At 39.0% G+C, this 57,915-nt stretch overlaps 1 protein-coding gene across 2 annotated transcripts; it reads left to right on the top strand.

The window, feature by feature from the left end:
• Window positions 1–502: 502 nt before the first annotated feature.
• Window positions 503–57,711, top strand: LOC134819502 (arrestin domain-containing protein 2-like). 2 transcript variants are annotated; one of them, XR_010160779.1, is made up of 11 exons: window positions 528–700; window positions 866–955; window positions 1,086–1,182; window positions 3,513–3,618; window positions 5,602–5,733; window positions 11,606–11,709; window positions 11,940–12,067; window positions 12,378–12,544; window positions 35,823–35,907; window positions 56,396–56,906; window positions 56,977–57,711. XR_010160779.1 is itself a non-coding variant. In XM_063829462.1 (10 exons), the coding sequence occupies exons 1-10, from the start codon at window positions 562–564 to the stop codon at window positions 56,554–56,556; spliced, it is 1,209 nt and encodes a 402-aa protein (XP_063685532.1). In that variant the 5' UTR covers window positions 503–561; the 3' UTR covers window positions 56,557–57,711. The 2 variants fall into 2 exon arrangements, 1 of the variants encoding a protein (XP_063685532.1); XM_063829462.1 differs by having other exon boundaries at window positions 503–700; window positions 56,396–57,711.
• Window positions 57,712–57,915: the final 204 nt, after the last annotated feature.

Genomic DNA, 57,915 nt, shown 5'->3' with positions numbered 1-57,915 from the left:
CTCATATTTGCTGTCAATTTTTTCCCTCTGTACCCTCGTAGAGCAATGAGTGTGGTTCTTAACATTGCAAATCGTATTCTTGTCCTCACATGTCTTACCACATCGCAATACCTCTCTTTCCTTTTCCTGGCAATGAGGTCTGCTAATCTATTTACAAATCGTTTACATTCTTTGGACAAGCCTCCAGTTGTGTCATTGATTTGTTAAAAACCTCGATTATGGAGCTTCAGAAGCTCCATAATCGAGGTTACAAACAATTGCAGGGTTTAACAAAACTTCATTTCTGCTGCTCTCTCGTATGTTATGAAACACATGGTTTAGACGATTTTTATATAAATAAATAGTTGAATAAGTTTTGGTTGAAACAGTAATTATTTGCATCACCTTCGGCACTGGTCTGAATAATAAAAATACATATCTGCATTTGCTGCATCTTATATGCTATTGCTATTGTTTGACTGTGCGGTCAACATTATTTGTTTTCTTATTTGTTGACTGTTTTATTAAAAATATTAATCTGCAGATAAATAACTGTAGGTAAGTTATTAATGGGCCCAGTTTATGGGTAAAGTTAAAGCTTTCAACTTTGAATTGACGGGCAACAAAGCAGTATTCTATCCTGGACAATGGGTCAGCGGTGACTGTAAACTCGTCGTCAATGAGGCCCTCAAGATCAAATCGTTCAACATCCGATTAATTGGTATGTGAAAACATCATGTGTGCCTTAAATCTTCTTTGAATTGCTTACTCTGTTCTTTGTTTTTATCATTAATTAAAGCAGTAACAATGTTATCATGTTTCTATAAGCATGTGTTTCTATAGTTTTATGTTGTAAATTTTTGTAATAATACAAATGTTTGCTCAGGAGAGGCTGGATACTGTTTAAAGAAAGGTGGACAAGTAAAAAAGCGAGAGTTTGTATTGCCAGTCCAGACCCAAGTCATCTATGGGCCAGGTAGACATCAGAGTTCTTATTTTACTAGGAGGAAAACGAAACAACGGGCGCAATTCTTGTATATACCTAAAACACAATCTTGAATATGTCAAGTAAACTTGTTGTGACTTATAGTTCTTCAATGTTTCAGCTACCATCAGTATGGGAGAGCATGTCCATCAGTTTAGATTTCAAATCCCACCAGAAAACCTGCCCACTTCTTTTGAAGGAGAATACGGTTTTATTAGGTCAGTGTTTAAGAGTACAGTGTACCTGGGTACATGTGATGGTACAATTTATCAGTTGTTGTTTGTTGAACCATTCATCTTATTAGTCTGATAGAAAAATGTGTTTTTATTATAATTCTAATGTATTATTATGTCTAATGTGATAATCCCACTACAGGTACTCTCTGGTCGGGTCTATAGTGTATTTTATTATGTCTAATGTGATAATCCCACTACAGGTACTCCCTGGTCGGGGCTATTGACCGACCCTGGAAAGTGTATTTTATTATGTCTAATGTTATAATCCCACTACAGGTACTCCCTGGTCGGGTCTATAGACCGACCCTGGAAAGTGTATTTTATTATGTGTAATGTGATAATCCCACTACAGGTACTCCCTGGTCGGGTCTATAGACCGACCCTGGAAAGTGTATTTTATTATGTCTAATGTGATAATCCCACTACAGGTACTCTCTGGTCGGGTCTATAGACCGACCCTGGAAAGTGTATATTATTATGTCTAATGTGATAATCCCACTACAGGTACTCCCTGGTCGGGTCTATAGACCGACCCTGGAAAGTGTATATTATTATGTCTAATGTGATAATCCCACTACAGGTACTCTCTGGTCGGGGCTATTGACCGACCCTGGAAAGTGTATATTATTATGTCTAATGTGATAATCCCACTACAGGTACTCCCTGGTCGGGTCTATAGACCGACCCTGGAAAGTGTATATTATTATGTCTAATGTGATAATCCCACTACAGGTACTCCCTGGTCGGGTCTATAGACCGACCCTGGAAAGTGTATTTTATTATGTCTAATATGATAATCCCACTACAGGTACTCCCTGGTCGGGGCTATAGACCGACCCTGGAAAGTGTATTTTATTATGTCTAATATGATAATCCCACTACAGGTACTCCCTGGTCGGGGCTATAGACCGACCCTGGAAAGTGTATTTTATTATGTCTAATGTGATAATCCCACTACAGGTACTCCCTGGTCGGGTCTATACTAATGTGATAATCCCACTACAGGTACTCCCTGGTCTGGTCTATACTAATATGATAATCCCACTACAGGTACTCCCTGGTCGGGGCTATAGACCGACCCTGGAAAGTGTATTTTATTATGTCTAATGTGATACTCCCACTACAGGTACTCCCTGGTCGGGTCTATAGACCGACCCTGGAAAGTGTATTTTATTATGTGTAATGTGATAATCCCACTACAGGTACTCCCTGGTCGGGGCTATAGTGTATTTTATTATGTCTAATGTGATAATCCCACTACAGGTACTCCCTGGTCGGGTCTATAGTGTATATTATTATGTCTAATATGATAATCCCACTACAGGTACTCCCTGGTCGGGGCTATAGACCGACCCTGGAAAGTGTATTTTATTATGTCTAATGTGATAATCCCACTACAGGTACTCCCTGGTCGGGTCTATACTAATGTGATAATCCCACTACAGGTACTCCCTGGTCTGGTCTATACTAATATGATAATCCCACTACAGGTACTCCCTGGTCGGGGCTATAGACCGACCCTGGAAAGTGTATTTTATTATGTCTAATGTGATACTCCCACTACAGGTACTCCCTGGTCGGGTCTATAGACCGACCCTGGAAAGTGTATTTTATTATGTCTAATGTGATAATCCCACTACAGGTACTCCCTGGTCGGGGCTATAGTGTATTTTATTATGTCTAATGTGATAATCCCACTACAGGTACTCCCTGGTCGGGTCTATAGTGTATTTTATTATGTCTAATATGATAATCCCACTACAGGTACTCCCTGGTCGGGTCTATAGTGTATATTATTATGTCTAATATGATAATGCCACTACAGGTACTCCCTGGTCGGGTCTATAGTGTATATTATTATGTCTAATATGATAATCCCACTACAGGTACTCCCTGGTCGGGGCTATTGTGTATATTATTATGTCTAATGTGATAATCCCACTACAGGTACTCCCTGGTCGGGGCTATTGACCGACCCTGGAAAGTGTATATTATTATGTCTAATGTGATAATCCCACTACAGGTACTCCCTGGTCGGGTCTATAGACCGACCCTGGAAAGTGTATATTATTATGTCTAATGTGATAATCCCACTACAGGTACTCCCTGGTCGGGGCTATAGACCGACCCTGGAAAGTGTATATTATTATGTCTAATGTGATACTCCCACTACAGGTACTCCCTGGTCGGGTCTATAGTGTATATTATTATGTCTAATATGATAATCCCACTACAGGTACTCTCTGGTCGGGGCTATAGACCGACCCTGGAAAGTGTATTTTATTATGTCTAATATGATAATCCCACTACAGGTACTCTCTGGTCGGGGCTATTGACCGACCCTGGAAAGACCAGATCACAACCAGGAAGATGTTCTCGGTGTGGGAGTATGTTGACTGCAACAATCCACTCCTTAGTGTAAGTAACCAGTGTGTTACCAGTAACCAGTATGTTGACTGCAACAATCCACTCCTTAGTGTACGTTACTATCTTATATACTATACTTACTATCTTACAGTACTCAGTAACCAGTGTGTTACCAGTAACCAGTATGTTGACTGCAACAATCCACTCCTTAGTGTACGTTACTATCTTATATAATACTATACAGTACTATCTTACAGTACTCAGTGTACGTTACTATCTTATATACTATACTTACTATCTTACAGTATTCAGTAACCAGTGTGTTACCAGTAACCAGTATGTTGACTGCAACAATCCACTCCTTAGTGTACGTTACTATCTTATATAATACTATACAGTACTATCTTACAGTACTCAGTGTACGTTACTATCTTATATACTATACTTACTATCTTACAGTATTCAGTAACCAGTGTGTTACCAGTAACCAGTATGTTGACTGCAACAATCCACTCCTTAGTGTACGTTACTATCTTATATAATACTATACAGTACTATCTTACAGTACTCAGTGTACGTTACTATCTTATATACTATACTTACTATCTTACAGTATTCAGTAACCAGTGTGTTACCAGTAACCAGTATGTTGACTGCAACAATCCACTCCTTAGTGTACGTTACTATCTTATATACTATACAGTACTATCTTACAGTACTCAGTAGCCAGTGGGTTACTAGTAACCAGTATGTTGACTGCAACAATCCACTCCTTAGTGTACGTTACTATCTTATATAATACTATACAGTACTCAGTAACCAGTATGTTGACTGCAACAATCCACTCCTTAGTGTACGTTACTATCTTATATAATACTATACAGTACTATCTTATAGTACTCAGTAACCAGTGTGTTACCAGTAACCAGTATGTTGACTGCAACAATCCACTCCTTAGTGTACGTTACTATCTTATATACTATACAGTACTATCTTACAGTACTCAGTGTACGTTACTATCTTATATACTATACTTACTATCTTACAGTATTCAGTAACCAGTGTGTTACCAGTAACCAGTATGTTGACTGCAACAATCCACTCCTTAGTGTACGTTACTATCTTATATACTATACAGTACTATCTTACAGTACTCAGTAGCCAGTGGGTTACTAGTAACCAGTATGTTGACTGCAACAATCCACTCCTTAGTGTACGTTACTATCTTATATAATACTATACAGTACTCAGTAACCAGTATGTTGACTGCAACAATCCACTCCTTAGTGTACGTTACTATCTTATATAATACTATACAGTACTATCTTATAGTACTCAGTAACCAGTGTGTTACCAGTAACCAGTATGTTGACTGCAACAATCCACTCCTTAGTGTACGTTACTATCTTATATACTATACAGTACTATCTTACAGTACTCAGTGTACGTTACTATCTTATATACTATACTTACTATCTTACAGTATTCAGTAACCAGTGTGTTACCAGTAACCAGTATGTTGACTGCAACAATCCACTCCTTAGTGTACGTTACTATCTTATATACTATACAGTACTATCTTACAGTACTCAGTAGCCAGTGGGTTACTAGTAACCAGTATGTTGACTGCAACAATCCACTCCTTAGTGTACGTTACTATCTTATATAATACTATACAGTACTCAGTAACCAGTATGTTGACTGCAACAATCCACTCCTTAGTGTACGTTACTATCTTATATAATACTATACAGTACTATCTTATAGTACTCAGTAACCAGTGTGTTACCAGTAACCAGTGTGTTGACTGCAACAATCCACTCCTTAGTGTACGTTACTATCTTATATACTATACAGTACTCAGTGTATGGTTTGAGGGATTGTTGCAACAATCTGCATCTAATATTGCTTATATAATATGTACTATGTATTCAGAGCTGTTATCTAAATGCAATTTGCTGCCCACCAAGGTTACTGACTTCAATTGTTTGTTTGAGTTGAGAGAAGTGCTCATTAACTATATAAACATTGCAGGCACCCCAAGTTGGACAGAGTGAGAAGTTACAGAAAGGGGGCTGCTGTTCCCCAGCTAAAAGGAGTTACATTACTCTTCAGCTGGATAGGAGGGGGTACTGTCCTGGGGAGAACGTTATCGTCAGCCTCAAGGTTACTAAACTTACACAGCACTTACACAGCACTTACACATCACTTACACAGCACTTACACAGCACTTACACTTACACAGCACTTACACAGCACTTACACAGCACTTACACTTACACCACTTACACAGCATGAGCACTTACACAGCACTTACACAGCACTTACACAGCACTTACACAGCACTTACACAGCACTTACACAGCATGAGCACTTACACAGCACTTACACAATGTACTTACACAGCACTTACACAGCACTTACACAGCACTTACACAGCACTTACACAACACTTACACAGCATGAGCACTTACACAGCACTTACACAATGTACTTACACAGCACTTACACAGCACTTACACAGCACTTACACAACACTTACACAGCACTTACACAGCACTTACACAACACTTACACAGCACTTACACCTTTACACAGCACTTACACAACACTTACACAGCACTTACACAGCACTTACACAGCACTTACACAGCACTTACACAGCGCTTACACAGCACTTACACAGCACTTACACAGCACTTACACAGCACTTACACAGCACTTACACAACACTTACACAGCACTTACACAGCACTTACACAGCACTTACACAACACTTACACAACACTTACACAGCATGAGCACTTACACAGCACTTACACAATGTACTTACACAGCACTTACACAACACTTACACAGCACTTACACAGCACTTACACAACACTTACACAGCACTTACACAGCACTTACACCTTTACACAGCACTTACACAACACTTACACAGCACTTACACAGCACTTACACGGCACTTACACAGCACTTACACAGCACTTACACAGCACTTACACAGCACTTACACAGCACTTACACAGCACTTACACAGCACTTACACAGCACTTACACAGCACTTACACAGCACTTACACAGCACTTACACAGCACTTACACAGCACTTACACAGCACTTACACAGCACTTACACAGCACTTACAGAACACTTACACAACACTTACACAGCACTTACACAGCACTTACACAGCACTTACACAGCACTTACACAACACTTACACAGCACTTACACAGCACTTACACAGCACTTACATGCAGCACTTACACAGCACTTACACAGCACTTACACGGCACTTACACGGCACTTACATACAGCACTTACACAACACTTACACAACACTTACACAGCATTCGTATAAATTACTACATATTATTATGTGTATAGATAATTAGCTACACGGTGTATATTTTATAACGAATTACCACATGCAAATAATATCGACTAATGTCTTGTGTTAAATGCTGTACAGTAAACATTACCCCCTTACCCTCCCCCGACCCCCCGTAGTGTACAGTAAACTGCGGACGTTACCCCCTTCCCCCGACCCCACAAGAGGTAGAGATTCTATATTACCCTCCCCCGACCCCACAAGAGGTAGAGATTCTATATTACCCTCCCCCGACCCCACAAGAGGTAGAGATTCTATATTACCCCCCCCCCCCCCACAAGAGGTAGAGATTCTATATTACCCTCCCCCCCCCCACAAGAGGTAGAGATTCTATATTACCCTCCCCCGACCCCACAAGAGGTAGAGATTCTATATTACCCTCCCCCGACCCCACAAGAGGTAGAGATTCTATATTACCCCCCCCCCGACCCCACAAGAGGTAGAGATTCTATATTACCCTCCCCCGACCCCACAAGAGGTAGAGATTCTATATTACCCTCCCCCGACCCCACAAGAGGTAGAGATTCTATATTACCCTCCCCCGACCCCACAAGAGGTAGAGATTCTATATTACCCTCCCCCGACCCCACAAGAGGTAGAGATTCTATATTACCCTCCCCCGACCCCACAAGAGGTAGAGATTCTATATTACCTTCCCCCGACCCCACAAGAGGTAGAGATTCTATATTACCCTCCCCCGACCCCACAAGAGGTAGAGATTCTATATTACCCTCCCCCGACCCCACAAGAGGTAGAGATTCTATATTACCTTCCCCCGACCCCACAAGAGGTAGAGATTCTATATTACCCTCCCCCGACCCCACAAGAGTTAGAGATTCTATATTACCCTCCCCCGACCCCACAAGAGGTAGAGATTCTATATTACCCTCCCCCGACCCCACAAGAGGTAGAGATTCTATATTACCCTCCCCCCCCCACAAGAGGTAGAGATTCTATATTACCCTCCCCCGACCCCACAAGAGGTAGAGATTCTATATTACCCTCCCCCGACCCCACAAGAGGTAGAGATTCTATATTACCCTCCCCCGACCCCACAAGAGGTAGAGATTCTATATTACCCTCCCCCCCCACAAGAGGTAGAGATTCTATATTACCCTCCCCCGACCCCACAAGAGGTAGAGATTCTATATTACCCTCCCCCCCCCACAAGAGGTAGAGATTCTATATTACCTTCCCCCGACCCCACAAGAGGTAGAGATTCTATATTACCTTCCCCCGACCCCACAAGAGGTAGAGATTCTATATTACCCTCCCCCGACCCCACAAAAGGTAGAGATTCTATATTACCCTCCCCCGACCCCACAAGAGGTAGAGATTCTATATTACCCTCCCCCGACCCCACAAGAGGTAGAGATTCTATATTACCCTCCCCCGACCCCACAAGAGGTAGAGATTCTATATTACCCTCCCCCCCCACAAGAGGTAGAGATTCTATATTACCCTCCCCCGACCCCACAAGAGGTAGAGATTCTATATTACCCTCCCCCGACCCCACAAGAGGTAGAGATTCTATATTACCCCCCCCCCCCACAAGAGGTAGAGATTCTATATTACCCTCCCCCCCCCACAAGAGGTAGAGATTCTATATTACCCTCCCCCGACCCCACAAGAGGTAGAGATTCTATATTACCCTCCCCCGACCCCACAAGAGGTAGAGATTCTATATTACCCCCCCCGACCCCACAAGAGGTAGAGATTCTATATTACCCTCCCCCGACCCCACAAGAGGTAGAGATTCTATATTACCCTCCCCCGACCCCACAAGAGGTAGAGATTCTATATTACCCTCCCCCGACCCCACAAGAGGTAGAGATTCTATATTACCCTCCCCCGACCCCACAAGAGGTAGAGATTCTATATTACCCTCCCCCGACCCCACAAGAGGTAGAGATTCTATATTACCTTCCCCCGACCCCACAAGAGGTAGAGATTCTATATTACCCTCCCCCGACCCCACAAGAGGTAGAGATTCTATATTACCCTCCCCCGACCCCACAAGAGGTAGAGATTCTATATTACCCTTCCCCCGACCCCACAAGAGGTAGAGATTCTATATTACCCTCCCCCGACCCCACAAGAGTTAGAGATTCTATATTACCCTCCCCCGACCCCACAAGAGGTAGAGATTCTATATTACCCTCCCCCGACCCCACAAGAGGTAGAGATTCTATATTACCCTCCCCCCCCCACAAGAGGTAGAGATTCTATATTACCCTCCCCCGACCCCACAAGAGGTAGAGATTCTATATTACCCTCCCCCGACCCCACAAGAGGTAGAGATTCTATATTACCCTCCCCCGACCCCACAAGAGGTAGAGATTCTATATTACCCTCCCCCCCCACAAGAGGTAGAGATTCTATATTACCCTCCCCCGACCCCACAAGAGGTAGAGATTCTATATTACCCTCCCCCCCCACAAGAGGTAGAGATTCTATATTACCTTCCCCCGACCCCACAAGAGGTAGAGATTCTATATTACCTTCCCCCGACCCCACAAGAGGTAGAGATTCTATATTACCCTCCCCCGACCCCACAAAAGGTAGAGATTCTATATTACCCTCCCCCGACCCCACAAGAGGTAGAGATTCTATATTACCCTCCCCCGACCCCACAAGAGGTAGAGATTCTATATTACCCTCCCCCGACCCCACAAGAGGTAGAGATTCTATATTACCCTCCCCCCCCACAAGAGGTAGAGATTCTATATTACCCTCCCCCGACCCCACAAGAGGTAGAGATTCTATATTACCCTCCCCCGACCCCACAAGAGGTAGAGATTCTATATTACCCTCCCCCGACCCCACAAGAGGTAGAGATTCTATATTACCCTCCCCCGACCCCACAAGAGGTAGAGATTCTATATTACCCTCCCCCGACCCCACAAGAGGTAGAGATTCTATATTACCCTCCCCCGACCCCACAAGAGGTAGAGATTCTATATTACCCTCCCCCGACCTCACAAGAGGTAGAGATTCTATATTACCCTCCCCCGACCCCACAAGAGGTAGAGATTCTATATTACCCTCCCCCGACCCCACAAGAGGTAGAGATTCTATATTACCCTCCCCCGACCCCACAAGAGGTAGAGATTCTATATTACCCTCCCCCGACCCCACAAGAGGTAGAGATTCTATATTACCCTCCCCCGACCCCACAAGAGGTAGAGATTCTATATTACCCTCCCCCGACCCCACAAGAGGTAGAGATTCTATATTACCCTCCCCCGACCCCACAAGAGGTAGAGATTCTATATTACCCTCCCCCGACCCCACAAGAGGTAGAGATTCTATATTACCTTCCCCCGACCCCACAAGAGGTAGAGATTCTATATTACCCTCCCCCGACCCTACAAGAGGTAGAGATTCTATATTACCCTCCCCCGACCCCACAAGAGGTAGAGATTCTATATTACCTTCCCCCGACCCCACAAGAGGTAGAGATTCTATATTACCCTCCCCCCCCACAAGAGGTAGAGATTCTATATTACCCTCCCCCGACCTCACAAGAGGTAGAGATTCTATATTACCCTCCCCCCCCCCACAAGAGGTAGAGATTCTATATTACCCTCCCCCGACCCCACAAGAGGTAGAGATTCTATATTACCCTCCCCCGACCCCACAAGAGGTAGAGATTCTATATTACCTTCCCCCGACCCCACAAGAGGTAGAGATTCTATATTACCCTCCCCCGACCCTACAAGAGGTAGAGATTCTATATTACCCTCCCCCGACCCCACAAGAGGTAGAGATTCTATATTACCCTCCCCCGACCTCACAAGAGGTAGAGATTCTATATTACCCTCCCCCGACCCCACAAGAGGTAGAGATTCTATATTAACCTCCCCCGACCCCACAAGAGGTAGAGATTCTATATTACCTTCCCCCGACCCCACAAGAGGTAGAGATTCTATATTACCCTCCCCCGACCCTACAAGAGGTAGAGATTCTATATTACCCTCCCCCGACCCCACAAGAGGTAGAGATTCTATATTACCCTCCCCCGACCCCACAAGAGGTAGAGATTCTATATTACCCTCCCCCGACCCCACAAGAGGTAGAGATTCTATATTACCCTCCCCCGACCCCACAAGAGGTAGAGATTCTATATTACCCTCCCCCGACCCCACAAGAGGTAGAGATTCTATATTACCTTCCCCCGACCCCACAAGAGGTAGAGATTCTATATTACCCTCCCCCGACCCTACAAGAGGTAGAGATTCTATATTACCCTCCCCCGACCCCACAAGAGGTAGAGATTCTATATTACCCTCCCCCGACCCTACAAGAGGTAGAGATTCTATATTACCCTCCCCCCCCACAAGAGGTAGAGATTCTATATTACCCTCCCCCGACCCCACAAGAGGTAGAGATTCTATATTACCCTCCCCCCCCCCACAAGAGGTAGAGATTCTATATTACCCTCCCCCCCCACAAGAGGTAGAGATTCTATATTACCCTCCCCCCCCCACAAGAGGTAGAGATTCTATATTACCCTCCCCCCCCCCACAAGAGGTAGAGATTCTATATTACCCTCCCCCCCCCCACAAGAGGTAGAGATTCTATATTACCCTCCCCCGACCCCACAAGAGGTAGAGATTCTATATTTTCAACTATTTCTCAGGTTGAAGATTTCCCCCCTGGTATCATTGTTAAGATGATGTTGACTATGGTGTCCATGTTTAAAATGAACGATACTCCACAAAACAAAAGTGGTCAGACTAAACGGTAAGACTCAAATAAATCTATGTAAAATAATAATATTAACAAAACTTTAGTGCAGCGTTGTCAGCCTGGTATTTGATAATATTCTCTTGGGAATTTACAGTTAATTAATTAATTTAGATTGTTATAATTGTTTTATAGAATAGCAGGCCATAATTCGTCCTGCAATTAAGTGTACAAGTAAAACCATCTCTCTATGGTAACTACCTCTCTCTTTACACTGACTCCCTCAGTGATGTTCTACAGACCTGTACTATTGGCACGGTGCCAACTGGTGCTAAGTCTCATCGCTTCCCCAACGCTAGTCTTCAGATTCCTTCAGTTCCACCCACTATTAGGTGGAAGGGTAAATCAGGACTAGGTTAGTTAAACACTACACCACTAGTTACCATGGTAACTAGTGGTAAATCAGGACTAGGTTAGTTAAACACTACACCACTAGTTACCATGGTAACTAGTGGTAAATCAGGACTAGGTTAGTTAAACACTACACCACTAGTTACCATGGTAACTAGTTACCATGGTAACTAGTGGTAAATCAGGACTAGGTTAGTCACATTTCTAAACCACCACCAACTTTCACTAAGCTAACTGTCTTTCAATGTTTAAAGTGAAATTGTATTTAAATGTGCGGAATAATGTTTGAAATACTGATTTTCTAACCTCACCAGGTATTCAAGTGTTTTACCTCGCCGAGGTTAAGATGTTCAAGAAGAAAGGGAAGAAAGCGAAGCAGTTCTGGCACGTCAACGTCCCCGTTACCATGGGAACTATTCCCTTGAACCCCGCTAACGCACAGCTGACCCACGCTCCACTCAGAGCTACACTTTCTAATAATGTTAGTTACTTTATTACAGTACAGTAATGTTATCTTAATTTAGGTAGATTAGCTTTATAATTAGCATTATTTAACTTTGGAAATGGAATGACGTACCATTACCTTTCCTCCACCTATAATAATGTTACACTTTCTAATAATGTTAGTCTTATCTTAATTTAGGTAGATTAGCTTTATAACTAGCATTATTTAACTTATCTTAATTTAGGTAGATTAGCTTTATAATTAGCATTATTTAACTTATCTTAATTTAGGTAGATTAGCTTTATAACTAGCATTATTTAACTTATCTTAATTTAGGTAGATTAGCTTTATAACTAGCATTATTTAACTTATCTTAATTTAGGTAGATTAGCTTTATAACTAGCATTATTTAACTTATCTTAATTTAGGTAGATTAGCTTTATAACTAGCATTATTTAACTTATCTTAATTTAGGTAGATTAGCTTTATAACTAGCATTATTTAACTTATCTTAATTTAGGTAGATTAGCTTTATAACTAGCATTATTTAACTTATCTTAATTTAGGTAGATTAGCTTTATAACTAGCATTATTTAACTTATCTTAATTTAGGTAGATTAGCTTTATAACTAGCATTATTTAACTTATCTTAATTTAGGTAGATTAGCTTTATAACTAGCATTATTTAACTTATCTTAATTTAGGTAGATTAGCTTTATAACTAGCATTATTTAACTTATCTTAATTTAGGTAGATTAGCTTTATAACTAGCATTATTTAACTTATCTTAATTTAGGTAGATTAGCTTTATAACTAGCATTATTTAACTTATCTTAATTTAGGTAGATTAGCTTTATAACTAGCATTATTTAACTTATCTTAATTTAGGTAGATTAGCTTTATAACTAGCATTATTTAACTTATCTTAATTTAGGTAGATTAGCTTTATAACTAGCATTATTTAACTTATCTTAATTTAGGTAGATTAGCTTTATAACTAGCATTATTTAACTTATCTTAATTTAGGTAGATTAGCTTTATAACTAGCATTATTTAACTTATCTTAATTTAGGTAGATTAGCTTTATAACTAGCATTATTTAACTTATCTTAATTTAGGTAGATTAGCTTTATAACTAGCATTATTTAACTTATCTTAATTTAGGTAGATTAGCTTTATAACTAGCATTATTTAACTTATCTTAATTTAGGTAGATTAGCTTTATAATTAGCATTATTTAACTTATCTTAATTTAGGTAGATTAGCTTTATAACTAGCATTATTTAACTTATCTTAATTTAGGTAGATTAGCTTTATAATTAGCATTATTTAACTTATCTTAATTTAGGTAGATTAGCTTTATAATTAGCATTATTTAACTTATCTTAATTTAGGTAGATTAGCTTTATAACTAGCATTATTTAACTTATCTTAATTTAGGTAGATTAGCTTTATAACTAGCATTATTTAACTTATCTTAATTTAGGTAGATTAGCTTTATAATTAGCATTATTTAACTTATCTTAATTTAGGTAGATTAGCTTTATAACTAGCATTATTTAACTTATCTTAATTTAGGTAGATTAGCTTTATAACTAGCATTATTTAACTTATCTTAATTTAGGTAGATTAGCTTTATAACTAGCATTATTTAACTTATCTTAATTTAGGTAGATTAGCTTTATAATTAGCATTATTTAACTTATCTTAATTTAGGTAGATTAGCTTTATAACTAGCATTATTTAACTTATCTTAATTTAGGTAGATTAGCTTTATAACTAGCATTATTTAACTTATCTTAATTTAGGTAGATTAGCTTTATAACTAGCATTATTTAACTTATCTTAATTTAGGTAGATTAGCTTTATAACTAGCATTATTTAACTTATCTTAATTTAGGTAGATTAGCTTTATAATTAGCATTATTTAACTTATCTTAATTTAGGTAGATTAGCTTTATAACTAGCATTATTTAACTTATCTTAATTTAGGTAGATTAGCTTTATAATTAGCATTATTTAACTTATCTTAATTTAGGTAGATTAGCTTTATAATTAGCATTATTTAACTTATCTTAATTTAGGTAGATTAGCTTTATAACTAGCATTATTTAACTTATCTTAATTTAGGTAGATTAGCTTTATAACTAGCATTATTTAACTTATCTTAATTTAGGTAGATTAGCTTTATAATTAGCATTATTTAACTTATCTTAATTTAGGTAGATTAGCTTTATAACTAGCATTATTTAACTTATCTTAATTTAGGTAGATTAGCTTTATAACTAGCATTATTTAACTTATCTTAATTTAGGTAGATTAGCTTTATAACTAGCATTATTTAACTTATCTTAATTTAGGTAGATTAGCTTTATAACTAGCATTATTTAACTTATCTTAATTTAGGTAGATTAGCTTTATAATTAGCATTATTTAACTTATCTTAATTTAGGTAGATTAGCTTTATAACTAGCATTATTTAACTTATCTTAATTTAGGTAGATTAGCTTTATAATTAGCATTATTTAACTTATCTTAATTTAGGTAGATTAGCTTTATAATTAGCATTATTTAACTTTGTAATAATGTTAGTCTTATCTTAAAGGACCAGTTAACTGAAAAATTTGTAGTCTCCAATTTGGCTAAGATTTAAATTAGCTGTGACAAACTGGTAAAGAATCGTATCGCCGAAAGAACCAACTCTCTAGCGTACGTGTAACGCGTGTTATTGCAATAATAAGCTGTGGCCTCGTGACGTCATAAAGTCCCTCAGTGCGCGCTTGCATAGCGTAATTTACATTACAAATGTTTATCATCGTCAATAAAACACGTGTAACTCACTCAAATTTTAGAATTATGACTATTACCCTAGTTCTCCAAAATCCTTATAGTTTTGGCTATCATCCTAACTAAAGGAATAGCTGATTGGATGTACATGAGTGCTCACGTCATGATTTTAAACAGTGATATAGGTTCTTGAACAGTGGCGGGTGAATGTACGGTTAGAAAGTTTCTGCTACTACAAATTATGTCATATGTGATAATTTTGGATTGTTTTCATTGCTTAATTACACAAGCAGGGAGACTGTACCGATTATTTTTCCCCAGTCCATGAAACTCTAACGAATTTAGAAAGGATACAGATAAGTAGGAGTTTGTTCAATTCCGAGAGCAATTATATTTATAGCATAGCGAAATTTCTAACTTTAATCTGCAAGTGTCTGCCAGTACAGGAGACAAGAAGTCTGGCTACTTTACGGCCGTTCCTCTGGGACCATTAGTAGAAGTATCTTCTATCAGAACAGTGCCGTGGGAACAGAATTCCCGCCAAAATACCCGGTCTACCAAATATTAAAATTACTGATTGGAGGTGTGTACGGTGTGAGGTGTGTTTTGAATTAGACTTCCGGCTTACCTAGTTGTTATCCTAATTGCATTATCATCGGTGCATAACATAAATAAACTACTGGTAAGTTTAAATACCAAGTGCAAACGTGTTCAGTCGATCGACCCACTGAACAACTATAGAATTTCCAAGACCCTATTATTCTCTGGCCATATATTACGGCACGATCGATTGTTTATAGATGGCTAAATGACCAACGTTAATCTATACAGGGGGGGGGGGGGGGGGGTGTCACGTCCGTCTATGTCCGCTTGTCTCATAGAATCCAAAAAGGACAGGACATAGGCGGACATAGGCGGACATAGGCGGAAATAGACGGACATAGGCGGACATAGGCGGACATAGACGGACATAGGCAGACATAGGCGCACATAGGCGGACATTAATGGACACCTAAATTGCTAAATAAAATGTTCAATTTTTGCTGTTATAGGGGGGATCATGTTTTTTGTCCGTTCGGTACCCTATATTTTCAAAACGGACAAAAAATAGAGCGGACAAAAACGGACAAAAATGGACAAAAACGGACAAAAATGGAAATAACATTTAGATGCTTCCTCCTCCTACTCTTCCTCCTCCTCCCCCTGGGTCTTCCTGATCTTCCTCAGTCCTCTTCCTCCTCCCCTCCTCAGTCCTCCTCCTACTCCTCCTCCTCGTCCTCAGTCCTCCTCATCAGTCCTCCTCCTCCCCAGTCCTCCTCCTCCTCCTGAGTCCTCCTCCTGGGTCCTCCTCCTGGGTCCTCCACCTCCTCTTCATCCTCCTCCTCTTCCTCCTCAGTCCTCAGTCCTCCTTAGTCCTCCTCCTCATCCTTCTCCTCAGTCCTCCATCCTCCTCCTCAGTCCTCCCCCAGTCCCCCTCCTCCTCCTATTCAGTCCTCCTCCTTCTCAGTCCTCCTCAGTCCTCCTCCTCCTCCTCCTCCTCTTCCCTCTCAGTCATCCTCCTCAGCCATCCTCCTCAGTCCTCCTCAGTCCTCTTCCTCAGTCCTCCTCCTCCTGGGTCCTCCTCCTCCTCTTCATCCTCCTCCTCTTCCTCCTCGGTCCTCAGTCCTCCTCCTCCTGGGTCCTCCTCCTCATCCTTCTCATCAGTCCTCCTCCTCCCCAGTTCTCTCCCAAACCCCCTCCTTCTCCTCCTCCTATTCAGTCCTCCTCCTCCTCCTCCTCCTCAGTTCTCCTCAGTCCTCCTTCTCATTTCTCCTAAGTCCTCCTCCTGAGTCCTCCTCCTCTTCCTTCTGAGTCCTCCTCCTGAGTCCTCCTCCCTCTCAGTCATCCTCCTCAGTCATCCTCCTCAGCCATCCTCCCCAGCCATCCTCCTCAGCCATCCTCCTCAGTACTCCTCAGTCCTCCTCCTTCTCAGTCATCGTCAGTCCTCCTACTCAGTCCTCCTCAGTCCTCCTCCTCCTCCTGGTTCCTCCTCCTCCTCCTCCTCCTGGGTCCTCCTGGGTCTTCCTGATCCTCCCCAGTCCTCTTCCTCCTCCCCTCCTCAGTCCTCCTCCTACTCTTCCTCCTCGTCCTCAGCTCAGTCCTCCTCATCAGTCCTCAACAGTTCTCCTCCTCCCCGGTCCTCCTCCTCCTCCTGGGGCCTTTTCCTGGGTCCTCCTCCTGGGTCCTCCTCCTCCTGGGTCCTCCTCCTCCTGGGTCCTCCTCCTCCTGGGTCCTCCTCCTCCTGGGTCCTCCTTCTCCTCCTCAGTCCTTCTCCTCCTCCTCCTCAGTCCTCTTCCTCCTCTTCCTCCTCTTCCTCCTCCTCCTCCCTCTCAGTCATCCTCCTCAGCCATCCTCCTCAGCCATCCTCATCAGTCCTCCTCCTTCTCAGTCCTCCTCAGTCCTCCTCCTGAGTCCTCCTCCTCCTGAGTCATCCTCCTCAGTTCTCCTCCTCCTCCTCCTAGGTCCTCCTTCTGGGTCCTCCTCCTCCTACTCCTCCTGGGTCTTCCTGATCCTTCTCCTCCCTCTCAGTCATCCTCCTCAGTCATCCTCCTCAGTCATCCTCCTCAGCCATCCTCCTCAGCCATCCTTCTCAGCCATCCTCCTCAGTCCTCCTCCTCCTGGGTCCTCCTCCTCCTCTTCATCCTCCTCCTCTTCCTCCTCGGTCCTCAGTCCTCCTCCTCCTGGGTCCTCCTCCTCATCCTTCTCATCAGTCCTCCTCCTCCCCAGTTCTCTCCCAAACCCCCTCCTTCTCCTCCTCCTATTCAGTCGTCCTCCTCCTCTTCCTCCTCAGTTCTCCTCAGTCCTCCTTCTCATTTCTCCTAAGTCCTCCTCCTGAGTCCTCCTCCTCTTCCTTCTGAGTCCTCCTCCTGAGTCCTCCTCCCTCTCAGTCATCCTCCTCAGTCATCCTCCTCAGCCATCCTCCCCAGCCATCCTCCTCAGCCATCCTCCTCAGTACTCCTCAGTCCTCCTCCTTCTCAGTCATCGTCAGTCCTCCTACTCAGTCCTCCTCAGTCCTCCTCCTCCTCCTGGTTCCTCCTCCTCCTCCTCCTCCTGGGTCCTCCTGGGTCTTCCTGATCCTCCCCAGTCCTCTTCCTCCTCCCCTCCTCAGTCCTCCTCCTACTCTTCCTCCTCGTCCTCAGCTCAGTCCTCCTCATCAGTCCTCAACAGTTCTCCTCCTCCCCGGTCCTCCTCCTCCTCCTGGGGCCTTTTCCTGGGTCCTCCTCCTGGGTCCTCCTCCTCCTGGGTCCTCCTCCTCCTGGGTCCTCCTCCTCCTGGGTCCTCCTCCTCCTGGGTCCTCCTTCTCCTCCTCAGTCCTTCTCCTCCTCCTCCTCAGTCCTCTTCCTCCTCTTCCTCCTCTTCCTCCTCCTCCTCCCTCTCAGTCATCCTCCTCAGCCATCCTCCTCAGCCATCCTCATCAGTCCTCCTCCTTCTCAGTCCTCCTCAGTCCTCCTCCTGAGTCCTCCTCCTCCTGAGTCATCCTCCTCAGTTCTCCTCCTCCTCCTCCTAGGTCCTCCTTCTGGGTCCTCCTCCTCCTACTCCTCCTGGGTCTTCCTGATCCTTCTCCTCCCTCTCAGTCATCCTCCTCAGTCATCCTCCTCAGTCATCCTCCTCAGCCATCCTCCTCAGCCATCCTTCTCAGCCATCCTCCTCAGTACTCTTCAGTACTCTTCATTCCTCAAAATGTTTGTCCGCTAATGTCCACCAATGTCCACCAATGTCCATCCATGTCCGTCCGGGTCCGCCAATGTCCGTCCGAGTCCGCCAATGTCCTTCCGAGTCCGCCAATGTCCGTCCGAGTCCGCCAATGTCCGTCCGTGTCCGCCAATGTCCCAAAAAACACGTCCGTTGTCTAATAGAATCCAAAAAGGACAGGACATAGGCGGACATAGACGGACATGACACCCCCCCCTATACAATTCTAAAACTATGAGCTAGCACTTTAATCTAAAAATACCTTTTTTATATTACTCCTGATTTTTACATTTCACGTAAAACATTGTCGCCAGAGGTTGATCATGGACACTAACAGCTTAATTTGAGATAAATGACTTATGAGTTTCTCTAAAGTTAACTCTAAAGTTGTGTAGTCCAGTCATTTATGGACATTTATGGAAATGAACCTGCAAATGTTCTAATACTCACGAAACTTTGCACAGACCTTCCCGAAGTTATGATTAAACGATTTTCGTTTGGAGACATTTTTTTGACCGTGGAGAAAACCCAGGAGGGCCACGCCCATATTGACCCAATAACGTAACCGACCCCTTGCTTCTGAAGGTCGTAGAGACTTCAAAATAGGCTTGAACGAAGCCGCATATAATGCATGTTTATATAGGAGTTATTGAGCAACACATGGCCTAAAATCCTTACTTTTCGATAAATTCGCCAAAAACCATTTTGGGCGTGGTGCTAAGCCCATTTTCGATATGATCGTGATGGAGTCTTCAGACAGGATGCAAAAGAACTGCAATTAGCATATTAATATATGACTTACGAACAAACATATGCCTTAAAGTGCTTACTTTTTCAGTTATTGGCGAAAAACTGATTTTCGGTTCCAGAAATCATGCAAAACTATGGGTATCTGGTTAATTGGGCTATGAAGGCCCTAAAGGTTTTTGAATGTGTGCAAATTGTGCAGAATGGCCATGTTTATATACAACTTATGAAGCAACATGTACCCTAAATTACTTACTTTTCGAGTTATTCGGGGGAAAAGATTGTATTATGTCCATTTTTTACCTGTAAAATACAGTCTCACGAGCTACTCTGCGCGCAAGAGGGACTTTATGACGTCATCGCCAAAATAATACAAACGCTATTTACACGCGTTAGAGAGCAGTTAGAGATTTAGGAATTTCGACTCGTTGCTTAGTTTGCTATTTGTCACAATCTGTCAAAATATGAGGATAACTTTTTTTTCAGTTAACTGGTCCTTTAATTTAGGTAGATTAGCTTTATAACTAGCATTATTTAACTTTGGAAATGAAATGACGTAACTTTCCTCTACCTATAATTTATTCTGATGTAATGTTACGTGATAAGTAATACGTAATGTAACACTGTATCCCTAGTGTTATGTGATAAGTAATACGTAATGTAACACTGTATCCCTAGTGTTACGTGATAAGTAATACGTAATGTAACACCTGTATCCCTAGTGTTTACGTGATAAGTAATACGAATGTAACACTGTATCCTAGTGTGAGATAAGTAATACGTAATTGTAACACTGTATCCCAGTGTTACGTGATAAGTAATAGATACGTAGTAACACTGTATCCCTAATGTTATGTGATAAGTAATACGTAATGTAACACTGTATCCCTAGTGTTCGAGTAAGTAATACGTAATGTAACACTGTATCCCTAATGTTATGTGATAAGTAATACGTAATGTAACACTGTATCCCTAATGTTTGTGATAAGTAATACGTAATGTAAACACTGTATCCCTAGTGTTGAGATAAGTAATACGTAATGTAACACTGTATCCCTGATGTTATATGTGATAAGTAATACGTAATGTAACACTGTATCCCTAGTGTTGAGATAAGTAATACGTAATGTAACACTGTATCCCTAGTGTTACGTGATAAGTAATACGTAATGTAACACTGTATCCCTGATGTTACGTGATAAGTAATACGTAATGTAACACTGTATCCCTAGTGTTACGTGATAAGTAATACGTAATGTAACACTGTATCCCTGATGTTATGTGATAAGTAATACGTAATGTAACACTGTATCCCTAGTGTTCGAGATAAGTAATACGTAATGTAACACTGTATCCCTAGTGTTATGTGATAAGTAATACGTAATGTAACACTGTATCCCTGATGTTACGTGATAAGTAATACGTAATGTAACACTGTATCCCTAGTGTTGTGATAAGTAATACGTAATGTAACACTGTATCCCTAGTGTTACGTGATAAGTAATACGTAATGTAACACTGTATCCCTAGTGTTACGAGATAAGTAATACGTAATGTAACACTGTATCCCTAATGTTACGTGATAAGTAATACGTAATGTAACACTGTATCCCTATGTTACGAGATAAGTAATACGTAATGTAACACTGTATCCCTAGTGTTAGTGATAAGTAATACGTAATGTAACACTGTATCCCTAATGATACGTGATAAGTAATACGTAATGTAACACTGTATCCCTAGTGTTACGTGATAAGTAATACGTAATGTAACACTGTATCCCTAGTGTTATGTGATAAGTAATACGTAATGTAACACTGTATCCCTATGTTACGTGATAAGTAATACGTAATGTAACACTGTATCCCTAGTGTTAGTGATAAGTAATACGTAATGTAACACTGATCCCTAGTGTTACGTGATAAGTAATACGTAATGTAACACTGTATCCCTAGTGTTACGTGATAAGTAATACGTAATGTAACACTGTATCCCTAGTGTTATGTGATAAGTAATACGTAATGTAACACTGTATCCCTAGTGTTACGTGATAAGTAATACGTAATGTAACACTGTATCCCTGATGTTATGTGATAAGTAATACGTAATGTAACACTGTATCCCTAGTGTTACGTGATAAGTAATACGTAATGTAACACTGTATCCCTAGTGTTATGTGATAAGTAATACGTAATGTAACACTGTATCCCTAGTGTTATGTGATAAGTAATACGTAATGTAACACTGTATCCCTAGTGTTACGTGATAAGTAATACGTAATGTAACACTGTATCCCTAATGTTATGTGATAAGTAATACGTAATGTAACACTGTATCCCTAGTGTTGAGATAAGTAATACGTAATGTAACACTGTATCCCTAATGTTATGTGATAAGTAATACGTAATGTAACACTGTATCCCTAATGTTATGTGATAAGTAATACGTAATGTAACACTGTATCCCTAGTGTTGAGATAAGTAATACGTAATGTAACACTGTATCCCTAGTGTTGAGATAAGTAATACGTAATGTAACACTGTATCCCTGATGTTACGTGATAAGTAATACGTAATGTAACACTGTATCCCTAGTGTTATGTGATAAGTAATACGTAATGTAACACTGTATCCCTAATGTTATGTGATAAGTAATACGTAATGTAACACTGTATCCCTAGTGTTGAGATAAGTAATACGTAATGTAACACTGTATCCCTAGTGTTGAGATAAGTAATACGTAATGTAACACTGTATCCCTAGTGTTACGTGATAAGTAATACGTAATGTAACACTGTATCCCTGATGTTATGTGATAAGTAATACGTAATGTAACACTGTATCCCTAGTGTTACGTGATAAGTAATACGTAATGTAACACTGTATCCCTAGTGTTATGTGATAAGTAATACGTAATGTAACACTGTATCCCTAGTGTTACGTGATAAGTAATACGTAATGTAACACTGTATCCCTAGTGTTGAGATAAGTAATACGTAATGTAACACTGTATCCCTAGTGTTATGTGATAAGTAATACGTAATGTAACACTGTATCCCTGATGTTATGTGATAAGTAATACGTAATGTAACACTGTATCCCTGATGTTATGTGATAAGTAATACGTAATGTAACCCTGTATCCCTAGTGTTATGTGATAAGTAATACGTAATGTAACACTGTATCCCTGATGTTACGTGATAAGTAATACGTAATGTAACACTGTATCCCTAGTGTTATGTGATAAGTAATACGTAATGTAACACTGTATCCCTGATGTTATGTGATAAGTAATACGTAATGTAACACTGTATCCCTAGTGTTATGTGATAAGTAATACGTAATGTAACACTGTATCCCTAGTGTTATGTGATAAGTAATACGTAATGTAACACTGTATCCCTGATGTTATGTGATAAGTAATACGTAATGTAACACTGTATCCCTAGTGTTACGTGATAAGTAATACGTAATGTAACCCTGTATCCCTAGTGTTACGTGATAAGTAATACGTAATGTAACACTGTATCCCTAGTGTTATGTGATAAGTAATACGTAATGTAACACTGTATCCCTGATGTTACGTGATAAGTAATACGTAATGTAACACTGTATCCCTAATGTTATGTGATAAGTAATACGTAATGTAACACTGTATCCCTAGTGTTACGTGATAAGTAATACGTAATGTAACACTGTATCCCTAGTGTTACGTGATAAGTAATACGTAATGTAACACTGTATCCCTAGTGTTACGTGATAAGTAATACGTAATGTAACACTGTATCCCTAGTGTTACGTGATAAGTAATACGTAATGTAACACTGTATCCCTAGTGTTACGTGATAAGTAATACGTAATGTAACACTGTATCCCTAGTGTTACGTGATAAGTAATACGTAATGTAACACTGTATCCCTAGTGTTACGTGATAAGTAATACGTAATGTAACACTGTATCCCTAGTGTTACGTGATAAGTAATACGTAATGTAACACTGTATCCCTAGTGTTATGTGATAAGTAATACGTAATGTAACACTGTATCCCTAGTGTTATGTGATAAGTAATACGTAATGTAACACTGTATCCCTAATGTTACGTGATAAGTAATACGTAATGTAACACTGTATCCCTAGTGTTACGTGATAAGTAATACGTAATGTAACACTGTATCCCTAGTGTTACGTGATAAGTAATACGTAATGTAACACTGTATCCCTGATGTTATGTGATAAGTAATACGTAATGTAACACTGTATCCCTAGTGTTACGTGATAAGTAATACGTAATGTAACACTGTATCCCTAGTGTTACGTGATAAGTAATACGTAATGTAACACTGTATCCCTAGTGTTATGTGATAAGTAATACGTAATGTAACACTGTATCCCTAGTGTTACGTGATAAGTAATACGTAATGTAACACTGTATCCCTGATGTTATGTGATAAGTAATACGTAATGTAACACTGTATCCCTGATGTTATGTGATAAGTAATACGTAATGTAACACTGTATCCCTAGTGTTATGTGATAAGTAATACGTAATGTAACACTGTATCCCTAGTGTTATGTGATAAGTAATACGTAATGTAACACTGTATCCCTAGTGTTATGTGATAAGTAATACGTAATGTAACACTGTATCCCTGATGTTACGTGATAAGTAATACGTAATGTAACACTGTATCCCTGATGTTATGTGATAAGTAATACGTAATGTAACACTGTATCCCTGATGTTATGTGATAAGTAATACGTAATGTAACACTGTATCCCTAGTGTTATGTGATAAGTAATACGTAATGTAACACTGTATCCCTAGTGTTATGTGATAAGTAATACGTAATGTAACACTGTATCCCTAGTGTTATGTGATAAGTAATACGTAATGTAACACTGTATCCCTGATGTTATGTGATAAGTAATACGTAATGTAACACTGTATCCCTAGTGTTATGTGATAAGTAATACGTAATGTAACACTGTATCCCTAATGTTACGTGATAAGTAATACGTAATGTAACACTGTATCCCTAGTGTTACGTGATAAGTAATACGTAATGTAACACTGTATCCCTAGTGTTACGTGATAAGTAATACGTAATGTAACACTGTATCCCTAATGTTACGTGATAAGTAATACGTAATGTAACACTGTATCCCTGATGTTATGTGATAAGTAATACGTAATGTAACACTGTATCCCTAATGTTACGTGATAAGTAATACGTAATGTAACACTGTATCCCTAGTGTTACGTGATAAGTAATACGTAATGTAACACTGTATCCCTAGTGTTATGTGATAAGTAATACGTAATGTAACACTGTATCCCTGATGTTACGTGATAAGTAATACGTAATGTAACACTGTATCCCTGATGTTATGTGATAAGTAATACGTAATGTAACACTGTATCCCTAGTGTTACGTGATAAGTAATACGTAATGTAACACTGTATCCCTAGTGTTATGTGATAAGTAATACGTAATGTAACACTGTATCCCTAGTGTTATGTGATAAGTAATACGTAATGTAACACTGTATCCCTAGTGTTATGTGATAAGTAATACGTAATGTAACACTGTATCCCTAATGTTATGTGATAAGTAATACGTAATGTAACACTGTATCCCTAGTGTTACGTGATAAGTAATACGTAATGTAACACTGTATCCCTAGTGTTACGTGATAAGTAATACGTAATGTAACACTGTATCCCTGATGTTACGTGATAAGTAATACGTAATGTAACACTGTATCCCTAGTGTTGTGATAAGTAATACGTAATGTAACACTGTATCCCTAGTGTTACGTGATAAGTAATACGTAATGTAACACTGTATCCCTAGTGTTACGTGATAAGTAATACGTAATGTAACACTGTATCCCTAGTGTTATGTGATAAGTAATACGTAATGTAACACTGTATCCCTAATGTTATGTGATAAGTAATACGTAATGTAACACTGTATCCCTAGTGTTACGTGATAAGTAATACGTAATGTAACACTGTATCCCTGATGTTATGTGATAAGTAATACGTAATGTAACACTGTATCCCTAGTGTTATGTGATAAGTAATACGTAATGTAACACTGTATCCCTAGTGTTACGTGATAAGTAATACGTAATGTAACACTGTATCCCTAGTGTTACGTGATAAGTAATACGTAATGTAACACTGTATCCCTAGTGTTACGTGATAAGTAATACGTAATGTAACACTGTATCCCTAGTGTTACGTGATAAGTAATACGTAATGTAACACTGTATCCCTAGTGTTATGTGATAAGTAATACGTAATGTAACACTGTATCCCTGATGTTATGTGATAAGTAATACGTAATGTAACACTGTATCCCTGATGTTACGTGATAAGTAATACGTAATGTAACACTGTATCCCTAGTGTTATGTGATAAGTAATACGTAATGTAACACTTTATCCCTGATGTTATGTGATAAGTAATACGTAATGTAACCCTGTATCCCTAGTGTTATGTGATAAGTAATACGTAATGTAACACTGTATCCCTGATGTTACGTGATAAGTAATACGTAATGTAACACTGTATCCCTAGTGTTATGTGATAAGTAATACGTAATGTAACACTGTATCCCTAATGTTATGTGATAAGTAATACGTAATGTAACACTGTATCCCTGATGTTATGTGATAAGTAATACGTAATGTAACACTGTATCCCTAGTGTTATGTGATAAGTAATACGTAATGTAACACTGTATCCCTAGTGTTATGTGATAAGTAATACGTAATGTAACACTGTATCCCTGATGTTATGTGATAAGTAATACGTAATGTAACACTGTATCCCTAGTGTTACGTGATAAGTAATACGTAATGTAACCCTGTATCCCTAGTGTTACGTGATAAGTAATACGTAATGTAACACTGTATCCCTAGTGTTATGTGATAAGTAATACGTAATGTAACACTGTATCCCTGATGTTACGTGATAAGTAATACGTAATGTAACACTGTATCCCTAATGTTATGTGATAAGTAATACGTAATGTAACACTGTATCCCTAGTGTTACGTGATAAGTAATACGTAATGTAACACTGTATCCCTAGTGTTACGTGATAAGTAATACGTAATGTAACACTGTATCCCTAGTGTTACGTGATAAGTAATACGTAATGTAACACTGTATCCCTAGTGTTACGTGATAAGTAATACGTAATGTAACACTGTATCCCTAGTGTTATGTGATAAGTAATACGTAATGTAACACTGTATCCCTAGTGTTACGTGATAAGTAATACGTAATGTAACACTGTATCCCTAGTGTTACGTGATAAGTAATACGTAATGTAACACTGTATCCCTAGTGTTACGTGATAAGTAATACGTAATGTAACACTGTATCCCTAGTGTTACGTGATAAGTAATACGTAATGTAACACTGTATCCCTGATGTTACGTGATAAGTAATACGTAATGTAACACTGTATCCCTGATGTTATGTGATAAGTAATACGTAATGTAACACTGTATCCCTAGTGTTACGTGATAAGTAATACGTAATGTAACACTGTATCCCTAGTGTTACGTGATAAGTAATACGTAATGTAACACTGTATCCCTAGTGTTATGTGATAAGTAATACGTAATGTAACACTGTATCCCTAGTGTTATGTGATAAGTAATACGTAATGTAACACTGTATCCCTAATGTTACGTGATAAGTAATACGTAATGTAACACTGTATCCCTAGTGTTACGTGATAAGTAATACGTAATGTAACACTGTATCCCTAGTGTTACGTGATAAGTAATACGTAATGTAACACTGTATCCCTGATGTTATGTGATAAGTAATACGTAATGTAACACTGTATCCCTAGTGTTACGTGATAAGTAATACGTAATGTAACACTGTATCCCTAGTGTTACGTGATAAGTAATACGTAATGTAACACTGTATCCCTAGTGTTATGTGATAAGTAATACGTAATGTAACACTGTATCCCTAGTGTTACGTGATAAGTAATACGTAATGTAACACTGTATCCCTAGTGTTACGTGATAAGTTATACGTAATGTAACACTGTATCCCTAGTGTTACGTGATAAGTAATACGTAATGTAACACTGTATCCCTAGTGTTATGTGATAAGTAATACGTAATGTAACACTGTATCCCTGATGTTACGTGATAAGTAATACGTAATGTAACACTGTATCCCTAGTGTTACGTGATAAGTAATACGTAATGTAACACTGTATCCCTAATGTTACGTGATAAGTAATACGTAATGTAACACTGTATCCCTAGTGTTACGTGATAAGTAATACGTAATGTAACACTGTATCCCTGATGTTACGTGATAAGTAATACGTAATGTAACACTGTATCCCTAGTGTTACATGATAAGTAATACGTAATGTAACACTGTATCCCTGATGTTACGTGATAAGTAATACGTAATGTAACACTGTATCCCTGATGTTACGTGATAAGTAATACGTAATGTAATACTGTATCCCTGATGTTATGTGATAAGTAATACGTAATGTAACACTGTATCCCTAGTGTTACGTGATAAGTAATACGTAATGTAACACTGTATCCCTAGTGTTACGTGATAAGTAATACGTAATGTAACACTGTATCCCTAGTGTTATGTGATAAGTAATACGTAATGTAACACTGTATCCCTAGTGTTACGTGATAAGTAATACGTAATGTAACACTGTATCCCTAGTGTTATGTGATAAGTAATACGTAATGTAACACTGTATCCCTAGTGTTATGTGATAAGTAATACGTAATGTAACACTGTATCCCTGATGTTATGTGATAAGTAATACGTAATGTAACACTGTATCCCTAGTGTTACGTGATAAGTAATACGTAATGTAACCCTGTATCCCTAGTGTTATGTGATAAGTAATACGTAATGTAACACTGTATCCCTAGTGTTATGTGATAAGTAATACGTAATGTAACACTGTATCCCTAGTGTTATGTGATAAGTAATACGTAATGTAACACTGTATCCCTAGTGTTACGTGATAAGTAATACGTAATGTAACACTGTATCCCTAGTGTTACGTGATAAGTAATACGTAATGTAACACTGTATCCCTAGTGTTATGTGATAAGTAATACGTAATGTAACACTGTATCCCTGATGTTACGTGATAAGTAATACGTAATGTAACACTGTATCCCTGATGTTACGTGATAAGTAATACGTAATGTAACACTGTATCCCTAGTGTTATGTGATAAGTAATACGTAATGTAACACTGTATCCCTAGTGTTATGTGATAAGTAATACGTAATGTAACACTGTATCCCTAATGTTACGTGATAAGTAATACGTAATGTAACACTGTATCCCTAGTGTTACGTGATAAGTAATACGTAATGTAACACTGTATCCCTGATGTTACGTGATAAGTAATACGTAATGTAACACTGTATCCCTAGTGTTATGTGATAAGTAATACGTAATGTAACACTGTATCCCTAATGTTACGTGATAAGTAATACGTAATGTAACACTGTATCCCTAGTGTTATGTGATAAGTAATACGTAATGTAACACTGTATCCCTAGTGTTACGTGATAAGTAATACGTAATGTAACACTGTATCCCTAATGTTATGTGATAAGTAATACGTAATGTAACACTGTATCCCTGATGTTATGTGATAAGTAATACGTAATGTAACACTGTATCCCTAGTGTTACGTGATAAGTAATACGTAATGTAACACTGTATCCCTGATGTTACGTGATAAGTAATACGTAATGTAACACTGTATCCCTGATGTTATGTGATAAGTAATACGTAATGTAACACTGTATCCCTAGTGTTATGTGATAAGTAATACGTAATGTAACACTGTATCCCTAGTGTTACGTGATAAGTAATACGTAATGTAACACTGTATCCCTAGTGTTACGTGATAAGTAATACGTAATGTAACACTGTATCCCTGATGTTACGTGATAAGTAATACGTAATGTAACACTGTATCCCTAGTGTTGAGATAAGTAATACGTAATGTAACACTGTATCCCTAGTGTTATGTGATAAGTAATACGTAATGTAACACTGTATCCCTGATGTTATATGTGATAAGTAATACGTAATGTAACACTGTATCCCTAGTGTTACGTGATAAGTAATATGTAATGTAACACTGTATCCCTGATGTTACGTGATAAGTAATACGTAATGTAACACTGTATCCCTAATGTTACGTGATAAGTAATACGTAATGTAACACTGTATCCCTAGTGTTATGTGATAAGTAATACGTAATGTAACACTGTATCCCTAGTGTTATGTGATAAGTAATACGTAATGTAACACTGTATCCCTGATGTTACGTGATAAGTAATACGTAATGTAACACTGTATCCCTGATGTTATATGTGATAAGTAATACGTAATGTAACACTGTATCCCTAGTGTTATGTGATAAGTAATACGTAATGTAACACTGTATCCCTGATGTTACGTGATAAGTAATACGTAATGTAACACTGTATCCCTAGTGTTATGTGATAAGTAATACGTAATGTAACACTGTATCCCTAGTGTTATGTGATAAGTAATACGTAATGTAACACTGTATCCCTAGTGTTATGTGATAAGTAATACGTAATGTAACACTGTATCCCTGATGTTACGTGATAAGTAATACGTAATGTAACACTGTATCCCTAGTGTTACGTGATAAGTAATACGTAATGTAACACTGTATCCCTAGTGTTACGTGATAAGTAATACGTAATGTAACACTGTATCCCTAATGTTACGTGATAAGTAATACGTAATGTAACCCTGTATCCCTAGTGTTATGTGATAAGTAATACGTAATGTAACACTGTATCCCTAGTGTTATGTGATAAGTAATACGTAATGTAACACTGTATCCCTAGTGTTACGTGATAAGTAATACGTAATGTAACACTGTATCCCTAGTGTTATGTGATAAGTAATACGTAATGTAACACTGTATCCCTGATGTTACGTGATAAGTAATACGTAATGTAACACTGTATCCCTGATGTTATGTGATAAGTAATACGTAATGTAACACTGTATCCCTAGTGTTACGTGATAAGTAATACGTAATGTAACACTGTATCCCTGATGTTACGTGATAAGTAATACGTAATGTAACACTGTATCCCTAGTGTTACGTGATAAGTAATACGTAATGTAACACTGTATCCCTGATGTTACGTGATAAGTAATACGTAATGTAACACTGTATCCCTAGTGTTATGTGATAAGTAATACGTAATGTAACACTGTATCCCTAGTGTTACGTGATAAGTAATACGTAATGTAACACTGTATCCCTGATGTTACGTGATAAGTAATACGTAATGTAACACTGTATCCCTGATGTTATGTGATAAGTAATACGTAATGTAACACTGTATCCCTAATGTTATGTGATAAGTAATACGTAATGTAACACTGTATCCCTAGTGTTATGTGATAAGTAATACGTAATGTAACACTGTATCCCTAGTGTTACGTGATAAGTAATACGTAATGTAACACTGTATCCCTAGTGTTATGTGATAAGTAATACGTAATGTAACACTGTATCCCTAGTGTTATGTGATAAGTAATACGTAATGTAACACTGTATCCCTGATGTTATATGTGATAAGTAATACGTAATGTAACACTGTATCCCTGATGTTATGTGATAAGTAATACGTAATGTAACACTGTATCCCTAGTGTTATGTGATAAGTAATACGTAATGTAACACTGTATCCCTGATGTTATATGTGATAAGTAATACGTAATGTAACACTGTATCCCTAGTGTTATGTGATAAGTAATACGTAATGTAACACTGTATCCCTGATGTTATGTGATAAGTAATACGTAATGTAACACTGTATCCCTAGTGTTATGTGATAAGTAATACGTAATGTAACACTGTATCCCTAGTGTTATGTGATAAGTAATACGTAATGTAACACTGTATCCCTAGTGTTATGTGATAAGTAATACGTAATGTAACACTGTATCCCTAGTGTTATGTGATAAGTAATACGTAATGTAACACTGTATCCCTAGTGTTATGTGATAAGTAATACGTAATGTAACACTGTATCCCTGATGTTATGTGATAAGTAATACGTAATGTAACACTGTATCCCTAGTGTTATGTGATAAGTAATACGTAATGTAACACTGTATCCCTAGTGTTATGTGATAAGTAATACGTAATGTAACACTGTATCCCTAGTGTTATGTGATAAGTAATACGTAATGTAACACTGTATCCCTGATGTTACGTGATAAGTAATACGTAATGTAACACTGTATCCCTAGTGTTATGTGATAAGTAATACGTAATGTAACACTGTATCCCTGATGTTACGTGATAAGTAATACGTAATGTAACACTGTATCCCTAATGTTACGTGATAAGTAATACGTAATGTAACACTGTATCCCTAGTGTTATGTGATAAGTAATACGTAATGTAACACTGTATCCCTGATGTTACGTGATAAGTAATACGTAATGTAACACTGTATCCCTAGTGTTACGTGATAAGTAATACGTAATGTAACACTGTATCCCTAGTGTTACGTGATAAGTAATACGTAATGTAACACTGTATCCCTAATGTTACGTGATAAGTAATACGTAATGTAACACTGTATCCCTAGTGTTATGTGATAAGTAATACGTAATGTAACACTGTATCCCTGATGTTACGTGATAAGTAATACGTAATGTAACACTGTATCCCTAGTGTTACGTGATAAGTAATACGTAATGTAACACTGTATCCCTAGTGTTACGTGATAAGTAATACGTAATGTAACACTGTATCCCTAGTGTTACGTGATAAGTAATACGTAATGTAACCCTGTATCCCTAGTGTTACGTGATAAGTAATACGTAATATAACACTGTATCCCTAATGTTATGTGATAAGTAATACGTAATGTAACACTGTATCCCTGATGTTACGTGATAAGTAATACGTAATGTAACACTGTATCCCTAGTGTTACGTGATAAGTAATACGTAATGTAACACTGTATCCCTAGTGTTACGTGATAAGTAATACGTAATGTAACACTGTATCCCTGATGTTATGTGATAAGTAATACGTAATGTAACACTGTATCCCTAGTGTTACGTGATAAGTAATACGTAATGTAACACTGTATCCCTAGTGTTATGTGATAAGTAATACGTAATGTAACACTGTATCCCTAGTGTTACGTGATAAGTAATACGTAATGTAACACTGTATCCCTAGTGTTACGTGATAAGTAATACGTAATGTAACACTGTATCCCTGATGTTATGTGATAAGTAATACGTAATGTAACACTGTATCCCTAGTGTTACGTGATAAGTAATACGTAATGTAACACTGTATCCCTGATGTTATGTGATAAGTAATACGTAATGTAACACTGTATCCCTAGTGTTACGTGATAAGTAATACGTAATGTAACACTGTATCCCTAGTGTTACGTGATAAGTAATACGTAATGTAACACTGTATCCCTGATGTTACGTGATAAGTAATACGTAATGTAACACTGTATCCCTAGTGTTACGTGATAAGTAATACGTAATGTAACACTGTATCCCTAGTGTTATGTGATAAGTAATACGTAATGTAACACTGTATCCCTAGTGTTACGTGATAAGTAATACGTAATGTAACACTGTATCCCTAGTGTTACGTGATAAGTAATACGTAATGTAACACTGTATCCCTAGTGTTACGTGATAAGTAATACGTAATGTAACACTGTATCCCTAGTGTTACGTGATAAGTAATACGTAATGTAACACTGTATCCCTAGTGTTATGTGATAAGTAATACGTAATGTAACACTGTATCCCTGATGTTATGTGATAAGTAATACGTAATGTAACACTGTATCCCTGATGTTACGTGATAAGTAATACGTAATGTAACACTGTATCCCTAGTGTTACGTGATAAGTAATACGTAATGTAACACTGTATCCCTAGTGTTACGTGATAAGTAATACGTAATGTAACACTGTATCCCTAGTGTTATGTGATAAGTAATACGTAATGTAACACTGTATCCCTAGTGTTATGTGATAAGTAATACGTAATGTAACACTGTATCCCTGATGTTATGTGATAAGTAATACGTAATGTAACACTGTATCCCTAGTGTTACGTGATAAGTAATACGTAATGTAACACTGTATCCCTAGTGTTATGTGATAAGTAATACGTAATGTAACACTGTATCCCTGATGTTACGTGATAAGTAATACGTAATGTAACACTGTATCCCTGATGTTACGTGATAAGTAATATGTAATGTAACACTGTATCCCTAGTGTTACGTGATAAGTAATACGTAATGTAACACTGTATCCCTGATGTTATGTGATAAGTAATACGTAATGTAACACTGTATCCCTAGTGTTATGTGATAAGTAATACGTAATGTAACACTGTATCCCTGATGTTACGTGATAAGTAATACGTAATGTAACACTGTATCCCTAGTGTTACGTGATAAGTAATACGTAATGTAACACTGTATCCCTAGTGTTACGTGATAAGTAATACGTAATGTAACACTGTATCCCTAGTGTTATGTGATAAGTAATACGTAATGTAACACTGTATCCCTGATGTTACGTGATAAGTAATACGTAATGTAACACTGTATCCCTAGTGTTACGTGATAAGTAATACGTAATGTAACACTGTATCCCTAGTGTTACGTGATAAGTAATACGTAATGTAACACTGTATCCCTAGTGTTATGTGATAAGTAATACGTAATGTAACACTGTATCCCTGATGTTATGTGATAAGTAATACGTAATGTAACACTGTATCCCTAGTGTTACGTGATAAGTAATACGTAATGTAACACTGTATCCCTAGTGTTACGTGATAAGTAATACGTAATGTAACACTGTATCCCTAGTGTTACGTGATAAGTAATACGTAATGTAACACTGTATCCCTAGTGTTACGTGATAAGTAATACGTAATGTAACACTGTATCCCTAGTGTTATGTGATAAGTAATACGTAATGTAACACTGTATCCCTAGTGTTACGTGATAAGTTATACGTAATGTAACACTGTATCCCTAGTGTTACGTGATAAGTAATACGTAATGTAACACTGTATCCCTAGTGTTACGTGATAAGTAATACGTAATGTAACACTGTATCCCTAGTGTTACGTGATAAGTAATACGTAATGTAACACTGTATCCCTAATGTTACGTGATAAGTAATACGTAATGTAACACTGTATCCCTAGTGTTACGTGATAAGTAATACGTAATGTAACACTGTATCCCTAGTGTTACGTGATAAGTAATACGTAATGTAACACTGTATCCCTAGTGTTATGTGATAAGTAATACGTAATGTAACACTGTATCCCTAGTGTTACGTGATAAGTAATACGTAATGTAACACTGTATCCCTAGTGTTACGTGATAAGTAATACGTAATGTAACACTGTATCCCTAGTGTTACGTGATAAGTAATACGTAATGTAACACTGTATCCCTAGTGTTACGTGATAAGTAATACGTAATGTAACACTGTATCCCTAGTGTTACGTGATAAGTAATACGTAATGTAACACTGTATCCCTAGTGTTACGTGATAAGTAATACGTAATGTAACACTGTATCCCTAGTGTTGAGATAAGTAATACGTAATGTAACACTGTATCCCTAGTGTTATGTGATAAGTAATACGTAATGTAACACTGTATCCCTAGTGTTAGTGATAAGTAATACGTAATGTAACACTGTATCCCTAGTGTTAGTGATAAGTAATACGTAATGTAACACTGTATCCCTAATGTTACGTGATAAGTAATACGTAATGTAACACTGTATCCCTAGTGTTACGTGATAAGTAATACGTAATGTAACACTGTATCCCTAGTGTTACGTGATAAGTAATACGTAATGTAACACTGTATCCCTAGTGTTACGTGATAAGTAATACGTAATGTAACACTGTATCCCTCAGAGAGCTAGCCAGATGATGGAGCCGCCTCCCTACGACCAGTTCGATGTCAGCCCCTCAGCGCCCCCAATGCTTGCTAACTTCTCTGGTTAGAGCCCCTTTATTTCAATAGCAGCATTTTAGTTTCCTATTTAACGAGCATGTGTATTGTGTTGTCTTGTTGCTTACTAGAAACCACATTTGTAATGTAACTTGGTTCGGGGAGGAATCTGTCGGTATAATTATAGAGCTGTAACACTACAGTAGTAGTTAGCCGTGTCATGTTTCCGTGTGTTTTGAGTAGCATCACGTCACCACTTGTTGCTCAATCAGTTACCATGGTCACGTGTTACCATGGTCACGTGTTACCATGGTCACGTGTTAGATCATACCTATTCCTCCTCTAAAATGTGATGATATAATAATCTGACTGAGTTACACTTAACCTGTTATAGGTATAGCACCTGTTAAGTTAACAACACTCCACTTTTATAATAACAATTGTTAGAGACGGGCGGCTTTTATTTAATAGCCTCTACTTTAGTAACAGGGTGTCAGATAGATAGCACCTTCACTACACCCTTACTTAACCTACTCAGTTAGTTTAACTACAATATAATACAAATTGTTTTGAAATATTATTTTCAACTATATGTGTGCTGCAACCTAAGATAATGTAAGCCCTTTATTTGGAGATACTGTATGGGTTACTATGGATACTGTATAGGTTACTATGGATACTTTATGGGTTACCGCGGATATTGGACAATAGTGCACTGCAGGCTACCTATCTGCGCTTAATGAAAGTATTGTCTATATAATTTAGTAATTAGTGTAGACAATATGTGTAAGATAAGGGCTGTATTGTGTCACTTTGTTACTTTGTAAGTAGTTATGTTGTATTACTCATACTGTACAGGAAGTACGTGTTATTCGTACTGCACAGGAAGATAGGGAGTACGTAGTAATACTAACACGTGTTACTTGCAGCACTCTGCACATATATATAATATAACTAGCCTAAGAAGGCCAGAAGGGGGAGCTTGTAAAACAGATCCCCCTTAGTAAAGACGGGGGTACAGTGGGCTGCCAGACTTTGGGGCCGGAGTGATATGATCCACTGCACCATATACGTCATCAAGTAATTAACATGCAAGCTTGAAGCTTGTGGCGCATAATTAGTGATGTGATCCATGGATTGAATATAATTGACCTAGAAATGGGCTAGATCTGGGGTAGAGTTCATATGACAACTCTGTACATAGAAGCTACAAATTAAGAAATGAACATATTGTTTTAAATTGAGACAATGTATTGGCTGGCTATAAAATGTTAAATCGATTAATAATATAATACTTCAGAATACAACAAATTACTCAATATTATTACCAAAGTATTTCGCAACAGCGAACAAGTACTCAATATTTGTTGGGTATGTCGTGTAGAAGGAACAAAGGTCGTACAGAATACTGCTGGAAATCCTCTTCTTTTTGGAAGGAGTCTTTCCAACAGCAAGCCGATCCAGATGATAATCTGTAACAACCTGTTGCTCCTTGATAGCACGAAAATATTCTTGAACAGAGGGCTTTGGGCGATTCACTCGGGTTTTGAAACCTCTGTGAAACCCCTCGACCATGTTAGAGGTCCGAGGGAACTCCGGATCCTGAAGAATACTGGCGAAATGATTCCAGAACTCTAAAGGATATGTGGGAGGAACCCTCACCTCACTGTCTACAATGGCTGACCCTAAGTAGGTTTTCTCGAAATAATTCACTACAACCATCAACTCAGGATAGTTAGATTGGATGTAGAAAGTTATTTCAAAGAAAGCCTCCTCAACATCAGCTACTGGGACAAAAGCTAAAAAAGCAACCAGCCTTGCGGCTCTCTCAGCTGGGAGGACGAACGAATTCAAGAGAAGTCTTCGACTCGGTATGTTGGGCAGATCCGGAGGCAGAAGGGATTCCATATTAGGTAGCCTGGTAGCGTCTGGTTTACTTGGAGAAGGTAGGCATAACTGTTGATAGAATGCGATACTACTACCTTCTATCGCCCAATATTTATACCTAGAACACTAGATCGGCTCACTCCCCTTGCATGCCTTTGACACGTACGTCTCACATCCTTGATACGAGAACCCCCCCCCCCTTTAGCAAGAGCTCCCGTCCCTTATGTGATCTACGACTCGAGCAGTCAGATCATGTTTACTTCTTAATGTACAGCTATGATTTACAGAATTGACATGTGAACTCTACCCCAGATCTAGCCCATTTCTATGTCAATTAAATTCAATCCATGGATCACATCACTAATTATACGTCACTAATTGGTGACGTGATCTGACCCCTCTTTGGGGGCCGGATCAGTTTCCGGTCCCAAAGTCTCCCAGTGGTACAGTGTACACCCCCCACCCCGGCCTCCCCCCTCCCCCCCCCTCCCCCGTAAAGACACAGTCACATTGGAACCAGCCATTGACGAGACAATGGGTTGACTGTTGAAACACTTAATTCTCTAGAGGGATTGTAAGGACGTGAACAAAAGGGGAAGTAAGGTTTCCCCTGATTTAGTCTGAGAGAAACACTATAAAGTAGAGTATAGAGTATAAACACCCCCTAACCCTAGCGCGGGGTACAGTATTAAGTATATTAGGTATAGAGCTGCTCTATACCTAATATATAACCCTAGCGCGGGGTATTGGTTCAGTATTAAGGTATATAGTCTGCTCTATCAGGGCTATATTAAGCAGGGTGGTTTACAGGGAAGAGGTTCTTGTTCACTTCCAGTGTGCACTAATTATACTGAATATTATGTAAAACCCACTCTCTTGTTGTAATAAACATGAAGAGGACGGCAGGTCTGGTAGTTACATACTGCATACTAACTCTGTAATAGTAACTGAGGTAGAGAACATGTGCTTACTAACTCTGTAATAGTAACTGAGGCTGAGAACATGTGCTTACTAACTCTGTAATAGTAACTGAGGCTGAGAACATGTGCTTACTAACTCTGTAATAGTAACTGAGGTTGATAACATGTGCTTACTAACTCTGTAATAGTAACTGAGGCTGAGAACATGTGCTTACTAACTCTGTAATAGTAACTGAGGCTGAGAACATGTGCTTACTAACTCTGTAATAGTAACTGAGGTTGATAACATGTGCTTACTAACTCTGTAATAGTAACTGAGGTTGGGAACATGTGCTTACTAACTCTGTAATAGTAACTGAGGTTGATAACATGTGCTTACTAACTCTGTAATAGTAACTGAGGTTGGTAACATGTGCTTACTAACTCTGTAATAGTAACTGAGGTTGATAACATGTGCTTACTAACTCTGTAATAGTAACTGAGGTTGGTAACATGTGCTTACTAACTCTGTAATAGTAACTGAGGTTGATAACATGTGCTTACTAACTCTGTAATAGTAACTGAGGTAGAGAACATGTGCTTACTAACTCTGTAATAGTAACTGAGGTAGAGAACATGTGCATACTAACTCTGTAATAGTAACTGAGGTAGAGAACATGTGCATACTAACTCTGTAATAGTAACTGAGGTAGAGAACATGTGCTTACTAACTCTGTAATAGTAACAGAGGTTGATAACATGTGTCACGTGTGTTAGTTGCAGTACCGCTGTCACGTAACTGGGGGGGGGGGGGGGAGGAGGTAGGTTAAGGGGGGGGGGGGGGGGGGGTTAGGTTAGAGATGTATTGAAGTGAGTTGAACCCTTTAAGGGTAGCCTGTTTGTTGCACACTGCACTGGAGATCTCAACACTCAACAGATAATAATAATATTCAAAGTTATAAATCGAGCATAATATTTAACTTCATTTTGTCGGAATATCTAAGTTTCAAGATTTTCAAACCTTCCAATGTTTGAGGATCAACTCTGAGCGGGCCAGGTGTGTCCCTCTCTTCAACTTCCAGCGGGCCAGGTGACCCGTGTCCCTCCCTGGGCTGTACGCTTTCGACCCCGACAACTCATCTGTCTGTTACTGCTGAGTGTAGTGTTAACTCATCTGTCTGACACAAGTTAGTTACACACCAGGGATGATACTATCAGGATATAACAGATCATCTCAGTGAGGGATGTACACAATGTACACATGATAAGGTTGTGTACATGTGTACATGTGTACTACACATATGATAAGGTCGGCTGTTAACCAAGATATTATCAGATATCTCCAGTGTGTGACATGTGTACTCTACACTGTAGAGTGTAGAAGAGATCTTGTAATCTGTCAGGTAACGTGTCAGACCTACTGATTATACGCCCTTATTATTGTAAGTAACCATAGTAACCATTACACTCCCTATATTATAATACTGATTAGTCTCACTCTGCACTACTAAGAGTACCCTGTCAGTACTAGTTAGAGTCGCCTAACAGGATCCTTATAGCTAGGACCCTGTTATATAACTAATCTGTTACTGTCAGTACTAGTTAGAATAAACAGTGTACTGACAGTTATCTCTCAGTCAGTGTTATCTGTTATTTCACATCTCTAATAGGGTGTGTTCACTATCAGATCCTATAGCAGTGAGGCCCACTGGCATGGTATAGGAGGAAAGGGCACCAAAAGGGGGTGCAATGGGCGCCAAAACGGAGCGTTACCATGGTTACGCCACTGCCCTGTACGCTCGTTACCATGGTTACGCCACTGTCCTATACACTCGTTACCATGGTTACGCCACTGTCCTATATACTGCATTATGAACTCCTCATGAAGCTACTCTCAGTGTAACTTATACACACTATTATATGTAGTGTGTAGTGACTAGTGTGTAGTATGTAGTGTGTAGTACTCTGTACTCTGCAGTGAGATCACCTGAAGAAGGAAACAGATCACTTGTAACGTGTAGCGATTAAATCAGACATATTTGTAGCGAACATCCCAGTATTCTAGTGTAGAAATAGAATGTACCCTCTATTATTACAGTATGTACCTTCTCTCTATAAGGAGTGTGTGTCTGTATATTGAATTAGGAGGTGACGTAATAATAGGACCAAGTAAAATAAGATCACCTTCCTTTAAATAATGTGTCGTCATGTTATGAGGACTGAGGTCAAAACCGTAACTCGAAAGTCAAAACTCAAAAGTACAGTGAAATACCTCACATAACATATCAGCTGATAGCTGAGTACCTTACCTTGAGTACGAGCTATTTGTAAGTTGTAATGAACAGTAAACTCAGTTGACACTGTGGGGGGGGATGCAACGTCAATTAATGTCAGTATTCCATAAAAACCCCAAACTGACATTGACATTAATTGACATTAATTGACATTAATTGACATTAATTGACATTAATTGACATTAATTGACATTAATTTGTCTTGAAATTTGAGATGATCATTACTGTATTCGATAAATATTCAAGATATTCACATCTATGTAGTTAGACCGGTTCAAAAAAACAAAATGTCCTTGAATAATTATGAGTATGTTCTTATCTGTTGATCCTTAGGTTCAAAGACCGCCCATATTTTATTGGTTTCTTATACAGGTAAAATATCTAGAATCGGCTTTTTTAGTATGAAGGAGTAATGTTAGCTGTTTAAGATTCGTTATTCAAAAATAAATGTCATGAAGGCATTTCGTTTAATGTGGGTTTTAAGTTCTGATGATGTTGAGAACCACGCCCTTGGATGGCCACGCCCATTTAAGAAAATCAAATTTCGGAAAACCGTATTATTTTAGTTTTATTGTTTAATGATCTGAATTTTTTCACATTTCACATTTCCATATGTGATAGTAGTGAATAAATTGATGATATAAACGTTCTAAAGTGCTAAAAATATGGTAGAACTACATAATCTCTGGTCGAAAAATATCGTGTCAATTAATGTCAGTATTCCAAAATTTTGCAAAACTGACATTGACATTAATTGACATTAATTGACATTAATTGACATTAATTGACATTAATTGACATTAAGGGGGGGGGCCAATGGGTATTTTTTTGTGAAACTTGATTTCGAGATAGCAGTTGACCAACAAACTAGGACCAGTGACCGAACTTTTGAGGGGGTCCCGGACCCCAACCGCCAAACGGTGCGCGCAGGGCAGCCACGCCCATATTTGGTCCAAATTAGGCCCAATTTAGCCAAATACCCTGTACATGCCCCAAACCCAGGTTTATGGTGCTCTACTTGTAGCTAGTGGTCTCCTGAACTCGTATACGAAATTTCATCAAGATTGGACAAAAAATGACTGAGTTATGAGCCAAAAACCATATGCCCATATTTGGGCATACGCACCAAATTTGGTAGATTTCGTCCCATAAATTGGTCAAATATCAATATTTTTGAATGAAACTTACTTTATATGAAAGGTAAGCCTAAACTACATATTCTCTGTAATTTATAGCTTTATATCTGTTTAAATGTGGATACTAAGGCGAAAAAACCACAAAAAATGAACTAAATTGCCCATATCTCGGTTCGCGATATTCGCGGAATTGATCTCACCAAAATTGTAACAACTCAATCAGTTTTCAAAATTTTTGCATGAAATTTTTGGAATCGACTCGAAATCGCATTTCGACCTTATTTTAAGAACGGATTTTTGATTTAGGCCTCAAAAAAAATTTGGCGGCCAAATTCTGAATTTCTGTAATATAATTTTGGAATTTGGCCGCCAAATTTTTTTTGAGGCCTAAATCAAAAATCCGTTCTTAAAATAAGGTCGAAATGCGATTTCGAGTCGATTTCAAAAATTTCATGCAAAAATTTTGAAAACTGATTGAGTTGTTACAATTTTGGTGAGATCAATTCCGCGAATATCGCGAACCGAGATATGGGCAATTTAGTTCATTTTTTGTGGTTTTTTCGCCTTAGTATCCACATTTAAACAGATATAAAGCTATAACTTACAGAGAATATGTAGTTTAGGCTTACCTTTCATATAAAGTAAGTCTCATCCAAAAATATTGATATTTGACCAATTTATGGCACGAAATCTACCAAATTTGGTGCGTATGCCCAAATATGGGCATATGGTTTTTGGCTCATAACTCAGTCATTTTTTGTCCAATCTTGATGAAATTTCATATACGAGTTCAGGAGACCACTAGCTACAAGTAGAGCACCATAAACCTGGGTTTTGGGCATGTTCAGGGTATTTGGCTAAATTGGGCCTAATTTGGACCAAATATGGGCGTGGCTGCCCTGCGCGCACCGTTTGGCGGTTGGGGTCCGGGACCCCCTCAAAAGTTCGGTCACTGGTCCTAGTTTGTTGGTCAACTACTATCTCGAAATCAAGTTTCACAAAAAAATACCCATTGACCCCCCCCCCCTTAATTGACATTAATTGACGTTGCATCCCCCCCGACACTGTTAATAAACTGCCGTCTGTTATTAACAGTGTCAAGTTACTGTCAGCAACAGAGGTGTAACAGTGTAACAGTGTAACAGTGTAACAGTGTAACAGTAGGTACTAGGTAGGTAGCTAACATAGGCAGACTCAATGTTGTGACTCAGCAGTTATTGTAAATAATAGTTGCCAGTAGTCAATATACTACTGGCAATATGCAACTGGCAATATGCTACTGGCAAGTGGCAATATGTTACTATCTTTAATACAACCTAGTAATAGTGCAGCATGTGACATCATTATGTGTGGATATAATGCTCAAATATGTTATAGTATGCCAGCTGTTCGTGTGTATTTATGTAATGCAATGTAATGTAATAGGTTAAGACTTACTTGTACTTGATTAGGTCTCCTCAATCATTCGAGTGGCCTGCACCAATGAACTCCCGTTTGTGACGTATCATCTCCCTCCAAAGTTTGCGGTCACTAGCCATCTCGCTCGCTCCTTCTAGGTCTATGTCAGTGTTTCCTGTAAACGCTGCAGCATCTTCCAGCAAACATTTCCTCCAGTTCTTTCTTGGACGGCCCCTAGATCTTCTCCCATGGGCAGGGGTCCAGTTAAGCAGGTACTTAGGAAGCCTAGTGTCTGGCATTCTGGTGACATGGCCAAACCAACGCAGGCGGTTTGCTCCTATGTACGTCTCTACTGGATTTATCTTTGCACGCTCCAGCACTTCAGTGTTTCTAACCCGATCGAGCCATCTTATCCTAAGTATTCTCCTCAAGCAACGCTGATGGAACACCTCAAAGCGATGTAGCTGCTTTTTAGTTGTGTTCCAAACCTCACTACCATATAACAATATTGTCAAAACCGCTGCCTTATAAATCCTGATCTTTGTATAAGACTGGATGTTGCGGTTTTTCCATATATTACTCAGTTGATTGAAGGCTCCGGAAGCTTTCTGAATCCTAGCTGACAGCTCACGGTCGATAGTACCGTCGCTGGAAATAATTGTACCTAAGTACGTAAAGTCACTAACTTGCTGCACTGGCGTGTCTTCAACAGTGATGTTCACTGTGGCTTCTTTCGTGTATGGCCGTTGAGAGGTTGCTTTCCCAATAACCATAGCCTCAGTCTTTTTACCATTGATTCTAAGACCTCCCTGGGCACCATACATACACAAAAGGTCAGTTGTTTCTTGAAGACCTTCCTCGCTGTTATCCAGTACAGCCATGTCATCTGCATAATCTGTATCTAAAACAGTGATATCATCAACAAGCGGACTGATAGATCTTTGAAGAACCGCTCCGTGGGACACCACTTTGTTGCTTTCTGTTCTCTCAGCAGCCACATTGAGGCAGACATTAAAAAGTGGGGGACCCTGAATGTCTCCTTGGCCACTGCCTGAACTTACTTCAAACCATTCTGATAGTTCACCATTGTGTCTAACAGCACTAACAGTTCCATTAAAGAATGCCTGTATTATTCGAATGTATTTACATGGCAGGCCATAATGACTGAAAGCTTTCCAAATATAATTCCTGTCGATGGAATCAAAAGCTGCCTTGAAGTCCACAAAATTTACATACAGGGGGAGATTATATTCAATGCAGTTATGTATAATAGTGCGGAGTGAATAAATCTGATCAATGCATGATCTGTTCTTTCTAAACCCACACTGATTGTCTCGTAGCAAACTTTCTAAACCGTCACTCATGCGTTGTAATATGATGATTTTATACAGTTTAGATGCTGTAGATCTTAGAGTGATCCCCCTATTATTGGAGCAATGAGAGGTATCACCCTTCTTTGGTACAATTATCACGATGCCTTTCAACCAGAGGCACATATTAGGTGCGGTAAAAAAATCGAAATTATGCGGTACCGCACCCGACTATAAAGGTAAAATGTGCGGTAAGGTGCGGTAAATTTTTACCAATTATGCGGCAAATGTGCGACGATTTTTTTCGAAATTTGTGCGGGAATTGTGCGGTTTTCTTTTGCATTTTCTGAAGGACTTTGGAAATTCTAAACGTATAACCGCCGCTCTTATCAAAAATAGGTCTGTTTATGTGCAGTTACTGAGGGTGTAGTTCTTTACTAAGACCATGATTGAACCTATATTGAGATTCAGTTATCTGAGAACAGTGACTTGATCTGGTAGAGATCAGTAGACAATTATTTGAAGACGGCTCTTGATAGAGTCGATCAGATCCCATGCGTGATCGCAAATATGTGACACGCTTGTTGGCATTGATCGTCAGTACTTGTAAACCATTTGATTCAAGATCCATTAAGCCCACTATAAAGCCATCGCTACAACGAATAGAGCTCATCACCCGATAAAAAGGGCTGCAGGTATGATCGAAGTACGGTAACGACGAGGGTTCCATAACGGCCTGGGTCACGGTCCCGAAAGGTCCTGGGTCACAGTCCCGAAAGGGCCTGGGTAACGGTCCCGAAAGGGGCTGGGTCATGGTCCCAAAAGGGCCTGGGTCATGGTCCCGAAAGGGCCTGGGTCAGGGTCCCGAAAGGGCCTAGGTCACGTGGTAACTGGGTCACGTGGCCTAGGTATGAGTTCCAAAAGGGCCTGGGTCAGGGTCCCGAAAGGGCCTGGGTCACGGTCCCGAAAGGGCCTGAGTCACGGTCCTAAAAGGGCCTGAGTCACGGTCCTAAAAGGGCCTGAGACATGGTCCTAAAAGGGCCCGACTTTTAACATATTTTGGTTTTTACACTCGAAAATCTTAACGCGAAAATTTCAAAATTATGCGAAATTACGCGGAAAATGCTAGATTATGCGGAAATATGCAGAAAATTACAAAATGTGCGGAAGTGTACGGAAAACAATAAATTATGCGGAAATGTGCGGAAAATGTTAAATTGTGCGATCCCGCACCCATCGCACCTAATATGTGCCTCTGCTTTCAACCAGTCGTCAGGCACTGCTTCTGAATTCCAAACTTTAGAGAACAATTTCTCCATCCTATCCACAAGACCACTCGCCCCATACTTTAACTGCTCATTAGAGATTTCGTCAATCCCAGCACTTTTGTGGTTCTTCAATTTTTTGAGACATTTTAAAATCTCAAGTCTTGTGGGGGGACCATCACCATCACTAAAATAGGGAAAGCATGGAACCACTTCAAGATGGTCCAGGTCAGACATATCCGCATTCGTGGGAGGAGGGTTTAATAGCTCCGAAAAATGTTCTCCCCATCTCTCTCTCTGAGCAGAGGGATCAGCAATCAACTTCCCGGATTTGTCTCTTACAGCAGTTGATTTTCGATTCTTCTTACCGGACAGTGTTTTTATCCGTTGCCAGACTTCCCTTTGACGGCCATGGACAGCAGCTGTTTCCAGATCTGCTGCAACTCTAAGAGCCCAATTCTCGTCGTCTTTCCTGCAGCTCTTTTTGACAAGTTTGTTGGCCCGAGAATACTCGCTCCTATTGTTGTTGTCACTAGGCGCCATCTGTTTAATCTTACTGCGTTCTGCAATAAGGGTTTTTGTCTCCTGAGACAAATGCTGCTGCTTTCTGCGCCGGGGGCGCTCACCCAGTACCTCCATAGACACTTCTTTAATAGTGTCCATTCTCCATCAAGATTCTCCTCCATTGGTAGGCAGCTAAAACGATTTTGAAGAGCAATGCAGTACTCTTCAACCTTGGACTGATCTCTAAGATTCTCAATTGCTGGAGATATCCTACGAGAGGCGTTCATTTTTTGAACTGCCATAAGAATGACTGCCATAGGTTAAGAGGTAATCTTAAAAAACACGCCACGCTGTACTACTAATCCTACAATATCCTACAATATCCTACAATATCCTACAATCCTACATTGGGAAACTGGGGGTTTATTAAAACAGGCCCCCAAAAAAGGGATGGGTATTGATGTCAACCCTTTACCCTTTTTTTGTCGGGGGGGGTTGCAAGTTTTTTAAAAATTTGGGAAAAAGGGGGGGTAACCCCCATGCAATGTAGAGGGATCTTCTAATTTTATTGGGGGGGGGGGGGTTTTTACACAAGAGAACTTTTAAATGGGGTACCCAAACACAATTTTCACTGGAAAAACACGTTTTAAAATTTCTCCCTTTTTAAATAACACTTAAAAAATTTTCAGTTAGGTATTATTTAAATTCTTTAGTTCTATTTGTATTCAAAAAAGAAGGTTTAACCCCAGTAAATCAAATTCTACTTTTGGGCTATTAAATTCCGGGAACTAGTAGGGGCCCAACCCCCAAACAAAAATAGTTGCCCCTGGGAGTTGTAAGCTGCACTGGTAACTTCAATCCCCTTCTAATCACCCGGGGTCCCTACACGCGGGGTAACCATTTAGCAAATTTTGGAAATGTGTATTTTGTAACCACTCGCCCAAAATTTGTGGTTTAAAAGGTTTCCCGGGGTTTCAGGGGTTTAGAAAATTTTTATTAAAACTTTAAAAAATATTGTTTTGTATTAAAAATACTACTTTGGGATGTTTTCATTTTAAAAAAGGGTTTTTTACTTTTAAAATATGTATAGTATAAAAACTACTATGGGGAAAATATTTATTTTTAACTGGGGTTTTAATACTTTTACTTTGTATAGTAATAATTCTAAATACTGGTAATAATATCATAAAATGGGGATAATTTCTATAAACCTTTTATTTTATGTTTTAAAATTTCACCGGCATTTTTCCCTTTTTAAGTTTGAGTTTATAAATTTAGGGAAAATAACCATTTTCTATCTTTTGATTATGTCACCCTTTTTATGGCCCCAGGTGAAAAAATACTAAAAAATCAAAATTTTTTCTAGAAGATTGTGTTTCATTTTCTTCTGAGTAGGGTATCGTTCGCCGGTCAAAGGGTTTGGGGATAATCCTTGTGAATACTATAAAAATTTTTGTATAGTATAAAAACCCAATACTGGAATTTAAAATAAATAAAAAACTGGGATAAATACTATTAAATATTGTTTTAGTTTAAAAACTAATACTTTGGGAATAAAAATAATTTTTTAACTGGTATTTAAAACTAAAAATTTTTTTTATAAATATAAAAACTAATAAGGTAAATAATATCTTTTAACGGGAATTAAAACTTAACATTTGTTTTAGTATAAAAAGGGATAAACTTTCACTGGGAAAAAATATCATTTTAAACTGGGATAATACTTTTTATTGTTTTAGTATTAATATTCCCACTGGGTTTTTTAATAACATATAACGGGTATAAAAACTATAAATATTTTTATATATAAACTACTTACTGGTAAATAATATAAATAAACTGGGGAGTCAAAAATTGGTATTTTTGCGGAGGGGAGGAAGTGTTGAATATTGGACCCTGGCAGAAAGACAGGGTTAAAATATAAAACCCAATGGTTGTGTTTTACTTAAAATATAATATCCAGAGGGGGCCCGAAGCAAATTTTTAAAATTTAAAAAAAAAAGGAGTTTTTTTTGTTTTTGATATGCAAATTCAGAAAAAACTTTTGATAAATGTTTTATATATACTAGTGGGGTCAATCCTGTAACTATTGTAAATATGAATCTCACCTTTTAGAGCTTGGTTTTGTGATCTGCTTTGTTTTAACCAGCTGATTGGCTAAGTGCCAATTTACAGCTGAACATTGTTAAAGCTAAAAATACACACTAAAATACAGTGAATACTGAAGACAGTGTGAGTAGAACAATTTGGCAGCTCGTGACAATGTGCTAATGTAATTACCCAGTTATTTGTAATTAACATCCGCGCTATTACATATTCTCGAGAGATAGTTATTCTATTTTCACTTCTTTAGCGCACAACAACTGAACTGAGCAATGATCGCAGCTATAAAACTGTTAACATATCACACGTATTTTATACGAGATATCGCGTAAGTTGGCATTAGTCCAACAATACGAAATGTTCACCTTTTACTCTTAACCCATATTCTTCCCCGGTAAATTTTTTTAAAAGTTTCGGTTTTATTTAAAAAGTGACCTAACCCTTTTTCGTGAAAATATTTTTTGATATCAGTTTTTTTTTTCATTAGGGGAGGAAAAAGGGCTTTCCCGATGATTTTAAAAAAACCCTGGCCCCGGGTGGTTTTAAAAAAGGGGAAAATTTATAAAGGGTGTTGGCAAAGGTGGTCAAAAATGGTACTTTGGGGAAAAAAGGTAAATTCTCGGGGACCAACCAAGCCCAAATTTTCCAACTTTTGTGGTTCCCAAAAATTTTTTTTTTTAATATTGCCCCAAAACGATTGTGCAATAAAAAAATGCTATTTTAAAGTGGGGGGCATAAAAATCATTAAATTTGGTCTAATTGAGAGGGGTTTAAATTTGGGTGGGACTTTCAAAAGTACATCATTCTAGACAATTGGGTTTTTACCCTTTTAAAAAAATACCGACTTTTAAAAGTGCATAAACTTCGAAAATTTTTTTCTTTTAAAAGGACAGGTTTTAAAGAAAAAAATGTACTTTTAAAAGTAAGGGTTTTTTTTTATAAGCTGGGACAAAGTTTGCTGGCATGGGTTAATGTCGGGAAAACTGTAATGGAGGTAATTGTCTGAAACAGGGAAAGGAAGACACAACAGAAAAATTTCTTTTTTGTGACTTCTGGGGTTTTTTTTTGAATTTTTGGAAAGGGTCCACGTTTTTTACCCGGGGTTTTTTTCCACGTTTTTCCAGAGGGGGCCTTTAATATACTTTTTTTTTTAAAAAAAGGGGGGGGGGTGGGGCATATTTCCCTTCCAAAACACGTTAGTACTTTTGTAACTAAGTGGTGGGTCCTTTTGGGTCATTTTTCCCCAAAAAATTTAGTTTGTACAAGGTAGGGGACAAAAGGGGGGGTCCCAAAAACCCCAAAAAAAAAATCCCCTTTTCCTCAAATTTTCCCAATTTTTTGGGAAAGGGTTTTTTTTTTTTTTTGGGGTTTTTAGGGGGTTTTTTTTTTTTTTTTTTTTTTTTTTTTGGGGTTTTTTATTTGTTTCCTTTTTTGTAACTTTTTATTTAATTTCGACTGCATTGAAACAAAATCCCTATTAAATAGTGGGTAGGACTTTGTCCATTCCCCAATGTTTAATGAGCTGTTTAAAGCAATTTATGGGTGGGTATCTTATATTATATACCAAAACACAGTCAGTACCGTGATTTCTCAACAGTTAGTACCGCAAAAGGGGTGGGTGTCCTAAATATTATCCGAAAAAAAAGTTAGTACCGCGAAGGGGGGGTGGGTGGGTCTTTTTTGTAAATTCCAAAGTTGCACTTAGTCCGACGTCACGTACGGCACTTGGTACCTGATCCCCACCCACCCCCCCCACCCCCCCCCCCCCCCCCCCCCCCCCCCCCCCCCCCCCCCCCCCCCGCTTAATGTTCACAATCCTAGATCTTGTAACTGGTTTCCAAATTCCGATGTATGTTAACTATTAGATACTGACATGATTGTGTGCCATCAGCATTCAGCAATCTGCTGTTCCAACATAAGATTCCTTTCCTTGTTGTCTATGCATTTCCTCAGCTGAGTTGTTCTGTTCCTCTAGAACTCTCTCCACCTCTGCTACTCTCTTCTGCTCCTCTAGAACTCTCTCAGCTTCTGCTACTCTCTCCTGCTCCTCAAGAACTCTCTCAGCTTCTGCTACTCTCTTCTGTTCCTCTAGAATACGCTCAGCTTCTGCTACTCTCTTCTGTTCCTCTATAACTCTCTCAGCTTCTGCTAATCTCGTCTGTTCCTCTAGAATTCTCTCCACCTCTGCTACTCTTTTCTGTTCCTCTAGAATACGCTCAGCTTCTGCTACTATCTTCTGTTCCTCTAGAACTCTCTCAGCTTCTGCTACTTTCGTCTGTTTCTCTAGAATTCTCTCCACCTCTGCTACTCTCTTCTGTTCCTCTAGAATACGCTCAGCTTCTGCTACTCTCTTCTGCTCCTCTAGAACTCTCTCAGCTTCTGCTACTCTCGTCTGTTTCTCTAGAATTCTCTCCACCTCTGCTACTCTCTTCTGTTCCTCTAGAATACGCTCAGCTTCTGCTACTCTCTTCTGCTCCTCTAGAACTCTCTCAGCTTCTGCTACTCTCTTCTGTTCCTCTAGAATATGCTCAGCTTCTGCTACTCTCTTCTGTTCCTCTAGAACTCTCTCAGCTTCTGCTACTCTCTTCTGCTCCTCTAGAACTCTCTCAGCTTCTGCTACTCTCGTCTGTTTCTCTAGAATTCTCTCCACCTCTGCTACTCTCTTCTGTTCCTCTAGAATACGCTCAGCTTCTGCTACTCTCTTCTGTTCCTCTAGAACTCTCTCAAGCTTCTGCTACTCTCGTCTGTTCCTCTAGAATTCTCTCCACCTCTGCTACTCTCTTCTGTTCCTCTAGAATACGCTCAGCTTCTGCTACTCTCTTCTGTTCCTCTAGAACTCTCTCAGCTTCTGCTACTCTCTTCTGTTCCTCTAGAACTCTCTCAGCTTCTGCTACTCTCGTCTGTTTCTCTAGAATTCTCTCCACCTCTGCTACTCTCTTCTGTTCCTCTAGAATACGCTCAGCTTCTGCTACTCTCTTCTGCTCCTCTAGAACTCTCTCAGCTTCTGCTACTCTCGTCTGTTCCTGTAGAATTCTCTCCACCTCTGCTACTCTCTTCTGTTCCTCTAGAATACGCTCAGCTTCTGCTACTCTCTTCTGCTCCTCTAGAACTCTCTCAGCTTATGCTACTCTCTTCTGTTCCTCTAGAGTCTAGAACTCTCTCAGCTTCTGCTACACTCTTCTGTTCCTCTAGAACTCTCTCAGCTTCTGCTACTCTCTTCTGTTCCTCTAGAACTCTCTTGCAGCTTCTGCTACTCTCTTCTGTTCCTCTAGAACTCTCTCAGCTTCTGCTACTCTCTTCTGTTCCTCTAGAATACGCTCAGCTTCTGCTACTCTCTTCTGCTCCTCTAGAACTCTCTCAGCTTCTGCTACTCTCTTCTGTTCCTCTAGAACTCTCTCAGCTTCTGCTACTCTCTTCTGTTCCTCTAGAATACGCTCAGCTTCTGCTACTCTCTTCTGTTCCTCTAGAATACGCTCAGCTTCTGCTACTCTCTTCTGTTCCTCTAGAACTCTCTCAGCTTCTGCTACTCTCTTCTGTTCCTCTAGAATACGCTCAGCTTCTGCTACTCTCTTCTGCTCCTCTAGAACTCTCTCAGCTTCTGCTACTCTCTTCTGTTCCTCTAGAACTCTCTCAGCTTCTGCTACTCTCTTCTGTTCCTCTAGAATACGCTCAGCTTCTGCTACTCTCTTCTGCTCCTCTAGAACTCTCTCAGCTTCTGCTACTCTCTTCTGTTCCTCTAGAACTCTCTCAGCTTCTGCTACTCTCTTCTGTTCCTCTAGAATACGCTCAGCTTCTGCTACTCTCTTCTGTTCCTCTAGAACTCTCTCAGCTTCTGCTACTCTCTTCTGTTCCTCTAGAATACGCTCAGCTTCTGCTACTCTCTTCTGCTCCTCTAGAACTCTCTCAGCTTCTGCTACTCTCTTCTGTTCCTCTAGAACTTTCTCAGCTTCTGCTACTCTCTTCTGTTCCTCTAGAATACGCTCAGCTTCTGCTACTCTCTTCTGTTCCTCTAGAACTCTCTCAGCTTCTGCTACTCTCTTCTGTTCCTCTAGAATACGCTCAGCTTCTGCTACTCTCTTCTGTTCCTCTAGAATACGCTCAGCTTCTGCTACTCTCTTCTGTTCCTCTAGAACTCTCTCAGCTTCTGCTACTCTCTTCTGTTCCTCTAGAATACGCTCAGCTTCTGCTACTCTCTTCTGCTCCTCTAGAACTCTCTCAGCTTCTGCTACTCTCTTCTGTTCCTCTAGAACTCTCTCAGCTTCTGCTACTCTCTTCTGTTCCTCTAGAATACGCTCAGCTTCTGCTACTCTCTTCTGCTCCTCTAGAACTCTCTCAGCTTCTGCTACTCTCTTCTGTTCCTCTAGAACTCTCTCAGCTTCTGCTACTCTCTTCTGTTCCTCTAGAATACGCTCAGCTTCTGCTACTCTCTTCTGTTCCTCTAGAACTCTCTCAGCTTCTGCTACTCTCTTCTGTTCCTCTAGAATACGCTCAGCTTCTGCTACTCTCTTCTGCTCCTCTAGAACTCTCTCAGCTTCTGCTACTCTCTTCTGTTCCTCTAGAACTCTCTCAGCTTCTGCTACTCTCTTCTGTTCCTCTAGAATACGCTCAGCTTCTGCTACTCTCTTCTGTTCCTCTAGAACTCTCTCAGCTTCTGCTACTCTCTTCTGTTCCTCTAGAATACGCTCAGCTTCTGCTACTCTCTTCTGTTCCTCTAGAATACGCTCAGCTTCTGCTACTCTCTTCTGTTCCTCTAGAATACGCTCAGCTTCTGCTACTCTCTTCTGTTCCTCTAGAATACGCTCAGCTTCTGCTACTCTCTTCTGTTCCTCTAGAATACGCTCAGCTTCTGCTACTCTCTTCTGTTCCTCTAAAATACGCTCAGCTTCTGCTACTCTCTTCTGTTCCTCTAGAACTCTCTCAGCTTCTGCTACTCTCTTCTGTTCCTCTAGAATACGCTCAGCTTCTGCTACTCTCTTCTGTTCCTCTAAAATACGCTCAGCTTCTGCTACTCTCTTCTGTTCCTCTAGAATACGCTCAGCTTCTGCTACTCTCTTCTGTTCCTCTAGAATACGCTCAGCTTCTGCTACTCTCTTCTGTTCCTCTAAAATACGCTCAGCTTCTGCTACTCTCTTCTGTTCCTCTAGAACTCTCTCAGCTTCTGCTACTCTCTTCTGTTCCTCTAGAATACGCTCAGCTTCTGCTACTCTCTTCTGTTCCTCTAGAATACGCTCAGCTTCTGCTACTCTCTTCTGTTCCTCTAAAATACGCTCAGCTTCTGCTACTCTCTTCTGTTCCTCTAGAATTGTCTCAGCCTCCTCTAGAATTGTCTCAGCCTCTGTTTAATTAAGTAACGTACTTCCAGAAGTACACTATTCATTAAACCCGTACTTTTAAAAGTACATTATTTATTAAACCCGTACTTTTAAAAGTACATCATTCAAATATGATGTACTTTTAAAAGTACGATGCAATGTTCCAAAAAAGCAAGCTCCAACAATGAACTTTTAAAAGTACGGGTCGAAAAAGCTATAAAAAATATAAATTTTTTCAAAATAATTATTGCACCGTCGGAGTTGGTACCTCAGTGCTTAGGAAACAAAATTTCATCAAAAAATTCGAACGTTTAGAGTTGTTGGTATTATATGGGTTAAAACACATTGGTGGTAAAACAGTAAAGTAATTAGTAAATGAAGTCTAGACTTTATGTTGTGGTCAGTGTGTACCTGTGATCATGTTAGTGTAACACTGTCATGGTAGTGGTAGTAGTGTAGCACTGAGGTTTAGTAATAATCAAGTGTTATCAGACACGTATCAGCAATATAATGTTATCTTATACACGTAATACATACGTAGTACATACCCCGTCTCAACTTAAATTGATTTTCTCTCATAAATTATCTACCTCAGTAATCAAAATCATTATACGAGACAATTTCAATTTCAATTATAGGTGATCAAATGATTTGTGTATGATATGAGTTGTTAATAACAAGAATTGAAGAACTGGCTCCCTGCCAACAACAGGAACAAGATACGCCACAGTTCTCCATCACAACTAAGTTAATAGTTTCATGTAATGAAGTTTAATCTAACCCTACATTACATATTAAATGGTTTACTGTAATGTTTACTGTGCACTGAGCACCGAATAGTTGGCTCTCAATCTTCACAATACCCAGTTACTCAAAACAAAAGATGTTAACTCTGGCACAAGACTAGAGGGAACGCTGTATATAGTACCTGTATATATATATACTGTGTATACAGTGAGCTATATAGTTCCTAACTGTATTATAATTGTGCGTGTATTAATTGATAACTACTTCTTTCAAGGTAGTCACATTGACTGTCCATGTCAGTCTGTAAATCTCATACATTATTTATCTAGCAGTGGTGAACAGTATAGTCAGTAGTCAGTAGTACACACTACTACTATATTACAGTAGTCAGTAGTACACACTACTACTATATTACAGTCAGTATACCCTACCGTGATCTGGCGTATCTTTTATTTTCAACCAATTAAAATAGTCATCAATGTTTTTGTACTGTTAATGTTGTTTCCGTCAACCGCACTAAAAAGGTGATGCAGCCGTCCGGATCAGTAATTTCCATCTGGACCGGATTTCCGGTCGGCTAAGAAGCAAATTTCTCTCTTATTTCTTCTTTGTGTACGACAACAATCCGGTATGTTTCCTAAATCAGTCGTGACTTAATTGAGATTACCCGCCAATGTGCAAGTGTTTCCACTGTGTGTGCTATAAATAGATTCCCCCACAGCAAGTTGGCATCTTACGATTACTAATGGACTGTCACGTGACAACGGCATATTGAGAGCACCAACATTGGTTAAGAGTACATTTTCTCAGTACTCCTCATATTTAGAACACGTGATGCCCTTATAAGGAGTGTCTGATGTCATCTTCAGCATTCTTTGTCATAAGTTAACTCTGGAATGGAAAATTCCGGGAATGGATATAAAATTGAGGTGATCTCAGAATAATCAGATACAGATACAAATCAAGTTACAAAACCTGATTACTGGTTACTGTGTGTAAAATGTATCAAGTTACAGTGTAAAGCCTTATCACCTTATCAGCTGCTAGTCTTGTGTACATGATGTAATCAGCTAATCCCAGTGCGACGAGATGATTTAATTTAGCGGTTATGCGTACACATAATTATTCAGTGATGCTATGTGAGATAATAATTAAGAGGTTCTGTGTAAATATAATAATATCATATTATTATGAGCCCACCCCAACACATTCCGTCACTGTGAACATTAATTATAATTTACATTTACATCCACTACGTCATTACCTTAAAATCTGAACAAGTTCGAGTTTTGAGTTCCAACAACTAGCTACCAAAGCAGTGGTAGCAGTAATTAATTAGTAGCCACCACTAACAACTAGCTACCACAGCAGTGGTAGCAGTAAGTAATAAGTAGCCACCACTAACAACTAGCTACCAGAGCAGTGGTAGCAGTAAGTAATAAGTAGCCACCACTAACAACTAGCTACCACAGCAGTGGTAGCAGTAAGTAATAAGTAGCCACCACTAACAACTAGCTACCAGAGCAGTGGTAGCAGTAAGTAATAAGTAGCCACCACTAACAACTAGCTACCACAGTAGTGGTAGCAGTAAGTAATAAGTAGCCACCACTAACAACTAGCTACCACAGCAGTGGTAGCAGTAAGTTATAAGTAGCCACCACTAACAACCACCTTATTTCAGATGTTCCGCCCTCCTACGAGGAATGTTGCCTGGGATCCTCAGCTCTGGAACCTGCAGCTCCCTCCGCTCCAGCGGAGAACATATACGGTGACCAGTCCTTCGTTCCTAGCTACACCATCGCGCGTGGTGCCCGCCTGGACTACAGTTTCGCAGATCAGTAGCCGACCAGTACTGGTTACTACTGGTTACCAGTACTGTTTACTACTGGTTACGAGTAGTAACCAGTTTTACTGGTTACTACTGGTTACCAGTACTGCACTGGTTACTACTGGTTACCAGTACTGCACTGGTTACTACTGGTTACCAGTACTGGTTACTACTGGTTACCATTAGTGGTTTCTATTGGTTACGAGTAGCTGACCAGTACTACTGGTTCCTACTGGTTACCAGTACTGCACTGGTTACTACTGGTTACCAGTACTGGTTACTACTGGTTACCATTAGTGGTTACTACTGGTTACGAGTAGCTGACCAGTACTACTGGTTACTACTGGTTACGAGTAGCTGACCAGTACTGGCTACTACTGGTTACCAGTACTGGTTACTACTGGTTACCATTAGTGGTTTCTACTGGTTACGAGTAGCTGACCAGTACTACTGGTTACCAGTAGTGGTTACTAATGGTTACCAGTACTGGTTACTACTGGTTACCAGTAGCTGTATGAAGGAATGTGAATTATGTGTGTGTCCATGTTAATTCTCTGTACTCCGGCGCTGTTTTTAGTTTTGGAATTTCAAGAATGATTTAATTTGCCATCTTCTTTCTGATTATTGGTTAGTTGAGATGAGCGAAACTGTTAGTGAAGATTAATTCAGACGAATAATTTTATACAAAATAAAGAAGTGTTCCTACTTAGTCATCTTCTTTCCTCTTTTTCAGATATGGTTTCATTTATAATGCTAATTTTGGTTATATCAATACCGAAATCCGAATTCGATTTAATTTAAAATTTAATTACTTGATTAAATATGCATTTAATTCTAACAACTAATCGTCTTAATATACTCTTATTACTAGACTCTTACCCGAACAAGTTTCCATATGTTGTTTTTAAATCGTCAATCACAAACTTAAGGGGATATGATTGAATGTGATTACCGAATTATATATGATTAATGTAGAATTCCTGTGAGATGGTGGTGCGGTGTTATTTATACACCCCTTCAATAAGCGTGTAAAGATATTATTTTGTTTTTAAAATAAAACTTCATATTAATAGATGATTGTAAATTCTCAATACAGCTATGCAAGTGACAAGTCCAAATTTTCTTTTCACTATTTTTGTAGTACTATATACCTGTTTTGATATTCGAAATGCGTTTTTCATTTTATTGGACATGTGATAATTCATATAAATAGTTCTGCTTCCTATCTATACATTCCTGCTTATCTGTTTCTAAGCACCCCTTTGAAGAAGGAATCTACTATATCTCAAAGTGATTTTATAAATATTGTTTACTCGACCTCGGTGATTCTGTAAGGCGCGAGGTCATTACTTTAACGAAAGGAAACTTATTTT

Source organism: Bolinopsis microptera, chromosome 8 (genome assembly GCF_026151205.1).
Source record: "Bolinopsis microptera isolate Bmic1 chromosome 8, MBARI_Bmic_1.0, whole genome shotgun sequence".
Lineage (NCBI taxonomy): Eukaryota > Metazoa > Ctenophora > Tentaculata > Lobata > Bolinopsidae > Bolinopsis > Bolinopsis microptera.
Note: the sequence above shows the minus strand (reverse complement) of the source record. Positions and strands in the feature narration are given on the sequence as shown.

Coding starts and splice junctions, on each gene's coding strand:
- LOC134819502 (XM_063829462.1), top strand. CDS start 562: ATGGGTAAAGTTAAAGCTTTCAACTTTGAATTGACGGGCAACAAAGCA. Junction 956..1,085: donor CCAAGTCATCTATGGGCCAG/GTAGACATCAGA, acceptor TCAATGTTTCAG/CTACCATCAGTATGGGAGAG. Junction 1,183..3,512: donor GGAGAATACGGTTTTATTAG/GTCAGTGTTTAA, acceptor ATCCCACTACAG/GTACTCTCTGGTCGGGGCTA.